Source organism: Brienomyrus brachyistius, chromosome 6 (assembly GCF_023856365.1).
Source record: "Brienomyrus brachyistius isolate T26 chromosome 6, BBRACH_0.4, whole genome shotgun sequence".
NCBI classification, from domain to species: domain Eukaryota; kingdom Metazoa; phylum Chordata; class Actinopteri; order Osteoglossiformes; family Mormyridae; genus Brienomyrus; species Brienomyrus brachyistius.
The window spans coordinates 22,357,375-22,426,555 of record NC_064538.1 but is presented as its reverse complement, the minus strand read 5'-3'; the positions used below and the strand labels follow the sequence as shown (position 1 = coordinate 22,426,555).

Sequence of the window (69,181 nt, the reverse complement as noted above, 5' to 3'; positions counted from 1 at the left end):
CTGTAAAAAGTGCTACACCCACAAAGTAGGTTTTATATATTTTAAATATTTGTAATCTAGTTTATTTTATTTGTTTTTTACTAAAAGGTCTCAATATACTTCCTCTTTACTTAAAATATATCAGTTTTTTACATAACTATATATTGTAAATAAAACAATTGCAATTTATTCAGGTTAGTTATTTGTATGTGGTTGTTGTGTACAAGAAATGTTATAAAAGTGAGTTGACATACACATTTTATTAGAGCAGCTGCCGATGTAGCATTTGTGTTCATCAAACTTAAATATTTAAAAATTATTGTAAGTTGGCATTATCCTTTTTTCACTGGCGGGGACTTTCCCACGCAGGTGCAGCATTTTTCTCGGCTGTTGTTCGCTGCAGCGGATCTGGATTTCAGGGACTGGTTAACACGGTAAGTTGAGCAATTTAACCAAATGATTGGTGATGTAAAGTCACGCAAAATCGCTACTCCACTAAGGAGCTGAGGTTAAGTTTGCAAGTTGTACTGTATAGCTAGCTATCCTGCACACATCGCACGCTAAGTTGGCTGCACAGTGTAGAAGCAGTGTGGTCTTGTAGGCAAGATGCCGGTTGAGACCGTGTTGTTAATATGAAGTTAAATAAGTGCTGTAGTCATGTATACTATGTGTTTCAAGGCTACGTTGGTTTTAATTTTACCAATAATATCACTTTTAATTGTAAGTTAGCGTTACTTTAAACTAGCGTAGAACTAATGTTAACCTGTTTTGTCTATGACGTTTGCCTTACAGTTTAATGTCAAATATTAGTTTAAGTTAACGTTAACTAAAGATTAAAAAATTTAATGAGCACATTCATACTACCCAGAGACTGATCATGAGACCCCCCCACCTCTCATTCTTTAAAAGACAACTACATGTAAGGCATTGTTCTAAAGGTAGCATAGTTTAAGGGGATAGTTAGCCCCCACAGTGAGTTAACATGACCTTGCTATTATGATGATCTAGTGTGAAAATGTATGCCCAAACATTCAGTGAAGTTACACTTCCTCTGTGTACTCCACGACTGTTCTATTGGTTAATAGACATGTTGGCTGCATATGTATGTAATTGCATAAGTAATGCAATTCCCTTGTCACCATTTTCCAAGACTGTGCCTTGCTTCTAAGCAGTCTCTTTACACATGAAAGGTCCACTAAAACTTGTTTAAGAAAGCATTTGAGGTGAGAAATAGACAATGTACTAATAGAAGCTTGATTCATATTAATGAACACAGCCTACTTGGACAGTTAAATCTCAAATTTGTGAATTGTCCCCTTGACGTTTTTGAGTAAACAACATGCACATGCAATATGCTTTTTTGTTTTGTTTTTTTGAAATGCCGGTGCTAGTGTGAGATCTTGTAGTACAGAGCTACATGTATAGTAGGACCTTTAACAGCAATCTGACATCAGGCTGTGAATTTTAATCAGATTTTACTTTTTAACAGGACCCATCTGCCTCTGTGGAGAAAAGGAGAGAAGTGGTCCTGAGATGCCTGATTGAGTATGTGGGGGAGAGACAGGAAGACCTCATCAGTGTCCACCACGTATGTATCGTGCTTAGAGCTACTTGTCTATTTTTCTGTTTGTATGTATTCATATTGTGAGGTATACATATTTATCTCATTACTTGTTTGTCTGACCAAACTCTTGATTCTTTTTTGTCTCCACCAATAGAGTCATGATGAAACAGAGGTGCACGCTGAGCTTGGCAGTTGCCCACTGAAAATTTACATATGCCATCAGCCCGACATGATTGGGATCATCATAGAAGGACAGCCTGTGGTCAGAGGTGTGCCAAACCTGTCGAAAGCATGCTGCCTCCTGTTTGGACTTACCTATGCCCTCGACCTCAAGTATCCCTCAAAAATGGTGTATACCTTTGTATATATATATATATATGTATGTATATATATTATATCTCTTTGTGGGATTGGACGCCATGCGTCCTAAGCCATCATCCAAGTATGCAAATCTCCTTACCAAGTTGTCTTAGATTATTTCTCAGTGGCATCTGACATTTATTGGCTGTTTTGTAGTCCCTGTTAAAAGTGAAACTGGTTGACATTGAATAAATGTTATTGTTTTCAATCTATCTTCCCATCTTTTTCTTCTTCAATTTAATTTGTAACTGTTTTTGACAAAGCCTGTTTATGTACAGTTAATCACTGTAGTACTTAGACTATATAGCCATTTAGATTTTTTTCTGAGGTTATAGGCAGGACTCAATTAAAATGTTTATTCACATTTGATTAGGTTAATTGTACTGAGAAAATAAAGTTAATAAAACCTAATTAAATGAGTACAGGTTACTTGTAGCAACCCATAAATAAGTTACCTGTACCAATAAAAGTAGGTTTATCTAACTGAGCAATACTAGTACTATTAGTTAACTCAACTTGATTTTGTTGTGTTTGTATTAAGTAATGTTACAGTGTTTATTACACTTAAAAAAGGCTGCAAGTTGACTCAACTTAAAACATCCAATGCAGCCACTTGCCTCACTTTTTATAAGTTAGATCTAGGTATTACTTTTTACAGTGTGGGAACTTTTGAAACAGGGTCAAAGGGATCATGATCTGTACTTTGTCGAGGCTAGTTTGTTTCTTTGATGAATATAAGATAAACCTAGGAAGGACAGAGGAATGACTATGGCCGTTTTATAAATGAATATATAAATTATGCAAGTAGTTGGTCCACAGGGAGGGAACTCCCTCTGAGAAAGAAAATGTATTTATGAGAGATTGGCTAGAAGCCTAGAGATGCATCACTTATATCCATCCATCCATTTTCCAAACCGCTTATCCTATTGGGTCGCGGGGGGTCCGGAGCCTATCCCGGAAGCAATGGGCACGAGGCAGGGAACAACCCAGGATGGGGGGCCAGCCCATCGCAGGGCACACTCACACACCATTCACTCACACATGCACACCTATGGGCAATTTAGCGACTCCAATTAGCCTCAGCATGTTTTTGGACTGTGGGGGGAAACCGGAGTACATGGAGGAAACCCCACGACGACATGGGGAGAACATGCAAACTCCGCACACATGTGACCGAGGCGGAGACTCGAACCCGGGTCCCAGAGGTGTGAGGCAACAGTGCTAACCACTGCACCACCATGCCGCCCTGCATCACTTATATATGTATTCATATTACGAAGTGAAAGCCTATGTATTAAGTAATTTGTTACATTTTGAGAAAAGAGATACTCGTAAGTAATATGTTATCGCATCCTTGAAGTTGCTCATGCGCTGATTAGAAGAAGACCTGGAATCAAACAAAAACTAATAGAAATCGTACTAAATCTATTAGAAAAGGGAAAGTAGCAGTGGAACTTCCTGGGGAGTAAATAAGTAGATTAGACAAACAGCTAGTGTATAATGGGGTGGAGCACAAAGCACATAGTGTGGGTCTTTACGAATATTTATGTTGTAAAAATTATTTAAGAATAATTTGTTTTCGGTAAGTTATAAAAAATCAAACAGCTGGTGTTCCTCGGATCTCATTCGGTATTTGTGCTCCGCCTGATTGTGCAGACATGACAGGAAGTCAACAGTATAGTGGACCAGTCTAATCAAAATTTTTGACACTTGCTAAATTTTTGCACACTTGCTAGACTCCTCTGGGAACTCATTCAAGACTGTTGGAAAACCATTTCAGGTGACTACCTCTTGAAGCTCATCGAGAGAACGCCAAGGGTGTGCAAAGCAGTAAACAGAGCAAAGGGTGGCTATTTTGAAGAAACTAGAATATAAAACATTTTTTCTGTCATGCCCGGCTCGTCCGCTCCTCATGTGTGCCACGCCCCCTGATTACCCGCGTGTGCTTCCCTGATCGTCTCCACCTGTGTCCGATTACTTTGATCAGTCCTGTCCTATTTAAGTCCTGGTCTTGCTTGTCTCCCCTGTCTGTCATTGTGGTTTGTAGGGTATTCGTGTGATTGATGTCTCCTGATTTCAGTTCCCTTAATAAACCCCGAGTTTTGCCCCGAATCCGACCTGTCTACTTGTTCCATACCTGCCAACCCGCACGATCGCCGCTCAGCACGCCCTCGATCATGACAGTTTTCAGTTATGTCACCTTTTTTTGTTAAGTACATAACTCCACATGTGTTCATTCATAGATTTGATGCCTTCAGTGAGAATCTACCAATGTAAATGGTCATGAAAATAAAGACACCACTGAATGAGAAGGTATGTCCAAACTTTTGGCCTGTACTGTATATTAGTCATAAATGCGCCTATGAGACGTGAAGCAACAATTTGTCCTCTGATATGTTTCTCATTATGTTGTATGGATTGCAATATTTTATGCTCAGCTGCGCTGTTGATATGCAAATTCAGTCTTCACACTCTGCTCTTATTGACAGAATGTGCCATCAGTGAAGATTGGCCATATTTATGCATGAAACCTCAGACAATATTGGCCAGTGTATCAGTTCCAATGTCCAAGCACAACACAACTTCATAAAGTCAAATTCACTCTCTCAAGTTCCTTTTCATAGTAGCACTGTATGTGGTGCCTGGCACATGGTGGAATTGCTATTTTTGTTGTGATTCCTGTATCTGCTCAATTTTGCCAACGCACTCCACTTACAAAAACACCATAGAGACGATTTATTATCATAAATTAATTTATGGGTAAAACTGTTCATTGTATAGAATTACTGTGAGCAACGTTTATGCTACATGCCACTGAGAATAGCCAGCAGCACCTCGGTGGATAAGGCCTGGTGGAACTTCGCCACACTGACACTTTCTTTCACTCAGCTGGATGTAGATAATGATGTGTACATGTGTAATAATGTGTCCTGCAGATACAGCAGCAGCAGCAGCGGCGGAGGTCAGTGACATTGTAGCAGATTTTGTAGCGAGTCTAAGCCTTCTTTGTCAAAACAAAATCGTACGTGTTCTTCCATTCAACGGCCTCCAATCTAAAGGAATACAGATGCATGGTGTCACGTTCACTCGGGAAGCGGGTGAACGAGCGGGCAGGTAACAGGCGGGCAGGCAAAAGAAGGGTAAACGGGGATTTATTTAGGCAACGGGGTGCAGGAAACATCTGACGCAGACTAACATCAATGACAGACAAGGGAAACAGGTAAGACCAGGACTTAAATAAGACAGGACCAATCAAAGTAAATGGACAAAGCTGGAGACGATCAGGGAAGCACACGTGGGTAATAAGGGGGCGTGGCACACACGAGGAGCGGACAAGCTGGGTCATGACACATGGCATTTTGAGACATAAATGGCTGAATTTTAAGGTCCAATGAGTCAACACGTTTATATGCAGCAAGGATGTTATCCTTAACGAAAACGAACATTATGAGAAAATAGTTTTGTTAATTGAAATAAAATAAGATACAAAAATAAAACTTTTATGAGAATTTAATGATAATTCTCAACATTACTTCTGAAACTACTGGAAATAAATGTCAAATAGTTTATCGTTTTAATACTATTTTGCTAAAGAAATTGTTTATCTTTAAATACCATTGATGATACTTTTGGATCATGTTTTGCACATTGAGGACATTTAGTATGTAATGTGCACTCTGTGTTAATGCAGGTTCTCCAAAGATCAGACACTTAAAATAGCTGCAACTTTTAATCTATAGTGATCAGTTACTAAAACTTAAACTGAAAATATATAAAATCTAAATACTAATATATCTTTGAAATATAAACTAACAAAATCACACTGAAAACTAACTACATGTATACTGGATTTTTTTTAATAAAAATTGGAAATAAAATAAAAACCAAATTCAAAGATCAAACCTATAACAACACTATGCACTGTTCCCACGGAAAGTGCGGCTGCTAATTTAGATAAAAATTAAGCTGTACCGTGTATTACTGATAATCTGAGATTTCGTATAACGTTCTTTTTTTTAAACATTATTGTCTTAACTTTTGTATCCAGAGGTGTACAACATCATCATACGGTATTTCAAACAAAGCAACTTTAAATTTCTCAAATACGGCGTAATTATTTAAGTGTGAGATTTGAAAATCCTCCAGAAAACCTTAGTTTCATACTGATGTCATCATTCATCATTTCAAATTTGAGTATCAAAACAGTAAATCACATTCCATTAAAATCTTTGTATGGTACTACGTGACTTTGATAAGTCATTCGATAGCAATGCACTACAGCAGTACATAACACGCAACGTCAGTGAAATCTGAAAGCTGATGTTAATATCTAGGGTACTGCCCTGGATATCTGCAAACTTTCTGGCAAGTGTGAGACTTACATTCATCTATGTGTTATTACAGTACATGTCCAAACGGTTAAATAACATAAGCATTTAATTTCACAAATTTTGCAGGGCTAACAAGGCATTGAAACTACTCCCTTTCCATCCATTCTCATTCTTCGCTGTGGCATATGACCGGAAATGGATTTACAAGCCGCTGATCTACTACCGGTTTCTCGGGGCGAATCTGTCTGCAGATCCGTGAAGCTTCGCTGATTGAGAAACCATGGGCAGCTGGTGATGTTCATGTTGCTGTAAATATGACGAAACCTCAAATAAATAGACATTTGAACGCGTTTTCTCTCGCATCAAAACTTACTGGATAGTCTAAATTAGGCTAATACTGGCATGGTCGTAATTTGATTGACGATTATTTGGAAATTATGGACTTTGTATCTCATTTTATCCTGGCTGGTAATAGAGCCAAGCGAGATACTTTGTTTCCACTGCAACTATGTTCGTGGAATGTTATTAACAGATTTGAAATAAAACTTATCACAGCAAAACAAAACAAACAAAAAAAAATGTCTATCTCTGGTGTTATGTTTTTGCTGCCCTCTTTTGGGGACATCAAAATGTATTTGCATTTGCATTCCGATACAGCAAAATTAGCATTTTTGTTCAGTGTGTTCGTCAAGAATAAAAGTCTGAAATGTAAAATCTAGCAGAATATGTTGAATTTAGAAAAAGATATCAGGAAAAATATAGTCCACCTCTCTAAATAAGAATATGTCAGAGCTATGAATATTGATGTGTATTGGGTGTGTGTGAAACAGATACATTCTCTGTGCTGAAATGTGAAGCTAAAGATCCCAAATCTGGCAATGTGCTCCATAGTCATGCCCTGCTAATGCGTGCAAACAGTGGTTTTCCAGTATGTTACTATATATGGTTTATGACACATAAAGAAAGCAGTTTTATTATATAATTATAAAAATTACCTGGTGTAATATGTACCAACATGCTGTGATACAGACATTTTTGTCACAGAACTGGAAATACTACACGATAAAGCAAAAACGAAAAAGGGGGTCTTACATGATTGCTTCTGCAAAACATTCATGTTCATAAGGCCTCAGTCTCCACATTCTTCTTGAGTTTAGGGCATCTTGAGGTTCAGCTACGAAAACATAAAGCCAAGTTTAAAAGTACTTGTGGTTTTAACAGGATAGTTCAGTTCACGTTGTTTTATTGGCCATGTGCAACAGGTTCACTGGAATTCATACATACTCAGCCACACCCATTGCAGACAGTATACAGAGAAACATTACAATCCACATAATAGTCTAGGTGCAAGTAATATTGCAGTATTCCATGTGCAACTATTGATGATATGGATCATTTGGAGATGGGAAACGTGAATCTAGTGGTCAGTTTTTGATGCTACAAAATATCCTAGCAGATTTCAGGGGAGAAAACAGATTGTGGCCAGGGGGGTTGGATCTCACACTTTTATAAAATTCACATAACTACACGCTTCTTACATATTTTCTCACCTGTGATTGTTAAAATCTAGCAAATCTGTTTCTTTGGAGTTAGAGAGTTACATATTCACTACTTACACACAGTTTTGTAATCAGAGGTAGAACAGAATATCTTTATTGTCCCTGCACAAATACAAGAAGATTCAGTTTGCAGTTTCTAGATTCAATGCTACTGACAAATTACCTAAAAGTAGAATAAACATAAGATAAAATACTAGTAAGGTAGTGAATAATAAATAATAAAAGCTGCACCAGAACCAGTAGTGTAAAAAAAACAATAAAATAAAAGTGTACACGGTATGCTCAGTATAAAGATAGGTTAAATATTTATAGGTTAACGATATGTAATACAGACAGCATCAGTAAATGAATCCTTTTCAGTCTCTGTAACCATTCACCGATAAACTAATGTTGTTTGCTAGACATGTCATGCATGCATGTTGTCCAACGTTCCCCGCGCAGATCTTTAACCCTCCCACTCACGCCAAGTCTGTTATATACACAACCAGAATATACAGAAAAGTAATAGACACTAAAATATTTTACAGACCTAATTCATTTAATCACTTTTATTAAAAAGTGTAAATTAAAAATAATCTCCGAACGAAGAAGAAGGAAGCATATTTGCAAAAAGTTCAAATGCTAGAAACTGGGAATATTGAAAACGAAACACTCTTCCTTTAAGGCCGCCATAGCTCCCCCTTCAGTCGAACGGCGACGTTTTTTTCCATGCAAAGACTTGCCTTGCATAAATTATGTTCATGACGTAGTGCAAAAGGCCAAATTAGTATTAAATTTGAGGGACTTTTCTGCGGAAAGATGTGTTTTCGGATATTATAAGGTGTTTGGAGTTCATGCGAGCTGCAGGTAAAGAAAGGACCGTCATTGAATATTAAGGATAGGAGGTTCCGCGCGCTGCCGACCCTCTTTATCAATGCAAATGCCTCTTTTGTGTGCCGCCACGGCGCCGGGCTGCGAGCTGTGAGATGAATTTTTAATTATTCGTCTGTTAAACAAACTGTGGCAAAGCTTGTGAAAGCGGGAGAATCACCAAAAAAACCTTACACTTTATTGGTAAGTTGTTATAAATACACGATTTCTTTTTAATAGTGCTGTGTGTTTGAAGACGGCGAGGTGAAGGAAGATAAGAGGTTTTTGGTTAATATGTAATGTTCTTAATTAGCATAATTTATATATTTATGATAAAGAGCGGGTGAAATACATAAAATGCCGTCCCTTGGATTGTGGCAGTGCCTCAGTTAAGTCTCTGCATGTTTGTGATAAGCAGCGGTTTGGAATTAGTCTGCGTACAGATTATTATTATTGGATGAGGATGGGGGTGGGTAGGCTGGCAGGAGCTGCCAAAGTTTGGAGCGATCAAGTATTTTTGCGGGAGGGTGTAGGTCGCGGCATTGCACAGAATGCCCCATTACACGTTTTCTTACCATAATTTAAACGATCAGATTGCAATCTTGGAGGTGTGAGCCAGGAATATTTTGCAAAGATAAGTACCCTGACGAAACGCTTTAAAGGCCCTTTCTAGGCCGCTTAAAAAAATCGTATGTCGACCGTCAAATCTGCAGCTTTTACGTCACAAACACAGCGTTCAGCAGATGAAAAATAATTGGGAAGATGCAATTATTCTAAATAAAAATGCATTCGCCGGCGGTATATGATGCGGCTGGGGTGAAGAGGCACAGCTAGCACAGTTAGCGCAGTTCGCTGTGCGGCGCTTCCTCTGACTGGGGGCGCCCGAAGTGTCCGCAGCCCGGCTGGAAGCGCCGCTTTGCCCTGCTTCCCCCTACACGGATCCTGACCCACCTAAAGCCTGATCTTAGCTACATAATTCATGAACGACTCTTATTGTATTTGTGCGCGTTATGTAAGCTTATGCATATTAACACAGATGAGACCCCCCACAAGAGCCAAGTTGCCAAATTGATACGAGGAGGACATTCAAATACCCGTAGATAGGTATACAATAAAAAGGCTTTCGGGAGGGAGTTTTGGGTTGCAAATTTTGAAACGTGTTAGGTTATTTTTTCCCAAGCCGTGCCATTCTAGGTTTGAATTTGCGACGCAACATGACAGGAAAGTCGAAATATTGTTGTATTTTCTGATAACATCTTAATGCTTTGCAAGACAGCCATGGTTTCTGAAGTAGCACAATCATCAGTCGTGTTGAATAGGGACGGAAATATAACTTTGTCCACTATTTGGTATTTTGTCTTGAGTGTACAAATATTTATAGTTTTATGTTTATGAATATTCGCAGCATAATATTTTGTGACGTTATCACTATATTAGTGTGAACTGCAGATAACTGCTAGACATCAATACTTTGTAAAGCACTTTAAGGTTGTTTCTTATGCAGACCTGACTTCCATTTCTGGTGTAATTTTGTATGAATTAGCTGGTTGTGTTGGCGTTGGGGCACCACTCTCCTGTAGATTTTGGTCAGTCAGCAGTAGTCATTCCATGTAAGTAGGTAGTTGATAAATTGATTAATTACCATTTGAGTGCCCACATTCACATAGAAATGCTGGTAGATTGTGCTGTGTGTTCAGTACTTGTACTCGGGCATGGGCTCCTGGTGCTAATGCCGCACCCGCTGGCCGTGTCGTCCGCACAGCATGCGGGCACAGTGAGCACCCGGCCGCTGTGAGTACAGACCATGGAGTCCGAGGAGCTCGGCGCTCAGGACGCGCCCCTCACCGTGAATGAGCAGGTACTGCCCCATGCATACCGTGGCTACCACGCCTCCCGTCCCGGTGCGCCTCCCGTCCCGGTGCGCCTCCTGTTCCCCCTCCTCTCTACCTCGCCTCAGCTTCTGCCTGTTTCTTGTCGTCTTTCTGGAATAATGTCGTCACGCAGCTGTCCTCCTCAGCTCCACGTGTTGCTTCCCCTGCCACCATATTTGTCTCTGTTAGAAAAAAAATTAACTTTTTATAATTTGTTTAGAAAATCCTTACCAACACCCTCCCCCCTCCAGAAAAGTCTCTTTTGCAGTTCTGTGGTTGTGCATTGTTTGTCATGAGTGCGTGGTCATCCTGTGCGCTCGGCGTCGGCTGAGGCAATGCTCTCTCGGCGGGTGCTGGGCCTGTCTCTCAGATAGCATTGCCGGATTTGCTCGTTGGCCGATGCTGCTGTTGTATCGTATTCACGGGACTCCTGTTGTTTTGTTGCATTTGCCATCTTGTGCTAATGTGTGCTTGGCCTCTCCCTCGCCATTCACTGTCTCACAGCAGAGGTGTTTTTTCCAGACATTAGGTTCCTGCACTTTGAAATTCCCTGCCCGGGATAACCAGGTACGCACACTCCCTGCCTCTGCTTTGTCTTTCTCTCATGCTTTCTGCCTCAAGATTTTTGTCTTTCTTTGTTTTTTTCCCCTCATTCTTTCATCTCTTGGATTTCTTTTTTCTTTTGGGGGGTGATGGGGGGACGAGTCATGTAGAAATGGTTAATTTATGGATACCGTTGTCATAATATGAGGAACTGAAGTGAGAGAACCGTGCAGATGTCACCAGGCATAAGTACGTCAGGCAGGGTGGGGAGTGCCTAGTGATTTGGGCGGAGAAACGCAGAGGGAATTCCACCGTAACGCTCCTTTAATGGTGCCCTCTCTGGCCTGTGTAGGTGATAGTGATGTCCGGCCATGAGACGATACGTGTCTTGGAGGTGGAGGTGGACGCTGGACTTCCGGCCTCTGGCCCCGGCACGAAGGTGGATGCAGAGGCTGATGGGGCGGGCCGGCTCGCTTTGGAAGCAGTGGAGGTGGGAGTTCAGGATGCCCCTGTACCCCCCTGTAGTACTGGGGGAGCAGGTGAGTCTTGTTAGCCCCCTTAACAAATCATTTAGCTGATCCTGGCGACCAGTAACTTCTTTTTTATTAGTACGCTCAGGTTGTGTTATATCTTTTGTAATGACGGAGATGAATATTGAGTCGGCAGGCACTTTTATCACACTTTATTAGAACAAAATACATAACTGGACAAGAGCGCTTGCTGTCATCATACACATGCTTGTGTGGCTCTGTTGGACTTAGTTTCCCATAATGCACTGCCAACTGCGATTTATGGTAGCTGGCAAAGCTCACAATTGCTTTTATCTTGATTTCAAGTGCCAAATGTAATTAAGGCAAAAATGCATCATAATCTACAGGAATTTCAGGGACCTGATTGTTATGCATAGAGTTAATCATCCATCCATCTATTTTCAAAACCGCTTATGCTACTGGGTCGCGGGGGGTCCGGAGCCTATCCCGGAAACAATGGGCACGAGGCAGAGTTAATCATAACTGACTTGAAATGTTCTGCCAAAGATTGGGATTTGTGAATGCAAAAGTACTCCGATTACCACCAGTGCATCTGCCGGTGTGGTCTTTAGGCTGTTTTCTTGCTGGTGTTAATCTATGCTTGTTGCTGCTTTATTTAGCATGTTTATGACATCAAAATGGATGTTTGAAAGTGTTATATAAGGACTGACTCCAGTCCACAATCATACGTCACACACAAACCTCGTAGATCTCACTTTAGCTGTTCACAGCGTCCATCCACTTCATCACCCCCCCCCCCCCACCCACCCTGATGTCCTGTAGGGAGGATTTGCGGTTAACCCGACTACGACTGGCTCAATCCCACCAGTGACCCCAAGCCAAAGAAACACATCAAAGTATGCACAAGCACTCACCCACAATGAAATGCACAACATTTAAAAAACGAGCTGCTGAACAGTGTGGAGTTTGTAAGGACTTTCAGAGAGGCAGTATGCTGGCTGCAGACCCCACAACATCACGGATGCCTGCAGTTAACCCTTTGGGGTCTAGCGGTAGGGAACACATTTTCACTGACTGGGGCAGGGTCACACATTTCATTCAGTATCAACTTAATTCATGGCAAATAAATTATTTCTTATTTCTTTTGGCATTAAACTCATCTTAATCTTAGTGTACTTTGTAAATATGTCAGATTTATGTGAAGTTTATAGTTTGACATCAAAGTATAGACATTTCAAAATGCAGTTTAGGACACTTGCAGAAACATTATAAAAGTACATAGTAAGCAATGGTGGCAGTTTGTTTTGATCCCAGATATCTGATCACCAACGTCTTGGCTACATGAAGATGCCTAAATGGTGTAGTTGCAATATTCAGTTTGATAAGTTTAGTTTTTTCTTATTTATTTATGTCACTATTTCTGGCTCCTTTCATTGAATATGTAAGAGCTCTGATGTGTATGCATGAGCCATTCACACCTGGCCATGTGCCCCCCCCCCCTTTTATGATGCCGATGGGGATGTTTCTGGGTCGCGCTTCACCATTGCGTTGTTCATCAAATTACCATGCGAGTGCGATTTGGATACGCGGAAATGCGGCTATTTATAATGCGAATAGCGACCTTCAGGTGAGGGCGGCACTACACACCCCCGATGCAGGTAAAACAAAGAAAGGTGACATGGATTTAATCAGCGGTTTTTTTTTTGTGTGGTTCTACAATAAGATTTCAGCGAGTTTTGAACTGAACTACATGAGAAAGATACGCGGCATCGCCGATGATGCCGTCGACTCCAAAGGGTTAAACTCCTGGCCCCTAATCGTCGGGATTGTTGAAGTATTGCCCGGATGCAGGTGACCTATCCAGAGGGTAAAGCCTTGATGTCCCCTGTCGGTCAGTGTTGGGTGACGGAGGCCCATCTGTGGAAGTGGCAGCCCCGACGGTCCAGACCGCAGCCCATCCGTGTCCCCTCAGCATGGCCCTGTCGCAGCCCCAGGCCGCCGTGCCCGTCACCGTCCAGGCCTGCCCTCCGGTGAGGCTCCCTCTGCAAGCGGCTCCTCACCGCTTCCCGTAACGCTCACCGAGACGTAGCTGATTTGCTGTTCCTGTTCCGTCTGCGCTCACAGATGCTCACCCAGGATAGCCTGACCACCCTGATGACGGGGATGGTGGCCCACCAGCCCGGCTCTCTTGGCCAGCCCCTGCTGATCCCCATTAGTGTGGCGGGCTCCGTGGGCGGCCAGGGCGGCCTGGCCGTGCTCACCTTCCCCACGGCCACCGTGACCACCCTCCCTGGACTGACGGCGGCCACCCCTGCGGGGGGCGTCCTCAAGCTGCCCTTAGCTGGTCTGCAGGGTGAGACTGCCTGCCTCATTCCCCACCAGCCTGCATAGACCCACGGACCTTGTGGTCTCCCTCTTGCTTTAAGGTCTTTCATCCTCTGTTTTACACAGTATATATTTTTCTGTGGATTTACCCTTTTGTGTGTAATAATAATTTTTTAAATTCTCAGCTCCGGATGCACCAAGTTGATAATAGGCTGCTAACATCAAAGACAGACAGAGCTGCTCGTTACTGTTTTGCTGTCTCCTTGGAAACCACCGCGGGAGGCTTTGATGCTATGTCAGTTTGCTTCTCCATTCCCAGCTGCCACTGTGCTGAACACAGTCCAGCCGCAGCTTCACGCAGCTGCGCAGACAGTACTGCAGCCCCAGGCGGGAGCGGCGGCCCTGCAGTCGGTGCAGGCGGCGCTGCAGCAGCCGCAGACCACACAGGCTGCTGCGCAGGTGGCTGTTGCTTCCTCCGCTGCTGCTGCTGCACCCCGGGTTTCTGAAGCCAGTGTCTCCATGGCAGCACTGCAGAACGCAGGGATCTCCCTCAACCCAGCTATTGTTAGTGTGTGTGTGTGTGTGTGCGTGTGCATGTGTGTTATGCCTGCCTGAGATACTGTGTTCTTCATCAAACAACAGGGACGTACGGGGGAGGTGGGGGGGCTTGGGGTGCCATAACACCCGTCCCCTTTGCTTAAGCAAATAAAAGTGCCCATTTTTTTGATGTTCCACCTGTAACTGACGATCACACGAAATCTGCTCAATCATGGAAATTCACCGAGGGGGCACCCGCTAGGTACCAGCCAACCTTACACCCATCCCCCCACCCCCACCATTCCAGCACCTGCCCCTCAAAATGTCTGCCCATATCACTGCCAAACAGTGTCATTTTTCATTTGGGTGGGGGCAAAACAGCATTCTCCTTATTGTAATAGAAAAGCACAACACAAAAGTTGGAGTGGCACAGTGGGGCACCGTCGAGACTTCCAGGGTTGTAGGTTCGAATGTGCGCATGCTCTGGTTTGTCACTATTCCTCTGTGTTGGGTATCTAAGCAGCGGCGTGTCCCTCCCCCTGATAGACACCCAGTATCTCAGACAGTGGGGGGGACGGGGGTGCAAACATCTTTATTAAAGTCTGTGTTCCATATCTAGTTTATTGTTTCAACGCCCCCCCCCCCCCCCCGTGTACCGCAGATCAGTGCCGCGTCTCTGGGGGCCCAGCCACAGTTCATCAGCTCCCTGACCACCACCCCGGTCATCACCAGCGCCATATCCGGCATGGCGGGGCTCACCAGCCAGATCATCACTAACGCACAGGGACAGGTGCCAGTTGCTCTCCTCCCCATCCTGTTTTCTTACTCGAGCCCATATATGGACAGTTAAACTGCAAGACCATCACTGGAACCTTCCTGTAAGCAATTTTTCTTGTTTCTTATTTGCTCTCCTCAGGTAATCGGGGCTCTGCCTCTCCTGGTGAACCCAGCTTCGCTGACAGGGGGTGCCGCTGCCTCTCCTCTCCAGGCCCAGGGCTTGCAGGTACAGACCATGTCCCCTCAGCTGGTGCTGAATGCCCAAGGCCAGATTATAGCCACTATTGGGAACGGACCTGTCTGCACCCCCACCTCAGCCTCGGTGATTCCCAAGCCCTCGGTGCCCCTGTCGCTTTCAAAGTCCACGTCGCAGGTAATTTAAGACGTGATACCTGGACAGAGATGGACACCGATTGTTCTGGGTCGCATTGCTGTGAATGTGATATGTGGTTTTAGAATGGCGTTGAATCTGTTTTGGTGATGGTATTCAAGCAAATACGCTTTGTAACAACCCTGCATTGCCAAACCTCTTACTCCCCCCCCCCCCCCCCCCCCCCACACTTAAGGGCCAGGTGGTGACAGTGACTCAGGCTCCTGTGGTCATTGCTCCCCAGCCGTCAATCGTGAAGAACGTTGCCCCTCTATCCTCCCCAGCTCCTGTCACCTGCAGTGACTCTCCTACTGTGGGCCAGCTTGTCAACAGTACGTAGGCGGTCTAATAACTACGGATCTTACAGCCCCATTCATTAATTCTGTTATACCATTCCACTGATGATAGCACGTGCTGTTTCAGAGGCCGCACGTCCCCAGGATTTATGGTGACCATCTCTCCCCTCATAGAACCTCAGCCAGGAGCTCCGGATGAAGAGGGCATCAACCTGGAAGAAATCCGTGAGTTTGCAAAGAACTTCAAGATCCGTCGACTCTCCCTAGGACTCACTCAGACCCAAGTCGGGCAGGCTCTCACTGCTACAGAAGGTCCAGCCTACAGCCAGTCCGCCATATGCAGGTGAGGTGCGTCTAGTTGCTGGGATAAGCTTTTGCAGAAAATATTACGCTGAATCTCTTGAGATGGACAGCTTCGCCAAAATGTCACACAAGCATGGTCACAACGTTGTTTAGTATTCTGAATAGTATTTGTGTTTTATTCAGTAAGCAGTGCTACTTTAAAAAGATTCAGTGTCTCTCTCACAGTTAATGGTTTAACATAAGACCAAACTCAACTGTAGGTTTGAGAAACTGGACATCACGCCCAAGAGCGCCCAGAAACTTAAACCAGTCCTGGAGAAGTGGTTGGCAGAGGCGGAGCTGTGGAATCAGAAGGGCCAACAGAATCTGATGGAGTTTGTCGGTGGAGAACCGTCCAAGAAGCGTAAGCGCCGTACCAGCTTCACCCCACAGGCCATCGAGGTGCTGAACACCTACTTTGAGAAGAATGCCCTCCCCACAGGCCAGGAGATCACTGAAATCGCCAAAGAACTCAATTACGACCGTGAAGTGGTCCGAGTCTGGTTCTGCAACAGGCGCCAGACCCTGAAGAACACCAGCAAGATCAACGTTTTTCAGGTGCAGTAATGGAGGGGAGGAGAGAACCAGCTGGACCCAGGAACCGAATTGTGAGCAAAGGAAAGTTTGAGATTAGATGGTTTTAGAAAGTGAGGATGATGGGAATAGATGTTGGGGACGACCCCATGATTCTGATTGACTTTGGATGGTGATGAAGGACATTGAACCTAGGAGTGGAATGGGCCAGGATTTTGACTTTACACACATGCACAAACAGAAATGACTTGTGGCAGATGTTTTTTCCATTTGGAAGACGGTTTTAAAAGCTGTTGTGAAACACTTTGAAGGATTTATGTTTTTCCTAGAAAGACACCCAGGAGGTGCGGCTGAGCTGTAAGATGCCCCCCACCCCGAGTCCTTTATATTGTTAAATAATCATCGTTGTGCATACCTTCACCTCTTCTAGCCAGACGCTGTTAGAGGTGACTCACACAGGTGGTGTGGGAGCCTGATCAACTTGAAAAATATGCAGTTGCTTTTAGCTAATGGACACAGAAGCAAATTGTTCCCTTCAGTGCAGGGAGACTAGTGGTGGCTTGTCTCTTTGAGGTGCTCACACCAGACTGTTCCTGCAAACTTATGAGCGATGGTGTGCTTGGATGAAGGCCTCACATTCTCATATGCATTTTCATTTGATGGGGGGGGGGGTGGGTGGGGTGGGATTGTCTCCAACTATGGATGCTTGGAATTTTTTAATCTTGTCTGTAACTTTTAGTATGCTTCATCTTCTGATACAAATTGTGCTTTGGATGTGTCATGTTGGACAATCAATACAGTTCAGAACTCTGTGACTGACAGTGTGCATGCCTTCCAGTAATTGATTCACTCCCTCCTTTTGTTTAATTAACAATGGCAGGATAAGTTTGAGAGTTTGCTCTCACCAGCGGTGCAGATCTATTGTTATAAATAGGATGGCGACAGAGCTCACGTACCGTACCAGTAAACGGATCGTTTTCAAGCTTGTGTTTAACTGAACGGGTTGTGTCTCGTGCTTAGCCAGGACTACCTTATAGGTACTTACCATTACGGTGGCAAAATTTTTCTAATGGTGTCTAAGAGACAAATAGAGATTTTGGATGCTCTATGTGTAGATTTGATCCCTATCAAGTATAATCACTTTTATTATATATATATTTTTTAAAGATGTGGGTGCTTTCACAGAGCAGCTACGAACAAAAAAAATCATTTTTCCTGGCTTATCTGTAAGGGGCCAAAATGGTATAATAAATAAAGATAAATACATTCAGCCTACTTTGCACCGTGCTACCTTTCCTAAGATTGTTACCAGAAGTTGTCCTGTGAGATTTCAAATTACATAGATGCATTTTCTTCCATATCGACTTTTAGTGTTTTGGGTTGAAAATGCTTTTGATTTCTTATGATTTATAGACAACCACACCAGTCTGGCGGCAGAGAAGTGGAGACACTTTGGCATCAATCCCATAATTCTTTACAGACTTTTGTCAACGCAGCCAATAGGGAGTGGCAAGAGATTTGTTTTTGATCTTCACATTGCATACTCGGAGGCGATTGGCCAATAACATCAGTCTGGAAGTTAATCCCGTGATGAGGTATGCTTTTGGGATCTGCGACGCTGTCAGTGGTTTGGGGATAGGTACTAAATTTTATTCAATGTTTGAATATCCCGTCCCACAACTTTAGAAATGATGCTCTCCACTTCTCTGTGACATCCCTGGCCTCAGTAACTAAATTGACTAATGCCACTATTTCCTATTAGGAGAATTTTTTATTAAAAATAAAAAAAAAGAAAGAAAAGCAGAGGAGTTGTAGAGATATTAGAATCCCTCCAGCTTTTCTACACGTCAATAGAGTACTTTATAGGAAACGACCAGTTTTGAATGCATTGTTTAAAATGCAGTCATACATTAATTTTAAGGTGAGCTCCTGTTTTGTCAGATTTCTTTTAATGGTCTGTCAATATTAAACTGGAGGAGGGGTGTTTTGTATAGATGTGTTGGAGAAAAGTCAAATACACGATTAGTCAGCGTACTTGCATTTCACAGCCGTGCCCCTGTTTTTGCAAGCCGTTATCTCTTCTCTTTGTTTTAGGCTGAAATAAGTACAGTCATGTATTACTTTGACTTGCTGATGTATAAGGTGTCTTTTACATATTATTCATTGTATGTGTGAAAACAGGTATCTTCCATCTATTCTGACTCTCCCTGCTTAAAAGGAGATGCCATTAATAAGTTTTCTTTGTATTGTCAGTCCTGTGGTAACTATGTTCACGTATTTGTCAAATGCACTTATTAGTTTTTTATTTTTATGTTGTTTTTTTGTTTTATTTTTGGGCAGAGGTTCTGGTAGTTGTTGGTGGAAAAAGTGTTTTGTAAAGTTTGCAGTTTTAATTGAGTTTTCTTGTATCAGAACCACTTCCCAAGGATTTGTTATACGATTAGATCTCTTAACTTCTTGTAGGGTTTATTGTAGAGTAAATGCTGATTTTATTTTATTTTATTTTTTTTCTGTTTCAGTAATACTATTGTTTAAAAAGCCTTAACAATGCATAATTATATCTCATACTATGTATAGGTTTGAGCTAAGATGAAAAAGGGAGGAGAAGTTTGGAAACAAAAGTTCAAACTACAGAGCACTCCGAGGAAAAAAAAAAATGAACGAATGCCGTTGGATGAATTGTCATGCATGCAGTGGGACACTGGGAGATTTCACTGCACACCGGGAAAGCAGGCATGTGCGTTTGTGCAATTGGTCCTCACAGGAAATATTTCTGAAAGGAGCCCTGTTCCTAGCCGGTGGCTTATTCCCTTATTTAAAATGGATTGTTAGTCAAGATAATCTGAATCAGACTGTCACATAATTCTTTAAACTACTTGCTTTAGGGGAGTAGAAAACGAATCCAGATCTTTTCATTTTAATGTGGTGCTGGTGAGCACATTGCCTATAAAACATTTCAAAAGATAACAGAAAACGGTTTTATAGTGTCATTGCTGTGATATTTAGGTTTTTTTCCTTAAACTTTTCACTCTACATCGTTAAATAATTAAGTCTAACAGTTTTACCCAGACTTGTATTGTAGGTGTAAGTCTGGTGATGTGACGAGGACTGAACATGTGCCACTAGCGTGGAGCTAACTTATATAAATATATAAAAGTATTAATTCAAAAATAGCTAAAATGTCTACAGAAAATACTTTCTTTCCAACTGACAGTTTGTTTTACAAAACAAATATAAATTTAAATTAAAAGGACAGGTTTATATATACAAGAAATAAAGCTAAGTGAAACAAAATCTATTTATTTTAACCAATGTATTTGGTAAGTTTAAAAGAGGTTCTAATGAGATGATGTGGGTGGTCCTTCTCCTGGAGTATCGGGAAGATTTAGGATGTTGGGGTCTTTCTAGTCCGTAAGAGAGCCTTGGGTATGATGTCTAAGGCCCATGCACGTTCCAGTAGGATAAAGGGACTGGGTGGGACAAAAGAGAGGAATCACTCCCTCTCATACCTGTATCTAGTGGTTTGTAGCTGGATTACACCTAAGCTGGTATGAATAATGAGAAATTATAACAGAAGTGATTATTAAATATGTTTTCTTTTTTGTTATTAGTTGGAGTTCTATCTGTTAATAAAAATTAAACTTGAAACTAATCTGGGCGTTTTTCACTTTGTGCTTGGTTGAAGATGTCACGATAATAACATTAACGACTTATCGCACGATATATGCAAATAACCTAAATTTTTTTCTGACCTTGACATTGGCAAATTGCGCTTACATAAAAGTGTATGCCCCCAACATTTTAGCGAGTTGGGCTGCTTCTGCCCTCTCGTCCGCTCTTTGTGAGGCAGGCGTAGTTCAAGGCCGATTCATACTCTAGGTGAAGATGGCGTAGTTGATTGTCCGTGGTCCTGAATGTTCATACGCATCAGGCAGAGCTGCTCTTCAATATCATGTAAATATCAAGTAAAATAAAAACTTCAACTAAACCACAACTTACAAATTTTGGTTCCAAAATCAACTAAGATGCAAACAAATGTCAAATATTCCTGCATTTAATACGCATCGTACCCTTCTGGGAGTGTTTATAATCTGGCAACGAGAATTCTTCAAATTAGCTAGCCATTTTTGTTGTTATTCTGATCTTTGAGGCTAGAATCGATATTAAAATATAATCTTTAGTCCGATTTCTGACATTTTCTCTTCTGGTCAATGAACGATCCAGGATCGTTCGCATTATTGAGCAGAAACTCCACAAATTTGGGTTGGCAGCATATTCAAACGTGCAGTCTTACATCTCACCTGGCCTGTCCCACCTAGAACACTGTAACGCCCACAGGAGAATGCTGTTCATCGACTTCAGTTCCACATTCAACATTATCATCCCTCAGCAGCTGATCGGTATGCGGGTCCTGCTCGGACTGAACCTACAAATGAATTCTAGACATCCTCACTGAAAGACCCCAGACAGTCCAGATTGGCAAAAGCAGCTCCAACACCCTCATGCTGAGCACAGGTGCCCCCCATGGCTGCTTGCTGAGCCTGTTGCTTTTCACGCTGCTGACTCACGACTCCATCTCCAGTTCCAGCATGAACCATATTATCAAATTTGCAGTTGAAATCACAGTAGTGGGTCTCCTCAGGGACAACGATGACATGTACAGAGAGGAAGTGTGACAGCTAGCAGCCTGGTGAAGGACAATAAGTTGTCTCAATGTTGGTAAGACAAAAGAGTTGATTGTTGACTTCAGAAGAACCGAGGCTGACCACTCCCCGCTCTGCATCGAAAGCGCCACAGTGGAGAGAGTGAAGAGCACCAAGTCCCTTGGTGTTCTCATCACAGAGGACCTCTCCTGGACCATCAACACCAGTTCCCTGACAAAAAGATCTCTGCAGTGCCTGCACTTTCTGCATCGACTAGAGAAAGTGCACCTCCCCAAACCCGTCCTCATCACCTTCTACAGATACACCAGCGAGAGCATACTGACCAGTTGTATTACAGACTGGCATGGAAACTGCCACGCCTCAGACCGCATGGGCTTTCGGAGGATTGTGCAGACAGCTGAGTGCATCATCGGTAGCTCTCTACCCAGCCTGCAGGACATTTACGCCTCCCGCTGCATCCGTATGGCCACCACCATCCCGCCCACAGACTCTTCACCGCCTTTCCATCTGAAAGAAGATTCTGCAGCATCAGGAGCAGGTCTGCTAGACTGTGCAATAGCTTCTTCCGCAAACAGTCTGGCTCCTGAACACCATGCTGCCCCCTCCCACACTGGAGTGTCTCCTTAACATCCTGCTCTGCCCTACTTAACTGGCCTTATACCAAACACATGTTTTATTCTCATTGCATACTTAAACAAAACAGCTCATGTTTGCACAATGTAATTGCACAATGTAATTACACAATGTAATTGCACAGCAGTACACATATCTACACTAACTATACTGCCAGCATTTTTGCACTGTTTCTCATAGTCCATAGTATATAGTTTATTGTATGTAGTATATAGTATTGCCACGGCCTCCTTGATGTGTTCACCCTCCTAAAAGTTTAGATAGTTTCTTTTTATTTTGGTGTATGTATATTTAGAGATATGTGTACAGGTATTATATACCCCCCCCCCCAATTATCCTCATTGTCGATCTGTCTTAATGGGCAACGAAGCCGTGGAGGCAGGTAAAACAGGGTTTAATCCAGGTAGACAGGGAAGCACAGGGCAGCGACAACCAAACATTAATGGCAGACCAGGGGAAACGGACTTGAACGCTGACTAAATACAGGACATGGTCAATCGGGGGGGGGGGGGGGGGGGGTACTGGCTAACACAAGGGCTGGGCGATCGGGGCATGACACTTCAGTACCTGGGGGGGGGGGGGGGTACTGGCTAACACAAGGGCTGGGCGATTGGGGCACGACACTTCAGCACCTGGTGGACATTATATTGTCTCACTTCATGCTTTAATGCATATGGGCGGAGAAGGCACTAAAATTCTACTACTTCTATATTGCTTATAAAAGAACAAATGAATCTCGATACCCCTGTGCCAAAATATTGAATATATAATGCAATTTTTGTTCACAAAGCCCAAGAGTCCATTTTGTGTATTTTTTGTTTGTGTAGTTTTATTTATGTATTATTTACTTAGGATATTTACATTTCTTTGCACATTTCAGTTCCAATGTATTCATACCAATTAAAGAATTAAAAGTTCATTGCTTTCTGAAAGGGTGTACTTGCATTATTATGCTATTATATTATCATGATATCAGTATCATAAAATGATCTTATAATGACATTAATATCGTTTATCGCAATTATTTCTGGGATGATATATCGTCCATCAGAAGTCGTTACCCTGACGTCTACTTGGCTGTTACTTCAGCCCCCACTCAGGTTTTTGTGACTACTTTTGTGTCCGGTTTATCCTGCCAAATGTCCTGGAGGTTTTCTTGCTCTGTCCCTGAAGCCTCTTTCGTAAACTATCTATACACCACCCAAGGACATTCCAAGAGTTGTCCCTAAACTACTCCTGCATTGTATTTGCTTTTTTTTTAGGCTCATCGTTTTGTTGGAAGGCGAACCATTGGCCAAATCTGAGGTCCAGAGCACTGAAGCAGGTTTTCATTAAAAACATCTCTGTACTTTGCTCTGTTCTGCTTTTCCACAACCCTAACTTGTCTCTCAGTCCCTGCCACTAAAAAACACCCCCACAGTATGATGCTGCCACCATCATGCTTCACTTTCGGAGGGATGGTTTTGCACAGGTTATAAAAACCCGAGGCTTTTCCTGAGCCAAATTTTGTGTCCTTCTGCAGAACCTGAGATGGTTGTCCTTCAGGAAATTTCTCTTATCTCCACAGCGGTTCTCTGGAGCCCAGCCAAGGTAACTACTGGGTTCTTGGTCACATGTCTTACCAAGGCCCTTCTCCCTTTATTAGTTTTTTATGTTTGGATGCCAGAACTTTTCCAACCTTTAATGTGACCTTTAACCTGTACAAATCAATACAGCATCAAATTTGACAGTGGGAAAATATAAAAAATAAAAAATGGACAATAAGCTGCTTGAATAAGTGTGCACACTCCTAAACTAATACATAAACGAATATGTTTTAAGTACTTCATTTTCGTCTTGTCTTTTCATCAACTTTGGAGGGATGTCCCGTTCTTAGTAACATTACTGTTACCCCATATTTTCTCCACTTATCGATGACACAATTTGCACAATGTCTACTGCCGTAGAAATTTTTTGGTACCCTTCTCCTGACTGACATATTTCAACAATGAAATCTCTTTGATGCTTTGTAAGCTCTCCACAAACCATGGCTTTTGCTATAGTATGCAACTGAGTGAATATCAGGAAAAATCCTTGTAGGACAGCATAACTTTCTTTGGGGATAATCAGAATCACTGTAACCCAAAAACACTGAATTCTGTAATTAAATCAGAAAGTGCTTCAACAAAATATTAGTTCACGGGTGTGCACACTTATGCCACCAGCTTATTGTATTTTTTTAAATGTATATATTTTTCCTCCTAACAGATTTGCTTGTTTTTCAATTGAATTGTGCAAGTTATAGGACACATTAAAGGTGGGAAAAGTTTTGAAATTATTTATATTTTTTTTACATCACAAAAACCTGCCATTTTAACAGAGGTGTGTATACTTTTTATATCCACTGTATATACTCTCTGAAATGTCCGTTGACATTGCATGAATTGCCTCTCAGCATTAGAACAGCTTAAACATTGTCAGCCACATCAATATGCTCTGTTAAAACACATTTCAGAATCCCTACATTCACATTAAGCCTTTGCATTACAGGTAGCTATACGTTCAGCTTCTTCTTCTAACTTCTCTTCTGTATGCCATAATAATGTTACATATTTTCAGATATTTACATATTTGCCTTTTTTCTCCTTTCCTCCGAATTTTATTTTAACTAATTTAATTTAATTTCATTTCATTTCATTTTGTTCTCAAATTTTCACTCCATACACCAGGTGGTGATGGTGAACCGTTCAGGCACAGCTGCATTTACCAATGAAGAAGAAGGCAACTGCGGATATTACGGCAGCTAGTGGCAATTTTGTCAACACGCAACGTGTATTTTGTTCCCCGATTTTCTTGGAGAACACGCAGGATTTGTCCCAAGGACGATCGGACGCTCTGGGTTTAAGATAAATATCTTTATTTCTTTGCTGTACCAGTAGCAATCCGACGTGTGTAATTCCGATTTCCGAGCGAGCCTCTGCCTAGTTGTTGTTTAAGTTCTCAAGAAGACAGGAGGCTAAGAGATGTGCAGGAAAAAGGTAGCTGTTTCATTTAGTGTGTTACTGCATTGTATGTCGCTGGAAATCTGAATAAAGCATTATTTAAGAAAAATATATATGCAAAGAAATATGTTCACTACTGTACAGTCAAAATCTGTTTTCATATGCGTCTTGATTAATGAAACGATGGCAGTGATATATTCATTAATGCAACAGTATTGATAACATTTCTGGTAGTATTAATCTAATGTTTTGTGTAACAAACTAGTATTTCGCTGTAGTAATTGCTGAAATGAAAACGTAAAGCATCTGTTAGATAATTACACACTGCAATTACTTTTCTAGTCCAGTAAGGTTATACTCATCAGACTTCGTGGGTGGAGAGGCAATACTGAGTAATAAACTGTACAACTCTTAGCGTGAATACGGTAAATAATTTCGGTGTAAATCTGGGGAAAAGTTGCCCATGTTTCGGCTGTCACCGTTCCGCTCATTGTTAGTTAATTCATTTGTATTTACGGGTGTGATTTTTTCCCTAACTGTCCAGTGGAATATCGTTAATGAAGTCACACCCCTTGATCGCTTCTTCTGAATGTTTTAAAGTGTTCTTTGTTTCTTTTATCCAGGTAAAGTGAGGGTCACAGAGGTATTACTTAAAGGCAGCGTGGTGCCGGCTCGGCTCGGCTCGGCTCCGCTCGTGCTTACGGCTGCGCTAGGAGGCCCTGCGTGTCCCAGTTGTCATGGCGTGGGCTCTGAAGTTACCGCTTGCCGATGAAGTGATCGAGTCAGGTCTGGTCCAGGACTTTGATGCGAGTCTGTCTGGGATCGGACAGGAGCTTGGAGCCGGAGCCTACAGCATGAGGTAGGCTTTCAGGGGATGTGGCGCCTGGAAACGCTTCGTGACACGTTCGGGGTCCTTGAGACTTTAACGCGTCTGAATGGTAGTTTGCATTGTGGATTTACCCCCATCGGAGGGAGATTTCAGGCTGCCTTTATAGCTACTGGATAGTTCAGATTGGACATGGATGCTGCAGACTCTCTCTCTCTCTCTGTTTAGTTTATCTGTCACCCAGAGTTTAAATGTCATAACCATGCAAGTCACATGAGTCAGGGGACATACAGGGAACATACAGGAAATCATCTGTAAAATGGTGCATGAAAAAAAAAATGGCTCTTGGTATTTTTGAGCGCTCTGGATACAGAAATAAATTACATTATAGGGAAATTAGACCATTAACATGGTGTTAGTGATAGTGTTAGTACACGTAATTCTTTTCTTATTCATGCTTTTATGTGCTGGTGCCCTTTGGTCCTGTTATGGAGATATTGATAGAAGAGGAGCAAGCTACTTGTTAACTGCATTGCCATTGTGATTGACCTCCCCATCATTGTGACTGGCTAAAAATGAAGACATTGTTTTTTCCTTAAAGTCTGTATGGTGTATATTATCCTTCTTTATGGTGTTTTAGCTTTCCATCTTTGAGGACATTTCTCCTGGAGTGATGACAGGGCACGTTTTCATATATATTTTTTATAATAACATAATTAGTAGGCGGGTTCTGCAGCATTTAATACCAAGTAAGCGTGAATAATAATGTGGAAATGGATTTATTCCCCAGAAAATAAAAGTATGATGGGACAGCATGTACTGTAGGTAGGCTTTGTCCCCTTTCATCGCACGGGGTGTCCGAGCGCGGTTTCAGAGTACTGGCTTTGTTGTTGACTGTGAAACACATTCTTGGGTTGAGAGGGAGCCGGGGGCACCTAAGCATGATCCGTGTTAGCGGAGTGCAAGTCACCCTGCTCGTTTCCTAGGAAACCAAGGGATTGGAAGGTGCCCGGCCTCCATAAACCACCTTTCTTCCCACTCTCGCATATCCAGTTTCCAAATGTCCTCCTGATTTATTATACTGTAATGGTGCAGTAATAGCACTGAGCCTATTAGCTGGCTGTTTATTTCGAGTTTATTAAGTGGTACTCAGGCGTCACAAAACGTCACAAAAAATGTAAAGAGACAGATATTTTAAAAGTATTTGAAATAATCCAGGTTCATGTGTTCTGGGAAGGGTTATGGCGGATTTGATCTGTGTCCCAGTCAGGCTGAAGGGATTATGTGGCCTATCTGGCTTGGGGACATCTCCAGGATTTCTTAGAATGTGCTAGAAAGTGGAAAGCGAGGTCTGGTCTGATGTGCTCGGGATCCTGTCGCTCCGACCCTCAGGAGCAGAAGCGGTGCATAGATGGTGTGAGATGAGACTGTGAGCTCCACCACCCATGTGCTGCTAGCATGACCGCGTGTGTCACAGCTCAGCAGAGATGGCAGCCTGCTAATAATAATAATAATAATAATAATTAATAATAATGAATGAGGCAGTAACATTACCAAGGTATTTCTGGGAGCTTTGGGCCTTATTCTGTGCCTCCTCTCCTCCCCCCTTGGTAGTGATGTGCTGGCCCTCCCCATCTTCAAGCAAGAGGAGTCCAATCTGCCCCCTGACAGCGAAAACAAGATTCTTCCTTTCCAGTATGTGCTGTGTGCTGCCACCTCCCCCGCGGTTAAGCTTCATGATGAGACTCTCACCTACCTCAACCAAGGTCAGTCCCCTCGGTCAGGCTAGCTCAGAGACCCTGGCCAACCCCTCAGCTCTGCACTAGTGTCCACGCTTGTCTAATTGTGACTCCGCGTGCCCTGTGCTGTTTGCGCCTGGTGTTGACTGACATTCCATATGTCTGTTCCAGGACAGTCTTATGAAATCCGAATGCTCGACAACAGGAAAATGGGAGAACTACCTGAAATTACCGGGAAGATGGTGAAGGTGGGTGTGTTTTTGGCATTTACTGATCCCGTATGGTGTTTGCTGGACATATCTGGTATTTTTTTGCAACTCTTGTCAGATAGCTTGTGTTTTATGTGCTTTTCCCATAGCTTCCTGCCAAAGCAGTACCTATACATTTGATTTGTTTTAAACATTCAGGTTCACTGCTGGCTCATAATATTCTTGGTTATACTTTACATTAATGCATCTATTATGCATTCATAGAACATTCATTGCACCTTCATAATGCATTCATAGAACATTCATAAGCAGCATATATGTATACCTTAACATCCTAACATATTTTAACAGCTTTAATATATACTAATAGCAAACATTATATGCTAATATGATTGTAATGTTTGTTATTGTATAATGTTTGTTATTATTGTATATTAAAGCTAAGGTATGGCAGAATGTTAATGTGCTGCTTATGAATGCTTTATGAAGGTTCAATTCAATGTTGTTCAAATGCATTATGAAGATGCAGTTAATGTAAAGCATTACTATTTTCCATCATATTTTCCATTGTGTTTTGTTTTACAGTAAATCTGGAACTTTTTTTAACATTTTGGGCAATTTACCAGGTGCTGGTGCTTTGGGCTGGGTCTAGGGTAAAGATGTAATGTCAGTGAATCAGCCATTTTGGCAAAATATTAATGCTCAGCTCTGAAAGTGAAATAAATGAAATGGCCGTTTAAAACGACATTAAATCCGTCTCTATAAATCCCATCTACCGTAATTTAATTCTTGCATGATTTTCCTCCACCATAAGAAGGATGTGCCTGCAGTATTTCTCAGCTGTTTTCCCTCCAAAATCGCGGTGCCACCTGAGTGGTGTTCTGTCTTATTTCGTGTCTTTTATCCCCCCTCCCAGAGTATTATACGGGTGGTGTTTCATGACCGACGTCTGCAGTACACAGAACACCAGCAGCTGGAAGGATGGCGCTGGAATCGCCCTGGCGATCGTATCCTGGATCTGGGTGAGGCTTGGGGAACTGTACCGGCCCAGGCTGTGGGGGTCCGTACTGAACACCGTGAGGAATTTGTGAATTGTCCCGTGCAGATATCCCCATGTCCGTTGGTGTGATTGACCCCAGAGCTAACCCGACGCAGCTCAACACTGTGGAGTTCCTGTGGGATCCCTCAAAAAGGACCTCAGTCTTTATTCAGGTACTGTTTCAGTAGGAGACCCTATTTTGATAATTTCCATTCATTCATAACCACTTATCTAGTATAGATTACTGTACGTCTATAGCCTATCCCAGGAAACGTATTGTCCTGTTCTATTTAGCTGTCATTCTATAAATAAATCTTTTAAAATTGCTAATGATAGCAACTAATTTTAAGAATCTCTGGGACAGCTTACTGATATTTGATTTCTTACCAGATAATATGTGTGCTGAAAGTGATGATAAAGACACATTGGCTTGGTGTATTTCCAGAATCTTGACGCTGTCATCCCATGTGACATTGAACGTGTGTGTTTTGCGATGTATCTGCCCAAGCCTGCATGCTGGCTCCTGCCACCAGCTGTGTCACCGAGCTGTGCAGTGACGGCTTTTTGTGTCCTCGCTAGGTGCACTGCATCAGCACGGAGTTCACCATGCGCAAGCATGGCGGCGAGAAGGGGGTGCCGTTTCGCATCCAGATCGACACCTTCAAGGAGAACGAGAGCGGGGAGTACACGGAGCACCTCCACTCTGCCAGCTGCCAGGTCAAAGTCTTCAAGGTGAGGGGGCGGCCCCTTGGTGGCCCCTTGGTGGCACGACGGTCCCTCAGAGTCCGGTAGGGAAAGCAGATGGAGCCAAATGGGGCCAAATGTGCTGCTGCTCCCTTCATCTCATGGCTGTGAAAGTGGCTGCTGTGATGCTTCTGGCTGCCTTGGGCACGGGACATGTTTGGTGCTGACTGAAGTTGGGATGGGTCTCTCCGCTTTGCTTTCTAGCCCAAGGGTGCAGATCGAAAACAGAAGACCGATCGTGAGAAGATGGAGAAGCGAGCCCCGCAGGAGAAGGAGAAATACCAGCCGTCTTATGAGACCACCATCCTGACTGAGGTCTGAATTTGGAGCATGGAGTAAGGAATATAGAGGGGGAACACGGAACTCGATAGGCGTAGTGATGGGAGACATGACACTATGAAACTCGAAGTGGGTGGGGTTACCATTGCCTTTATCGCTGATTGGTTTAACGCAATGGGCATTGAGCAAGTAACCAATGGGAAGTGGGCTAAACACTGCATGATAATCCCACCCAACATGTGCTTTTGAAATCTTGCTTATCCAGTAACAAAAAAGGTCTATATGGGGAGATCTCTGAGTTTTAGTATTTCAACAACATATGCGCATTTGGTGTTTTAATTTATAGTACAGATGGCTTTATGTTTTATTTAGAAGTTCTGGGAAAGTCACTAAACTGTTTGGGCCAGTATTGGTAGAAGAACAGAATATACTGATGTTCCCTGATGTAGTACAGGAAGATGAATAAGCTATGTAAAATAATGCCACTCTACAAAACCTTTTATAAATTACATACGTAAGATCAAGGCCTTTGAAAAATATATTTGCCTGAAGTTAAGAAGTTTATTTTGCGTAGAAATTGTGCTTATTTGATGGAGTCCCTCAATTAAAATGTCCTCTGCAATTATGGTCATTATATTAATGTTCAAGAATGTCACAAAAATATTATAGTCTGTAAGATAGCCCTTGTGTCTATGTGGTTGAAATCAGCCAACTGCTGAGCTGACTAGCCAAAGATCATTTACAGGGGCAAAATCCATCCATCCATCCATCCATCCATCCATCCATCCATTTTCCAAACCGCTTATCCTACTGGGTTGCGGGGGGTCCAGAGCCTATCCCAGAAGCAATGGGCACGAGGCAGGGAACAACCCAGGATGGGGGGCCAGCCCATCGCAGGGCACACTCACACACCATTCACACACACATGCACACCTACGGGCAATTTAGCAACTCCAATTAGTCTCAACATGTTTTTGGACTGTGGGGGGAAACCGGAGAACCCGGAGGAAACACCACGACGACATGGGCAGGGGCAAAATTTACTATCTAATTAGGGAGGAACTGATCAGTTGAAAAGAGCCTAGAGCTCTCAAATGACACGACCGTGGGTGACTGAGGTGTCTTGCAGTGCTCTCCTTGGCCAGAAGTCACCTACGTCAACAACTCCCCATCTCCTGGCTTCAACAGCAGCCACAACAGTTTCCCAGTAGCAGAAAGGTAAGTGACTGGGACAGTAAAGTCTCGTAAGTCAGCTGTTTAGTTGTGACTTTTATATTGACATCCATGTACAACCTCTCCCTAGGTTACATACCGGTAATCCTAAGACAAAAATGCATTTTAATACAGTACTCCTATCATAACAAACATAATAGCCTAGCCTAGCTACCTTAAACATACTTGGAACACTTACATTGACCTACAATTGAGCAACATCATTAACACAGAGCCACATGCCATCGTAACCCAGGGAGTGTCTGTATTGTGAAAATGCTTCCAAGGCCAGTTAAGAAGGAACGATGCTGACTGGTCTTCCTGATTTTCCTCCCTGAAAGTAACGGTTCTCCGAAACACCAGCCGGAGCCTGTGGTGCAGGTGGCGGATGTGAGTAATTATGTCCTGCGTGTGTCCATCTCGCAGCCTGTATGGCTTTAATATCATAGTAACTAATGACTGATAACAGAAGCAGAGGTACCCAATCCTGGTCCTGGTTCTGCTTCTAGCAGGCTACTCTATGTGTAGTTTCTTCAGATTGTCTTGGAAATGACTCTAATCTGAACAGTGAATAGAATCAGATGACAAAGGTACTGCAAAGTGGGCAGGTTGTGGGCAACATTTCTTTTTTTCAGGGAGAAATAAAGGCAGAATGAGGTTGGGACCAACACTAAACAAACATGATCAAATTTAGGATGTATCGGGGACATAATATTACTTGAATGGGAGAGTATGGGTCTCGGGACTGGCATGGAGGTGGGGTTAGGGTTAAAGGGGAAGGCAAATCCATACTCACCAATATTTACATATTTTTGAGAATGAAAAGCAGGCAGTGCAAACCTGTACAAGTGAACCTGACTTTGCATTCCCGAAATGGCGTGTGGCCAATTCCACCCAGCCAACAACGTAACATATCAATATGGAAAGATACGTCAGTTAGTTTTTATCTAAATTTACCCCGTTCACATTGGTTGTAAACCTGCAAAAATTGCCAAAACCAGGACTGGGGGTATAATGTTAAGGTACCTGGTAAGTTATGGCTTATGATTGATGTTTGATATTCTTAACTGATATTCTTAACATATCCGGGGTTGAAAACGTACCTTTTCTCCCCTCTTGCATGAGTCTCAGTGTTAAGGTCATTTGTAATACTTAAACTGTCTCTGCTCATGAGGTTAACGGATTTGTGGTGAAAAAGGTCATCACAAGCACTGTGGTGAAATGTTTACGACTAACGAGATGATTGTGTATGGGAAGGAGAAGCCGCGCAGAGCCCGGAGGCGTCGCTCTGCCGTTCGTGTTAAGCCTGCTGCTTAACACGTGGGCAGGAAGCTTCTCTAACTGAAGCTTGTTTTTTTTTTTGCTTGGGTGTTGATTGCGAAAGTGTAAAAGCCACACAGCTCACCAATGCAAACAAGGTAGCATGTTGGTGTTGGGCAGCTTGCCGTGGAACACAAAGCACTTTTGATTTAGAAGCTGAGGTAGACCAACAGACGGCTTGGTGTCTGCATTCACTCACCGCTCTTTACAGTGAAAGAAAATCAAAATGTGAAGACTCGTGTTTCTCAGGGTTTTTCTCCTTTTTGCTTTCAGCTAGAAACGAACTAAGTTCCCTGTTTGTTAAAGTTCATAACTAGTTAGGTGTCGTTCCTGGGCTTTTTATTTGTGCATTTTATATTTCTGGCTCCGAGGGCATTAATCTTAAATCTTGCTTTAAGCCAAGTTCATCAAAAAGGTGGAGCTGTGGCAGACCTAAACCATACCTAAAATCACGAAAGAATAGATTAGCTGCAAATACATTCATATCCGTAAACAGATTTTTGCAAAGAGGTAAAGTCTTATGTTTCATATAGCTGCCATCTGTAGCTTAATAGTTGCGCATGTTGGAAACCATTTCCCCCCACCGCATTTGCAAATGAATGGTAACATTTTCAACTAAAATCTGGAGGGGGGTCATCTTCATATTTCATTACCCGTTGCAGGAACCTGCGGTGACAGGTCTGTTTACCACTTCCTTTGCTTGCTGTATGTCGTGTTTAAGCCAAGAAGATAAACTGTGACAAAGGAGGGGTTGGCTGGGATTGATGATGTAAAGTTATAAAATTGAGAGACGTTCTGCCTTACAGTTGTCGTGCCATCTACTTAGAAGAGACAGTGAGAGCTCTCAGGTACATATGAATTTATTTATTGATTTTTATCTTAAATCTCATTCTCTATTCGCTTTAAAAGCGATCTAGCCCTTTAAGAACCGGTATATGGTTGGTTTGTGATCCCATTGACTCAGGTACTTCTTCCAGTCAGCTACAGTGAAAAGAACAAATGTAATCTAAGAATTTTTGAGTGTACAGTCTGAAATGTAAGGCGGTTTACATGTAAGGTACTAGAGACCTGTGGGTGTATTTAGATTTTCAGAAGAGTATCTGGGTTGTGTAGGTAAATTTCAATTGGATGTATTTTTTGTGCAATTGAATTCAGCTCAGTTTGATAGGAAAACCAGTTTGATAGGAAAACTTTCTGAAGTCATAAAAATTGCTGTTACTTTTCTCTCTTCTGGGAAAACGCAGAACCTGTCACCTACAGCAACGCCACAGGACGCACAGCAGTGGCTCCATAGAAACCGCTTCTCACCGTTCTGCCGGCTCTTCACAAATTTTTCTGGTGAGAACCTTTTGTAATCAAGATTACGGGCGACTGTAAACCTTAAACCTTTCATTCTTGCAGATGTAGAAACATTGTGTTTCACCTGCAGCTATTAAGCTGTCAAGAAATATACACTCACAAAGCACTTTATCTATGCCTGCTCTGTCATGCCAGTATCTGACTGGTCAGTCATATGGCAGCCGCTCTGTGCATAAAATTACGCAGGTGTGAGTCAAGAGCTTCAGTTAATGGCCTCATCACACATCAGAATGGGGGAAAATCAGTGCGATATGTGGTATTATCACCATTTCTTCATTTTGCAGATTACTTCATTTATCCTTTAGTGCTATATAAATAAGCTTTATTGTTAAGTATATTGTTCCTTTTAAATATGAGCGTTCCAAGGCCCTTTATTCCAAAGTCCAATGATCCAATGAGCGATATCCCTCAAAGAGGCATTGACACCAACATGATCTGAGCAGTGGGTTCATTACTATTCATGTAAACAAACAGGAAGTTCGCATTTCAACTGGCATCTTTGTATGTATGTGTATGTGTGTGTGTGTGTGTGTGTGTGTGTGTGTGTGTGTGTGTGTGTGTGTGTGTGTGTGTGTGTGTGTGTGTATATATATATATATATATATATATATATATATATATATATATATATAATTTTTTTTTTCTTTTCAATTATGATCAGAAAACGTAAAAAAGATAGAAACTTTTACATTTTAAAAATTTAAATAATTTTCTGATATTTTTTGTGTAATTTCGAACTAACAAGGTTTTATGATTTTTTACGACTTATGATCAACTTCCAGGATCACCAACGGTTCCTGAGTAATAGATACAGGCTGTGTGGAGACTTAATGTGAGCAGCCCCTGATGTGTACATTTGGCAGGATAATTACACTCGTTTTCATTATGGATTTCTTTAAGATTCATTACACAGTCACTGAATTGTAGAACATGAAGGGCCTAGCCTCAAGGAGAAACAAAAAACAGGAAAAAACGTGTATATAGGGCTGGTGGTGGTTGCTTGCCATCCCCTGTGGCTGGCTTGTCAATATCGCGATATTGCTGCATTTTGGTTATCGCGACAGACCTGCCAGTCACCAGATCTGAATCCACTTTTGCGATGTGACAGATCTGCAGCCGTTACGTAATGCAGTCATGTCAACACTTTGTTGAATCTGTGCCACAAAGAATCCAGGCTGTTCTGAGAACAAAGGGGATCCTATGCAGTATGATAACGATGTTCCTAATGAAGTGGTTGGTTAGTGTACATACATATTTTGGAATAGTTTAATGCAGTCCGCTAGTGTTCAGCTGTAGTCTGTGTTTTAGGGGCGGACCTCCTGAAGCTTACAAGGGAAGATGTCATTCAGATTTGTGGCCCTGCGGACGGCATTCGACTCTTCAATGCCCTGAAAGGACGGTAAGTGCGGACAGCTTCCTGTTCCCGTTCACATTCTACTGAGAACTTGGCCTCAGTCCGGTCATTTGCTCAGGAAATGAGGCTGGATGTGGTGTGGATGGTGCTTTGCGGGACTTTAAGGATGCGTCCTGAACGGCCGGCTGGTTTGGGAAGGCTCCAGCTCGCTTGTGGAACACGGCAGTGTCTCGTGCCTTCAGGGTGCTGCGTCCACGGCTGACCATCTACGTCTGCCAGGAGTCGCAGCAGGTCCGGGAGCAGCAGCAGCAGAAGCAGGAGAACGGAGAGGCGGCTGGCAGCACGTTCTATGGTCAGTAACTCCTAAAAGGTTCCTCCCCTTCAGGAGTAAAAGCATCAGCTGCAGCTATTTTCCTGTGTTGTACAAGTTAAGGTTGATGTCCATTTTAAAGTCATTTCAAATAAGTTGCCTGTAATAGTATTATTTTGAAATATTTAAAAATAAACAACAAATCGAAATAGTTATACCAGTCCGTGTGATGTCACTACACTATTTTCTATCATTTTGTTTAACTTGAATTTGCTAATTTATTCATGGTGTCGATACTCCAAAACCTATCCTACCCCTGTGCATATGGGCCCGTGTATTTCTTCATTAATGTATTTCACCAGTGTTCCCATTCCATAGACCTGAACTGCTGGACCAATAGTGTAACTGTTCCATCTCTCTACCACCCCCATCCCAAAAAATAGTAATGCTGGGGTTTGTGTTGAAGGAACAGGGGATTCTGCATGATTTTGGACCTGACTGGACAAGAGAAGGAGATAAGCAGGCCACACCGGTTCCATATAAAAGCTTGCAGCCTTGTTATACTCGGCTGGAAAGTAACAGAGTAAATTTACTCATATTACTGTAACGGTATTTTTATTGTACTTTTTAAGTATTTTTAAATAACAGAACTTTTACTTAAGGATTATTAATTTCGGGAATTATTCATATCTAACAAAACTTTATCTATCCTAAGCCTACTTCCCCCTACAAAGGGAATAATCGCTGGTTAGTTTCCGTCTGATACCAACACCGGGTTACTAGTCTGATATCAGTTATGAATCATATCACCATATTGCTCAGGCCTAGTGCAAGACTGCAGTGGCCTACAGCTGTGACCAAGTTTCCTACAAGCATCCTATTTTGTCAATAAAAAGAAAATATCCACTTATCCTCTTCCCTTATCGTGATGCACTGTAACTTATAATGCTGTAGACTTGAGGGAATTTATAAGGATAGGCTGGTTTTTCTAAGATCAAATAATTTGAATGTGTAGTACTTTTTACTTTTAATTAGTAGTATGAGTATTATTAGTACTACATTTGAGTAGTATTTCACTGGAAGACTATTACTTGAGTATCATTTTGGTGTGGTATCTATACTTCTACCAAAGTATGAAAATTGGCTACTTTTTCCACCACGTTGTACTAGTTTGATTGAATTTATTATTATTATTATTATGCTTCAAGATGGTAAATGAAGATCCAACTATATTTTAGTTTAGTTAATGTAGTAATCAAGATCATTCAAGTGGGTTCATAAACTTTTGCTCAAAACTGTTTTATTAATAGAATCCATAATTCTGAGGACTGACTGCAGATAGATGTTATGTGAGGAGTGAGACTCTTATTTTTAAGTACCATCTAATAATAATAATTTGCGCTACGGATTGGCCGTAGTCTGACCTCTGCTGGACAGTCATAATCTAGCCCAGGATCTTTACGACATGGTTACTCTCAGGTATTGTGCTACTGCTTAGCCTGTACCTTCATGAGGAAAGGGCAAAAATGTTGCATTTTGTGCACGTCCTTAGTGTACCATGCCATTTACCTGGAGGACGTGACGGCAGTGGAGTTGACTGAGAAGATCGCGCAGCTCTTCAGCATCTCCCCACAGCAGATCAGCCAGATCTTCAAACTGGGTCCCACTGGTATCCACGTCCTTGTGAGCGACGAGGTGAGCTGTACCCCTTTACCTAACCTCCTCTAGTACATAATGAGGTAGTTTGTAAAAATATAGTTCACCTTTTCTTGCAGATGATTCAGAACTTCCAGGACGAGACATGCTTCATCCTGGACACAATGAAAGGTGAGGAATCCTCATCACTATGCCAATGTGAGGGCGACACAGATGGCTGCATAGAATTTGGAGAGTGCAACGTTGACATTTCCTACGTACAATAAAACTGGCTGTTTCCTGTCCTGACAGCGGAGACTAATGATGGCTATCACATCATCCTGAAGTGAGGAGACACCAGCGGGCAATAGACGGAAAACGTTACAAATGGACTTGGGGGGCAGAGCATAGGGCTTAATTCTTCAGCACTGTTTCCTGGTTCCCATAATTCCCTAGCAATCACTTGTATGTTTCTTTTGCACTGTGTGGAAGAGCATCCTGTTGTCATCCCAAACTGGGATCCTCGAGAGGTTGCCACTGTTGGATTATGGGACTGAAGATGTACCCCATTGTTTATCTTTTATTTATGTTTTTGTTTTACCTAGTCATTTTCAAAGGAGAGTGATTTTGTATTAGCACCCCCCCCCCCACTTTACGTTTTTTATTATTCTTTTCAGAACCACCCCACCCCCAAAAAAAGTAAAAAGAAAAATTCTGCACCCTCTGAGTATTTGGTGTGCCAAATCAAAAGCTGATGTCCTTGGTCAGTTCTGTTGCTTACTCTTAGGAGTCATTGTAATTGCTGTAACTGTCCTCCCCAATAGATAGTTACTCTAAAGCCCTGCTTTGCTAGAAGCCTGAAAGTGCAGAGAAAAGAAAATCGGGGGGGGGGCATTTAGGTAAATAGTATCATTTAAAAAAAAAAAAAGTTGCAAAAATAGTAGAATGGCAGAGTTTATCAGAGTAAATGTGAGTAAGGCTGCAATCAAAGTTTTCAGTTTTAGTCAAAGGTATTTTCATTTTAAGAAATGTTGGTAGTACTAATCGTTTGTGGTGCAGTTTGGGGGGGAGGTGCTGAAGGCTAATACTGCATGGCTGTCTCTGACATTAGGGTGGCCTGGTGGTAGCACTGCTGCCTCACCTTCAGGGAGTGAGGATTGAGCCCTACTTCAGCTCTGGATGTTTGGGGCTTGCATGCTCCCCCTGTGCTGTGCGGGTTTCCTCCGGTTCTCCAATTTCCTCCTGCATTCCAGAAGCATGCAGTTAGGCTAATTGGCATCTCCGGATTGTCCGTAGCATGCGTGTGTGTATGCTTGCCCTGCATTGGACTGGCATCCCACCCAGGGTGTACTCTTAACCTTTTGCCCTGTGCTGCCTTTTGCCCCCAGCCCTGTGTAAGCAGTTGGAAGATGGATGGATATCATCGTCATTATAATTTTTATGATTTATTATAATTTTTTTTTTAACTCTAATGGATATCTGTAGCCATTCTTTGGAATGAGGACAAAGGAGAACAAACCAGGCAGGGGGCTCCTTGTGACTGGGCTCCTTGCCCCCCCACCCCCACAGTGCACAATCACAGATTCAAACAGAGCATCTTTCTCCTATTTAGAGATTATTCTCCTATTAGAAAGAAAATGGCTTGTGTTCAAATTATGATAGATGTGTGTGTGTGTGTGTGGGGGGGGGGGGGGGGCTGTCAGGGTAGCAGAGGACTGCCTTTTGCATGGTGCTTTTTTTTTTTTAGATGGAACTGCTTCAGCTCATTGGTAAACATGGAGCATTGGTATCTCCAGCTGAATTCCCACCAGTTTGCAGAGAGTTTAGCTTCTTCTTCCCTGTCCAAGTTCCCAACACCAGGCAACAAGCCCTCCTTTCACGGTACCAGGCAAATGGGGGTTAGAGAGGAAGATGTATCCATCGTATGTGGGCCCTCACCGTGGATCGTCCCGTTCTCTAACTCGGGTAGTAGCTCGACATGGCCTGCCAAAAGATAACATCACGTGGTAACAGCTCTCTGGATCCCTACATCATTCTTCACACTTAGGTAGAATTAAGGGTATGCTACTGAATCATTTCAGAAGATCACACAAAAGGAACGTTCAGAATAAGCATTTTAAGAACTTTCAAGCTCAATTTGGTCAATTAATACATTTGGATATTTCTTTGCCCCCATATTAGGAGTTTCATGTGCAGTGGTAACATTAATTATACGTTAAGCCAAATGCATAGATGGATGGGAAGATTTTCACATTCTAATAATTTATCTTTGCCCCTAGTCCTTACCACCAGAGTGAATAATCTTCTTACCACTGCATTGTATTTTAATTTAAATTTAAAATGCAGCTTCCCCTTATTTAACCCATTGTCGTATTCAAAAGAGATTTTGAGCAACTGAGTATTATAACCAGCCATTGACTTAAAGCCATAACCTGCAGTGAGTCGAGTCTTGAATGTATATCTAGCAGTTTCTTTTGTAATGTCAAGTGTTGGTTGTCTTTTTAATCTGTGATTTTCATTTGCAAGTAACTGTCTCCAGAAATTACCTGTGATATCCCTGTATAATTATGATCATTTAAACATAGTGAGCATTTCAGATGGAATTTCTGATAGATTATTGCCTTTAGTGCATAATCTGCGAAAAATTGGTTTAACAGCATTGCCCTCCTTAGCGAAAACTCCGAGTTGCTTTTTTGACCATGTCGTCATTCATCTTATACCAGTGGAGTTTGAATATGACGCTGTCCTTAGTTGCCATGGTGACAGAATTACACGGAAGCACGAAAGGATTAATAAACATGACTACCACCACTGAAAATATTTTTAAGTCATCAAATGACTCAAATGCTTGTTTTATTTTAACTGCACTTAAAATATAACCGATGGTAACCCGTCGAAAAACAATGACTTTACACTTTTTATACATTTAAGAGTAAGCTATTTTTAAAGTAATAAGTGTTAACACTTTTCTTTATAAATTAATACAATTTATCCAATGGCTAATTCTATGTCATAATTCAACATTTTAAGATAATATACGCTGCAACCACAGAATCCATTACATATCATGCGTTTTGGTAGGTGACCTCTGGGGTTGTCTGAAGGACTTATGGGAAATGAAGTGCTTTAACAACATTACGTACAAAAGCTTTCATTTTAATTTAAACAGGGACTGAAATGCAAGCTTTATTTACTTTGAATTTAGGCTACATTCTAATTTTCCATATTCGTCGTGCGACCGGTTCCCCCATATACCTATTTCTCCGTAATGAATCGTATTATAACTGGGTTGTGTAGCTGGTTTTTGCAAATGCTCGTGCCTAGAGAAGTTCTTGCTACTGCTAATAAAACAAAATTCTAGTATTTCTTCGACCTAGGATGTTTAGATTCCAGTAACATGACGTAATCGGCTAAAGATTAATCGCGAATTTAATTACTTGAAGGACTGTTACAGAAAAAAATATATGAAGCAAAATGCTGCTTTTGTCGAGAATCATGTGAAGAAAGGTATGCTGACCCAAATTACTTGCCCTTTGTTATAGAACGAGATGATATGACTACATGTCCCGGCATTCATGTGACGTTGATGGCGTCACTGTGAATATATATGGCTACTGTGTAGCATTCCAAACGCTATTGTTACATTGTAACAAACCGGGCAGCAGAAGGGGAGAAGGTCCACGATTTTCCCCAATATTCAGGAAATCTTGCGCCGGGAAATGCGAAATTACAACACCATCAAAGAAGAAAAACAGACGATACATTTGGAAACTACATACGCGTAACAAGACCGCCCTGATTACAAAAAACGAACAGGGTGCAGTGGACTGTACAGTAAATACAAGCATTTTTAAAAGGATCAACGAGAGAAGAGAAAAACAATAAACACCCTTCTGTTATTTCGCAAGCGAGAGAAAAATATACAAAATAAAACATTTAACACAACTGTGGGAAGTCTTCTTATTGCTTGCCCCGGGTTGATCGGTATAGCTGAACCATTTTGCTGCCATAACGCAAAATTGCACATATCCTAGCAGCTCTAAAACAACCGAACGTATTTTTTTGTCTAGTTTTATCGTGCAATCCTAAAGTAATATTTCACAGCAACGTGCGCAACACGGGAATATATCACTACTTACAAATGTCTGCGGTTTTTCTTCGACAGATCTGATACGATAAAAATTGCTTTATTCGCACAGGCGTTCGTTGTACTCAAACCAAATAGTGGGACGAAAAAAGCAAGATCAGAACAACAATATAAAAAGAAAAGTGCAGGGACTTGGTAATTATACTCAGCGGCGAGACCGATCTCCGTTCCTCTCAAGGTAAGGAGTTCGATGGGTTTGGGGTTGCTGACACTTTGCCAAATGCCATATTTGAGAGAAAGGCTGAATGAATAGCGTGTGGGAAGCCAGGGCGTGCTGGCTGGTTTGCGTTGAGTTAGTCTGATCATGTCTATTAGTGGAGGAGAGCTGGTGCTTTATCGCCAATACCTGACGCACTGCTATGGTTTCTCCAATAACTGTTTAAACATCTGCTGTATTTCACTACGCACGCCCATTTAGCTCTTACATTTAACCTTGCCCCCATACTTAGGAAGGGAACCGACGAATAGATGGCTGAGATAACGAAGACACGAATGTCTTTAAAAGAAATGTTTTTATTTTCAGTTTAAACGGTGCCAGCTGAAACCATTATTATAATTTATTTCTATGTAAAAGATAATCTTTAGTATTATGTGCAGGACTGGATACTTGCTGACCTTCCGTACTGCCTTTTATACAATTAGGTTTGTCTCTTGGCGATTGGGCCACGTTTATGTGTTACTGAGTTCACTTAACCGTTCACTATAACCGTTACCAAGGCAGCTTTTCATGGAAATGTATACGGTAATCTAAAGATAAGAACGATCACATTTTCTCATTAGTCTGCATGGTTCTGTTTATTATTGGCATAGTGGCCAGATTCCGTAACTCTTTGTTATCCGTAAATTTTCAAGACTGGAACATTATCAAAAACGGTGATTCAGACTAACCTCGATCAAATCCAAGAATATATCATAATCCACTGGCAGCAATTTGCCATTTAACCTTGTTCGCGTTGTCATATGACTCTAGACCTGTCGTGACAGTAAAACATTGGGTCCCACTGTTGTCGCTGTTTAGCTTGATTGCAGGCCTGTGTTGTAGTCCTGGCTGATGCATTTGGGGTATCCATGTCTAAAAAGGAATGTGTGATGGAAGAAACATGTGTAATGCCTGCAAATAAAGTCCTAAGTGTAACACTGCATCATCAAGTCAGATACTCAAGGAAGGGTAGGACTGTGGCAAGGTGAATGATGGCCTAGGTGTGAGAGGAAGACTTGGGATACTTTAACCAGAAATTCCAGTCAAAAATGTATTTCTGCTTCAGCTTGTGGACAGCTGGCTGTCCACCAAAAGCAGTAAGTCCTCAAAAAAGAAATGGGATTTTTTTCATTCTAGGGTATGTAGTTCGGTAGTGTACAAAATTACACAAAACACTACTCAGAGAATCTGTTATAGAGGGGCGGTCATACTCAGTTCTAGTGGGCTGTATGTGCAGCTTTTTGTTGCAGTCTTTTCTCTTTACGGACCCTGGCACATTCATACTGATTTTATAATGACAAAGGATATTTGAGTATGCATTCCAATACAGCATTTAACCAGTGTAATTTTGGGAAAAGGCATTGATAGGAGCAACTGGCTAATTTAACCACAAACTATAGTGACTGAAGCATACCTAGGAAGTGATGGCTGCATGCTAACATTGTACCTGCATCTCCTGAACTGTGTGCTTTATTCTGATAAGAGATGAGCCATTTTGAAATATATTGAAAGGTGAAGCTATCTGATGTCATACTGGGTAAACTGTGCTATATAAATAGATGTATATCTCACAATGGCTATATATAAATGTATGTCATATTAATCACAAGTGGTAAAAAGATATTTTGTGAATCCTAATTATGTTTCACTAATCCACCTAAAGACGGGACATGTTTCGGGCGCTGTAGGGGGTGGTGTCTGGAAAGTGGCGGTGAATCAGCTGACATAGGAAGATTAGCATATTTGGATAGTATTTTGTAGGGTTTTTTTTTTGGGGGGGGGGGGGGGTCAGCTGTTTCTGTTCATTTATTATTCTTATAGAAAGGGAGCCTTTTTCTGTCAAGGAAGAAAGCATTCAGTGACCTGCCGCTTTCTCCCGTCTGTCTGACACTGTGGAAGCAGTATCTCCGGAAGAATGCCATTGTCCCCCCAAAATAAAGATTTGTAAAGTTGTCATTGTACAACTTGGGTGTCTTATCTTTGTTTTATTTCAGAAATGTAGTCTCAATCCTGATTACAGGACATGCATCTTTTGCTAATAATCAGTTCTTAATTGCTTTAAATGATGATTCTGAATGATTTATTCATTTACCTCACTTGCTGATACTCGTGGCAGAAGCGAGGGCGCTGGTTGGAGTCGCGCTTATTTCATAAAACCTTTTCCTCCATTATCCTCCATACTCTGTTTAGCACTGGCGCCTTTGCAGTTGAATATGCAGTTCAGGAATTAGATTTCAAACAGGAAGATGCTATAGGTATGGTGTGGAACCTCAGAGAATCTGAAAGTATAAACGGATAGAATTTTGTAGATGTCTGAGCAGTGCCTAGTCATGTGCCTAGTTACATGACCCCTTCGTTTATTTTCTTGCGCCAGTGCTTCTTCAGAAATCCCATTTACGCATCTCTGGCAAATCACAGCTTGGCAGGGAGAACTTTCGAGAACAGTGAACCGTCATTTCTGAACATGCCAGTCTCCCACGATTGGCTTATGAGACATGGTAGGCATTCAATGCCTCTTATTTCTTGCAATGCTGTCATTAAATGGCTATAAAAAACTTTGATAGCAAGTCTTTGGTGAGCCCTATATGTATGCAGAGGACTTTCATGAACACAAATCTTACTATAATCTCCAAAACCATGTTAATAATCTAAGACTTGCTGCTGCTATTAGACAAACTGGAAATGGAAAAGCATTGTTTTGTATCTTTCACAATAATAAGTATAAAATTCAATAATGATATTTTGAGAAATACTTAAGTATCAGAGAGAGCTAGTTTCCAAAGGCATGCATGCTGTATTTCCCTGCATAGAGGGGCATCTAGGTTCACACTTACAACTCATTGCTTGTCTTTGAGATGATTTATTTTGGACAAAGCAACTTTTTTTTCCCATTGGCAGTAGATAAAATTGGAGAATGTTATGATAGAATGTCATGTTTGAAGGTCCTCAAGATTACTCAGTGTAGGGTGATTCACATGCTATTTTGGACTTTAGAATTTCTGTGCCTATGATAGTCTTTGTACTAGATAATTAAATGCAGTCTTATGCTTTTGATTTTGTATAGAGACATTGGCTCATTCTGGTAGTTGTAACATTAATCTTTAGCCTCATGTTTGCCTCCGGGCAGCTATGTGAAGTTTGTTAATTGTGCTTTTTTATTTAATAAAGTTGCACACCAATGGTGATGCTTTACTGGAAAGTTGTTTCCCCAAAGTTATGCTGGTTGGTTCATTCAGCCCTGAAAATGTGAAGTAATGTTGTATCTATCAAAAGCATCTTACTGGGAGACTAGCCAGAGATGGAGGCCACAATATCCCAGTCTAATGTCTGTTATTGAAAAGAAGGGCTCTGGGTAGAGGCACGGATATAAGGAAAGAGCCTGCACATTCGTTCCAGTGCAGCTTATATAAACTGTGCTTTTCCAGTTGTCATGGTAACATTTTCTGACTTCCCGGTCTAAATGTAATTTTCGTGTTAGACAGAGGGGGAGAGGTGCAATCGAGACAGAAAACGGCACAGAACAAAGGTAATGTTATCATTGGGTATTTTAGAATAATCACACATAACTGGCCTTAGTGTAATGGTGAGGGGGCACATAACTGACCTAAATGTCAGGAGTCACATATACTTGCTGGGGGACGACTGTTACAGTGGCTACCCCCCTCCCGGCCCCTACACCCAACCCCATATCCATGTTCACAACGATAAATTGCTCACCTGTGCCTTACACACTTCAGTCCTCTACTAGTGTCCTTGTGAAAGATATTCTGTTGTTTTGGACTTGACTTATGCTGAAAGTGCTCATACAGTACTGTGCAAAAGTCCTAGGCAGCCAAAGAAATTATGTTTAATTGATCTTCATGTTGGTGTAAAACGATGCTATTATGCCTGTCAGAGTGTGTTAGCTTAGCCATTTCAAGACATCTACTAAAATCACCCCATTATTTCCAGCCGTCATACAGTCCAGCCATGTATTTTTTTGACTGAACCACTAGCATGCCTCGTTCAGCTAATCAATATCTAACTGACTTTTTTTTTAAACTAATTAAGTTAATTAATTAAGGAGTAAAATATAATAAACACATGAAATGACTGAGGTGCCTCTGAGGAGAGGTTTGGGAGCCGAATCGATGTTCATCGTCCAACTAGATATCAGTAACTTTCTGGAGAACAGAAGACATTTTTACTAGTTTTTATTGTGTTGCTCTTTCATATGTTCTAATGTTAAATTGTGTTTTTTTAGTTGTTCTGAGGTAATTTTCACTTACTACCCACTTAAATAGCTTTAAATAGTTTTTTGCACAGTACTGCAAATTTATCCTCACTGGGTGGCAGATAAGCTTTAACTCTAGTACCAAGCGGCGGGTGCTGTGGTTGTTAAGGTAGCGGATTTCTAACAAAGAGGGAACTATTTAGCTGTTTTACCTTGTGGGGTGCTCTGTGTCTGTGTGACTGGTCTTTTGGGGACATGTATGGTCACTATGATGAACTGTGTGATAGATATGACTGATTTAATCCAGAATGCATTAATTCCATGTGCAAAAACTGATTTGCCTATGCCTGAGTACATGAAAGAATACACAGACGCACACACACACTTATTGAAGAACTTATTTATCACAAACTACATTTACATACCATAAGGTCAAATGCTTATTTTGTGAGTTGTACCCTTTATTAGTAGGGCTCAGCTAATTTTAAGGGACACTGTACTGAAATTACAGTTTGACCACACACACCAATAAGGGAAGCTGTATTTTAACTGCTCGGTGTCCTACCGGTCAGGTTGGAGTCTGCAGCAAGCAGCTGGCACAGCGGGGGCAGCCAAGCAGCTACAGCCAAGGTTTGTTATTGCCTGTGAATTGTTTTTAAACACTCTAAATGCATTTTAAGAAGTTTCATCAGCCACAGAACTGTGTGTTACGTTTACAACTCAGTCACAGATTAAATCATTTAGCATGCTGAATAGCTGATATTTGGTAAGTGGTGTTTGCCTGTCTTCTGAATTTCACAGTATCCTCCCTGGTTTTCCAGCATGCCTCTCTGGCCACTTAAAGCTGGCTTTTATGTAAAATACACCGGCTTACACTTGCAGATGAACGCTTAATATAGCTGTTAGGGGACGTCCATAATTTAAGGGGAAGATCACATTTTATAAGTATATGAATTATGATTTTTTTTGGAGGCTTCTTGCAAAATGACTGGTGGTCACTGATGTTTGTGCAGTAGTAGTTGTGCGATTGTCTGCTGCTTCCGGGCTGTTCTGTCATGTCAGTGCCCTCACGCCGTCTCTTCTTTCGAAGCGTTGGACACATGAATGTAAGGGAAGCGAGATCCGTTTCTCTGGTCCTTCTCCCGACTACATCTGTGACACCTGGCCTCCCGCGTGCTTCTCAGCTCCTGACTGTTTGCATTGATCTCTCTGTCTCCACAGTTGGGTTAGGAGTCATGGAGGTGGTGTCTGTGCTCGGCCTGAAGAGGAGGTTCGAGGAGGTGGACAGTGGCTCCCCTTGCTCCACCCCCAAGGACTCGGATGACGACATCTCCAGCAGCGACAGCGCCGACAGCTGCGACAGCCTCAATGCCCCCTCCACCACCTTGCTCTCGCGTAAGGACCCCCATCCCATTGCCGGTGGCCTGTTTCCATATAACCAGGAAATTGACAGCTGTCGTATCAGAAAGGCCCACTAGATGGAGTCAGGAAACAAAGAGCAGGGATCTTTTTCTTAAAGAAGATGGAACTGCTTCAAAGACCCAGGTGTCCACGCGATGATTCACTCACACTCTCTCGTTGATTGTCCCCATGCTATTGGCGGCAGCAGATCTTGTTTTTAATGGGGAAATGGCGGTGTAATGACTGCGCACTATCGAGCCTCGTTCAGGCTCCTCACGCCGTCTGCGCCTCTTCAGCGTGACACATCAAGCGATACGTATTTAGGACACTTATCTATTTATCTATTTGTGTGTGTTTATGGAATTTATGCCCTCTCATGCCATCTCCATGGAAACCTGTATAGGAGCCACCCCTTTTCCCTGTCAGCCCACCCTGCTATCAGTTCTCCTGTACCTGTGGCCTCACTTGCGTTACCTTTACTCATGCTAGTTGCAGTGATAGTCGTTAGGAGCTCATTTTTAGTTAGGTTTTCGGTTTTCCCACGTATCACCCGTTTGTAACCCGGAGTTTTCTGCTCTGTTTCGGATGCCGCGCAGCCACCTCCATCCTCAGGCAGCACAAGCCCCTACCGGGCCCCAAGAGGGTGCGATTCGACGCCGTCACCGTCTACTACTTCTCAAGGCGGCAGGGCTTCACCAGTGTGCCCAGCCAGGGGGGCAGCTCCCTGGGCATGGCCCGCCGCCACACCGCCATCCGCCGCTACACGCTCGGCGAGTTCGCCCGCGAGCAGGAGAGCAGCCACCGGCAGGCGCTGCGTCAGCACCTGCGCCAAGAGAAACTGGACGCTCGCAAGCGGAAAGTGAGTAGTGAAAGGAGCCAGGACAGCCATATTGCCTCAGTCCTCACTGACAGGCCATATTGCCCCAATGATCGTTGTCAGCTGTATTGCCTCCAGTATCAAAGATCAGAATCGGGGCTGATGCAGGAATTTTTAATTCAGTATCAGCTGTCACAGCCCGATCTATTTCATTCACCACATTCTAATTTATATACTAATTTATGTCAGTTGTGCAGATTTTAAGTTCTGTCAAACTCTGCCTTAAGCCTGAAGCACATGGCTTGAAATAACAAACTATCATGACATCAGCCATGGGGGAAAATCTTTAAACTGGAAACTCAAAGTGTTACCTGCAATGTTTGCAATAGCATCCCATCATGGGGAGGCAGCAGAAGAGTGTCACTTAGTACAACTTAAAAAGCACTTCCTGAAAAATCACAGGGAAGAATACTGAGACATCGCGAGGCTCACTCAGATGAAGAATGCACAGACGCCTGCTGTATGGGTTTGTATGCTTACATATTTATTAAAAGGTTGGATTGGGACTTGGAAAGACCAGATATAAATATTAAATACTTGGACTGGGGTCGCAAAAAGTGGATCAGGAAAACCCGTAATTGCCTGAAGCTTCACGAGGGGCTATATTGCCTCGATATTCCTTGACGGCCATATAGCCTCAGTACTCGTTGACGGCCATATTGCCTTGGTACTCGTTGATGGCCATATTGCCTTGGTACTCGTTGATGGCCATAATGCCTCAGTACTCGTTGACGGCCATATTGCCTTGGTACTCGTTGATGGCCATAATGCCTCGGTACTCGTTAATGGCCATAATGCCTCGGTACTTCTTGAGGGCTATAATGCCTCAGTACTCGTTGACGGCCATATTGCCTCGGTACTCGTTGATGGCCACAATGCCTCGGTACTCGTTGACGGCCATAATGCCTCGGTACTCGTTGGCGGCCATAATGCCTCGGTACTCGTTGACGGCCATATTGCCTCGGTACTCGTTGACGGCCATAATGCCTCGGTACTCGTTGACGGCCATAATGCCTCGGTACTCGTTGGCGGCCATAATGCCTCGGTACTCGTTGACGGCCATATTGCCTCGGTACTCGTTGACGGCCATAATGCCTCGGTACTCGTTGACGGCCATAATGCCTCGGTACTCCTTGATGGCCATAATGTCTCGGTACTCCTTGATGGCCATAATGCCTCGGTACTCGTTGACGGCCATAATGCCTCGGTACTTCTTGACGGCCATATTGCCTCGGTACTCGTTGACGGCCATATTGCCTCGGTACTCCTTGACGGCCATATTGCCTCGGTACTCCTTGACGGCCATATTGCCTCGGTACTCCTTGACGGCCATAATGCCTCGGTACTTCTTGACGGCCATATTGCCTCGGTACTCCTTGACGGCCATAATGCCTCGGTACTTCTTGACGGCCATATTGCCTCAGTACTCGTTGGCGGCCATATTGCCTCGGTACTCGTTGACGGCCATATTGTTGCCCTGGTTACAAATGATGTAACCCTGTTTATTTCCCACTGTGCACCCTCTGTAGGTGAGCTTGTGAAAAGCTAGTCTTTAACAATATCAACATGTCCACATATGGAAGACTTCCTTGGATTTCAGACCCCATGGTGTCTCTCTGCTCATGATTGGCGACATAACAAATGTGTCTCTTAAACCCGCAGCTCACGAGAAATGGCACGGTGGCCTGCGCAGCTGCCGACACGCTGACTTTGGACGACGTGTCAGACGAAGACCTGGACGTCGAGGGCATGGAGGTGGACGACTGCTTTTTCCTGCAGCCGCTGCCCACTAAGAGGCGGCGAGCACTGCTGCGGGCCTCAGGCATCGTGCGCATCGATGCCCGCGAGAAGGCGGAGCTGCGAGCCATTCGCCTGTCGCGGGAGGAATGTGGCTGTGACTGCCGTTCATACTGTGATCCGCGGCGGTGCGGCTGCAGCCAGGCAGGCATCAAGTGCCAGGTGAGGCGAGGGAGTGGTGTGGGGGCAAACTGGCCCTGTAGCTGTGGCTTATTACTCTGCCTAATATTACAGATCATTATCAGATTGCATCACAGAAATGCTCATGGTCGTTTTACTTGCACAAAAATATTCTGAGGACAGAGAGAGAACCAATCAAATTGTAGAGGAGGTGGGTCCAAGCAACTAGAGGAGGTGGGGCCAACCAGCAGATATCTTGGTCCCACCTCCTCTGGTTGCTTTGACCCACCTCCTCTGCAATCTGATTAGTTCAGAGAGTTAACCAATCATTTTTTTTGTTTACATTTTTGTGTAAGTAAAACTCCCACAAGGCACATAAATATGCATTCTGCCAGCTTACAGGGTTCGAGAATTGTACAAAATTTCTTAAAGGGGTGCTTGTGAATTGCAGCAGATCCGACTCAAAGCCTGTATAGACCCGTTGTGTGCAGTGTATGTGTTTCCTCTGTGAGTGACTGATTGGATTACCGATGTCGCAGTAGTGCAGCAGTCGGGTTGTAGTGAACTCTCTCCCTGCCTCCTGGCAGGTGGATCGCCTGTCCTTCCCCTGCGGATGCTCGCGGGATGGCTGTGGCAACACAGCGGGCCGCATCGAGTTCAACCCCCTCCGCGTCCGGACGCACTACCTGCACACCATCATGAAACTGGACCTGGAGGAGAGGCGGCTGTTGGCACCACGGCCCGGGGAGGGGGCCCAAGAACCTCCCACCTCTGCTGCTAGCACCTCTGTGGACCCATCTCCAGGGGCCTCGGACCTCTCTAACGAGGGGCTGGACGCAGACGCACTGGGCGCTCCCACAGACAGCCTGGAGGTGGACTACGTGGCCCAGCGGGACAGCTTGGCTCTGGAGAACGAGGCTGCCGTGTTGCATCTGCAGAGCGCTGAGGAACAAGAGCGGAGGAACCGTGAGCAGGAGCAAGAGGAGGCCGAGGCTGGTGAGGTCCAGTGCGGATTGGGCCAACAGGGCCTGTGCCTGCTAGCAGAGCCCCCGCAGGACGGGGAGGCTGTGGAGCAGGGTGCAGGGCCCTTCCTCATCCAGGGGGCCTTTCCAGCAGGGGGCTCCCTGCTCTGCTTTACAGAAAGCCAGCTTGAGGCTCATCATCAGGCCCTTCTGAAAGAGCCCTCCTCTCTGGTTTACTACCAGATGGGGCACGAGGAGCCTCTGGCATTTCCGGAGGAACATCCTGGAGCAGGTGGTGATGGAGAGAGTGACGAAGGAGTAGCACAAGAACACAAGAGCTGCCAGCAAGGATTGGTGGAGAAAGAGCCAGCTGCAGGTTCGGGTTCAGGAGACGTGCAAATAGATGAGGGACACTTCGCTTATGACAACGAGTCCCCACAAAAAACTCCCGCTGTGTGCCAGGGAAACACCCATTCTGCCTTCGAGGGGTTTGGAGACGGAGACCCACTGCCTTCCCAGGCCTAATTTCGTTAGGTTTTGCAGATGTTTTGCACAATAAAGTATATTGCCTACCTTAAGTAGAATATTAACAAAAAATCATAAAATTGCAAATAATATTATAATCAGTTTTCTTTAGAGACAAGCATGTATATTAGACAATAACATAGAGGGAAGTGGTCCTGGTGGCAGGACACAAAAGTCTTTATTCCCACTGTGCAATCTGTCGTATAAGAAGGAGCTGAATCTTAACAGCCAATCAGAGGAAAGCAGTTTCTCCCCCTGATGTGGTTCAGCTAAGGAGCCTGTAGGGGCTATTACAGGCTTATTCAGTGGTTCCCATCTTTGTCTCAAGTTAGCACTGACTTCAGGACATGCCTTTACTTATTTCCTTTTTCGTATACAAATACATTGTTGGTAATACCTCATTTAGTGGTGATTTGAAGGAAAAAATACATGGACGACAGTGTTTTTAAGTTGTCAGAGGTCAGCTGTGCTCTCTGAGGCTGTAGGTGGACCACTGAAGTGCCCATGTGAAAACGACTTACTCCTGGAGATACTTGGTATAAATATAATGTACTGTACAGCGTTCTGAGATAGAGGGTCACTTGCACCTTTTTTTGGGTGGGGTTGGGCTCAGAACCCTCTTGCATTGAGAGTGAAGACAAGTCAAATGCACGCCTTTTTACGTTTGCCTAGGTCTTACTTTTCCAAAACATTTTTTTTCTTTTATTATTGCATTATGATAATCAAAATTAGAGTCCATCTGCCTTTGTTGAGGCGTATTAGTATTTTATTGAAACACAACGTTCGCAAAACTGAGTTTCGGCAGCAGAGGCAGTCCTACCGCAGCGTCGTGCCTTGCTTATGTCCGGTATTTATTTCCGTCGTGGTCGATAAAGGAGGCTGAAAAAGCCACGACGCTAAAAAACAGGTCACTAATTCATTTGTCCTAAAACTTTTGTTCCATAACTTTAATGATGCTCATGTGCATTTGTGGGATAATTTTGACAGTCAATGAATAAAATCTTTTTTTCAAAGTGAGCCATTACCTCCATCGGAGAGGGGAAAAAAAAGATTAAAGGGGAATTTAATATTTCTCCGTTGGCTGTTACTGGAATGTGTGTTTGGTCGTTTCTGGAGGTAAAAACAAACAAAAAAAACCAAAAACCTGTACAGAACTCATCTGTCAAAAATGAACTAACGAATGGAAGCGCAAAATGCGTAAATCATTTACAGTTATACTTGGGTTTTAGTATAAAATGTGTGGCCTCCAACATTGGCAAGAAAAGGTAGAACTTTTTTTTTTTAAAGTAGATATATAAATTGATTTTGGTTACTTAATGTACAGTTACAAGAAGGCAAGTGTCGTATCACGTATACTGTGTTGTACCAGTGTATTGTAGCACATCATCCTATGTTTAAAAGGTTTTTTATGAGTATTCCTTGTGGATGTCCAACATCTGCATTGGCCGTAACAATAATACGATATTATTTAAGTGAGATGTCTTCTGCACCATTTCTCCCACCGATAAGCACTCCGATTTCAGCAGCTTGTCACTTGTCAGCTCACTTTACAACTTGTTTGTGAATTCAGTGTTGTTGGTTTTTTTTCTCGACACAATAAGGAAGGCGGAAGTGCTCGCGAAATTCGTCTGCAAACTTTCTTTTCTCAAATGTTATTTGTCTTATTATGGTTTTCCTTTACTCTTTAAAGGTCTGTTTTTAATTTTCTTGTCTTGGTGTTACCCTTCATTACTGGGGTTCATAATCTGTCAACAGTCTTCGTTATTTATACCAGCGTTGCATTTCCTTTTGATGTTTGTGTCTTCAGTATCAGTTTGCCTATTCATTAAAACAATGTTAAAATGTCAAAGTCAAATTGAAATAAAAGTGACGCACATTTGGTTGTTTGAAGTGCTGTACAATCTTACCTGCCAATGAGTTTAAGAATCAGTGAATTCCATTTCTCCTCCTTCGTCTGGCATGTACACTGCAGTAAGAATTTGAATTTTCCTGCTTCTTAATGAATGGAAAATTTAACACATAGCAACGAGCAGGCAAATCATCACACTTGGGTAAAGTTGCAAATGCTATATGACTATGTGTTAGGCGAAGAGTGAAACATGGTGAAACAGATGTAAAGCTTTCTGTATGAAAAAATACATATGTGGCTGAATATTTCTGTAACTGTACATCTGTAATGGGCTGCGCTGGGGAATGAGGCTGTGCCGATACCCTTTGCGTCCAGTCATTTCCATTTTTATTTGGAAACACACTCTCAAGATAGGATGGTGTTCCTTGGGTTTCAGGATTTCGAGTCAATACTGCTCTCAAGAGCTGCACTTATCAACACTGCTGACAGGCACTGCACCACAAATGTCCACTTAAATATCTGTTCACTTAGTTGCGACGATGCTAGCAGGTCTCTAGGGAACCATAACTATTTTAATTAAAACATTTTAATGCTTATGCAGTAAATAAAACTTGAAATGGCTAGAGAGGAGTGGTATGCTGCACATCTGCCTTATTGTCTCTTAGGATTGTGACAGGAGACGTATAAATATTATCAGTACAATTAAAAATGTTACATGCATATGTATGTTTGTGAAAGACAATGAATTACCTGCAATAGACTAGCACTGGATCCATGGTGACCCTGATAACGCTGTGATTCTCCGGGTGACGATCACCACAACCACCATTGCACATGGGATTGCTGAAAATGGACGGAAGGACAAAAATATTCCAACAACGTCCAAAACATTACAAAACATTTCCCCGTGTAATTAATGAGCAAACGACTAAAGGTGTGATCGTTTCCTGCAGTTTTCACACCGGCTTCCTCTTACAGAAGAAGCTGACTGCTACCACAGTGGGCTGCAGTAAGCCTCCCGCAGGTTAGTGTTGATCAACACACACCTGTGAAGAAAAACTACTATATGTAATCCATGATGCTGCAGCCAGCACATTCACATTGCCTGTTCAATGAGGAATGAAGTTGTCGAACTTTTGTCAATGTGATTTCCCAACATTTTTACTACTTATATAGGCCCATGCTGTAAGTAGATTTTAAAGAATGCATTTATTATCAAAGCTGAGAATTCATCCAATACTTACTGATACTTACCCTCATATATAAATATTTATTCACCCTAAATTTGAACTCCCTGGAAATTATAACTATCGTTGGCTTTAAATGCCACTAGCCTCTATTTTTCTCTCTGAGAGTCAGACACTTACAGAAGTATTGAATTATCCCCATGCCTTGTTAACGGGAGTCCTCCGTCGTCATCGTTGAGCGTAGGATAAGCACGTTTAGATACAATTTCATCCACCACCATCATCCACCACCATTGTTCTTCCGCCTAGTTCTCATCTAACTGGATGTCAAACTACAGTGGTATCAGGGTGTGAGCCACTGGTAACAAAATCTAGCTATTGTACAGTTCTGAATTTATTTCAGCATGTGCCATTAATATATATTCTGCTCTTATTTTAGCAGTGCTAATTGTAAACACATGAGGGCAGCAGTGGACAACAAATAGGTCATAAAGTCGCTTTAGTGCTGCTAGTAGACATTTAAGGGCAGGGTTTTGGGCAGGCCCAGCCCTGGGGGTTGTGATGCCCTTGGTGACTGCCTTTGTTGTCCATAGGGTTGGCTGGCCCTGCTTTTGGGTGCTTAAAATGCTAGAGGTTCAGGATGAAAAATTCACGGGTTGATTATAAAGGATTTTCAGCAATTCAGGATTATAATACCTAAGGATTATATCATACAATTTTGAACAAATATATTTTCTAAAAGACTTTTTGACATGATCCCCCTCTGTGTTTTACTGGTCTACATAGGCTCTAAAGGCAGCTGTGATGTCATGGAAATTTGTAGATACACTATATCCACAAAAGTACTGGGACACCTGGCCATTACACCTACCGGAACGTTCACGATATCCCATAATGAATCCATAGGCACCAATATGGAACATTCTTTACAGATATTTAAAAGAAAGGAAGAAAGATGCAATTAGTTTTCAAAATACTAAGACATTCAGTAGTTATCAGGTTTTCTGGGAGAGAATTCCTAAGTTTGGGACCATACAGGTCAGGACTCTGTACAGCCCCGTCAGGTTCTTCCACACCAACCTCACCCAGCCATGCCTTTATGGACCTTGCTTTGTGCACTGGGGCGCAGTCATGCTGGACTAGAAAAGAACCTTCCCCAAACTGTTCCCACCAAGTTGGAAGCATAGTATTGTCCAAAATGTCTTGGTATACTGAAGCATTAAGAGTTCCTTTTACTGGAACCGAGGGACCTAGACCAACCCCTGAAAAACAACCCCATACCATTATCCCTCCTTCACCAAACTTTACAGTTAAACTTTACAGTGCAGTCAGGCAGGTAACGTTCTCCTGGCACTCAGAAACCCCTGAATGGTGCGTCAGACTGCCAGATAGAGAAGTGTGATTCATAACTCCACAAAACACATTTTCCCTGTTCCAGAGTCCATTGGCATTGTAATTTATACTGCTCCGTCCGCCGCTTGGTGTTGTGCTTGGAGATGTGAGGCTTGCATGCAGCTGCTCAGCCACGGAAGCCCATTCCTTGAAACTCCCGGCACACAAGGAGGTGGCATCCTATGACAGCACCACACTTGAATTCACTGAGCTTTTCAGAACGACTCATTCTTTCACAGATATTTGTGAACCTGACTGCATGGGTAAGTGCTTGATTTTATTAAACTCCGGCAATGGGTTTGAATGAAACACTTGAATTCACTGATTAAGAGGTGCATCCCAATATCCTTTTGTCCATATAGTCTGCATAATAACTAGTGTGCCAGACAGTTGTTGACATGTGATTTGTATTCCCATGCTGAAGTCATCTTCTTGCACCCTGTGTTAGATATTCAGCCCCTGCAGCTGAGGTCTGGAGTGAGTGTCAGGGGTTTACATACCTGCTGAGTTTAATGCTAAAGAAGAGTGCAGAGTGTAATTAGGGATTCATCAGCTGCTAATGATGCCGCTGATATACTCTGCTTTACCCTCACCTTCTGCCTTGACAAACTCTATCCACGTTCTTCCAGAGAGCACACTCTCATTCCTCTTTCACCGTTCCCCTGCACGGGGAATGGACAAAGCTCAGGATGACTAAGAGGAGCCACCTTCCCAGATACATGCAAATTCATCCTCACCTTCAAAACCCTCATTGACCCTCCATCCACCACCCTGGCTGCTGTTGTCCCACCCCAGAGAAAGCGAAAGGTGCAGCACCTGTGCAGGAGCACGGCAGAGAAAGTGAAAGGAGCAGCACATGTGCATGAGCATGCCAGAGAAAGTGAAAGGTGCAGCACCAGTGCTTGCTTGATACGTGTTAACTATACTTTGTTAGCACCCTCCCTGAAGGGTGACCACTGCATAGAAACCCTCTCTGTTCTCTTCACTGGTACATTCCCCGTTACTTTTGAGCAAGATTGAATAACTCCATTGTTTAAAAAAACCACATTCTGATGCCAGATTCTCTTTGCAGTTATATTTTATTTCACTATATTTTATTTGTTCATTTACATAGCCTGCGATGGGCTGGCCCCCCATCCTGGGTTGTTCCCTGCCTCGTGCCCATTGCTTCCGGGATAGGCTCCGGACCCCCCGCGACCCAGTAGGATAAGCGGTTTGGAAAATGGATGGATGGATTTGCATAGCTTATCACAGTGTTGTTCCAATGCTATCATGCACTTCTTAAAGGTCACTCACAGAAAGCTCAGCAGCATCTGTGCTTAATCTGGCCCTTTGGCAGCTGTATGCTTGTGATGTATTATCTGCCCCACTTGTACATCACTTTGGACTAAAGTATTTGACAAATCGTTGTAAATATAGATGTAAATGTGTTCAGAGGAAGAGCCAGAGGAAGTCTCACCAGTCTTTCAGGAAAGTTGAATTTTAGGAGCCGATTTAGTTTGATCTACTTCTAGAGGTCTAGTCTGACTTTCTTTTTTATTTCCTATTTCTGCTGTTTTTGTAGCCTGAACTATGTGGACACTTGATTGTATTGGCTGGAGGCATGAATACAGATTTTTGGTGAAGCCATTTTCCTTCAGTGAGTCCTGCATTTTGATGCAGCACCGCACAGCCTGCATGATCCCTCATTGTAATGCCTCACACCCACCAAACACGTAAAAAACGACCAATTTGACCTTTGAGTGGAGCACAAGTTCTGTCTTCTCTCCTTGTGTCTTGTCAGGTTGTATGTTTAGAATAAAAGAAATAAAAATACATTCACAACGAGATAGCATTGTAACTACACAGCAAGTAAAGAAGTATGTTTTGGTCAGAATAATATATTAGTTAATAATAAAATAAAACATTTTATACCAGCATACTATAGGGTATCATGACATGAGCAAAATGATGTTATTCTGATAAGGGCGAATTGGTGCTAAGTCTGTTGCTAAGGGAGTGCCGCATATACTCGTGAGAGTTTTACTTACACAAAAATGTTTTGAGGGTAGAAGGAAAAAATGATTGTTTCAGAGAGATAACCAATCAGACTATTGAGGAGATGGGTTCAAGACACCTGAATGGCTGCATCCGCCTCCTCTACAATCTAATTGGGTAACTATATGAACCAATCATTTTTCCTTCTGCCCCCAGAAGATTTTTGTGCAAGTAAAACTCCCATGGACACTGAATATCCAGTTTCAGCATATTGTTATATGAAATACATCCTGCGAACTTTGGTGCTTAATTGGTTCTTGGAAAAAGCCAACCACTCCCTATTCCATAACACATTCCATATATGCTTTAATGAGGTCATCTTTGGGAGACTTTCTGCTTTCCGATCTGAATGTGCCTGTAGTGGGGCTGCCTGGGCCATGGCGACTCATGCATGGGGCTGTTGGTATGAACAGATGGGTGATGCTGCAGATGCAATTTTAGCTAAATGTAGAGCTTGGTTGTATAATGGAAACAATACAATGCCAAACAAAGAAGTATTCCAGATGTGTCAGTTTGAGGTGCGAATGGTAAGTCACTGGTTTTTTGTATTATATCCAGATGCTTTACAAACAATGGTTTTGGGGTCAATTCTGGCCTCTTCAGTGTCTTTCTTCCCAGTTTCAGAGCCACTATCCAAAACTGGTTTCTCGAAATTGCCCTTTAGTGTGATATTGCTGTAGTGAGTTTTAATTCCATGCATCAATAATAATAGCTATTAATAAAAATTTTGTAATATATTGTTGCAAATGTGAAATTAACACATTGACCATATTTCCTATTCTGTTTTTTAACCTCACTGGAAAATAACTACATTTGACTACGTGATTACATTTTGTGACAGCTTGTTTGTGAAAACTCTCTGTGTACAAATAAAATGTTGTTGATTTTGCTGAAGGTCTTGTCTGATTTCCTTGGAGGACTAGTGTTTTGTGTAGCTGGGGAGAGTTCTCCAGGACGGGATTGCATCAAACTCAAAGTCGGGATATTCATGGTTTAGGAACACACCCCTGTCCTTTCCTGTTTCTGTGTATAATATAGTTCTGATGTTTTTGTGCGAGGCTACCTGTGATGGAAGGAAAAGAGCACACCTGCATCAAGATTTCCAGCACACATTGGCAAGAAAGGCAGGAACAAATGAAGAGAGGTTTCCCTTTGCCTTTGCCCCATTTGTGGTGCTGGACACTGGGGATTTGTCCTGATAGTTAAGATGGTCAAGTACTTCAGACAAAATCATCAGAATTGACGTCGTTTTACCAATGCAGCTTCGCGTGACACAGGTGGTGCATCGCCTTTGTAGGGTACCAGAGGCAAATTTTTTGTTTGTTCTAACCCCACCCCCCATCCACGATTGGCTGAGATAAATTTGATGCTGCGGGATTGGTCAACAGAATTAATTGTGCAATTACCAGCATGTTTTATACTGCACTTTAAATAGTGTACATTAATATGTGTATTTCTGTTAGTAAATGTCTTAAGAGTTTGAAGTTTGCCATGGAATGCGTGTGTTTCATTAGTGTGTAGCCATGTCTTTTAAATTGTTGGCTTTCCTGTCTGTGCTGCTTCTATTATTAAACCAATAATGACTCACCTCTTGAGGATGGACTCCCCCTTTGAGTCTGATTCCTCCCAAGGTTTCTTCCTACTAAACAGTTTTTCCTTGCCACTGTCACCTAGGGCTAGCTCACTGGGGGGCTCTGGGCAGGGATAATGTGAAGTGCTTTGAAACAATGTCATGTTGTGAAAATGTGCTATACAAATATAACTGAATTTAACTGAATAGATGTTAATAAAAAGAGCAACTTCCATTTTTAAAAAGATGTCATCTCCTTTATTAAAATGACTCACACACTCGGCACAATACAATTAGTTGCTCTTTGTACGTGAAGCAGCATCATTTTAAGTTTGTGAAAGATTGTTCTCACCAAAGTGTTCGGTTTCGTTTTGATTTCGATATCGTTTGAAGTATGCGGTGATACTTAAGACAACAGTGGCATTTTTGAGTGACCCCCCCCCCCCCCATTTCATTAACTGCTAGTCACACCCCAGTTCATACTTTCTTCCATATTATCATGTGATCAAAATCCAAATATCCAGAGTAAGGTATAGAGTAGGAGGGTTTAAAAGAGCGATTAAAACACTTTAAGGCTTACTGACATATATGAAGAGGACAGATGGCAGGGAATCAGCTGTGCTGGGTGGTGTCAACTGGACTCTATTGTGTGCTTAATCAGCTAAGTTTGATACCTACATGTGATGTGTACTGTCATGATTTGGACGAAACCACCACTGTCTGCATCAGGTTTCATATCGCTGGAGGTTCGGAGAGCTTTTTAAATGAGCAGAGTTTTCATTATCGCTGATAGAGTCTCCTATAGTCTGCTCCATTAGAAAGGGCTCTGTCTCCCTCTCCTCTCTCAGGTGAATAGGTCTGCAAAAACGGCAGACCCCAACCCCCTCCCCTGCTCCTGACATCCGTTTCCCTGCTTTCTCAGTGGAGGGTAAGGAAGTGAAGCAGGGAGCTGAATCATCCCCCCCCATGAGAATCAGCCAAGTGAAAGAACTGAATGATTACCAGCACGGAGCATTCCTCCAACGACGGGGGACATACTAATCACACGCTTTTCTGGAGATTGGAAATAGCCTAAATCCAGGCTGTGCCTCCTGTAGTGTTTTAGAGCTGCTCACACTAGGCCCGGATGCCTTGTACCGTGCATGAGCACAATTGTCCCCACGTTCCCACCCCCTCGCTGGTCTGAGCTAACATTGTGCTTAATGTTCCAGGTGTCATCACCGTGCGACTTTTTGTGCTGAAGAAAACATAGGAAGTAAAACACCACCCACAGCACAATGGAGTTATTTTGTGGTTGATTTGGAGTTGTGTTGGGCACGATGACACAAGGCTCTTTTATAGTATGCAACTATCTTAAGAAGATAGTCCTGTATTCAACCAAATATTTCAAAGGTTTTTGCCTGTTGCATCCAGTTGTTTCTGGAGACTCTCATCAGCGCGATTTTCCAGCAAGCACTGCACCTCTTCCGTAGACCGATGTGATACCTCTGCCGCCATGTTTGTTAAATGCTTGTCACTAACCGATCTGTACAGCCTACCTGATCCGTTCCTTCCAGGTCCAGTTCATTTATAGTGTACATGTGAGTATGCATGTGTCAGTCTCATCGTTGATGTTATGTCTGTGTTCTGTGCTCACACACAGCGATCACACTGGATGTGTACCGACCCAAGTCCAACTGAACCGTGCCCAGCCCACTGAAGGAGCTTCAGCCTACTGTGCCCAGAAAGGGTGCAGAGTGAACACACTAGTCAAATAAACTAGACTTTGGGGGTCAAATGTGCTCGGACACGGTACAGAACACCTAGTCTGAGTACATCCTTATTCACCAATAGCTCACTGGAATTTCCACAGGTTGGAATTCCGAGGGCTAGTGAGGTTTAAACAAATGGCTTATTTTCCTTGGGAGGGTGCAGATTTACTGTGAAGGGCTGCATCCATTTAAATTCAGACTTTTCCGAAAGGTCCCTGTTTTTGATGGAATGTCCGAATCAAAACAAAGACCTAAAACGCACTGTTGATGTGAGGCGACAGTAACGGCGTTTGGACCTTCCAAGTAAAACAGCTTTGGTGTTAAACTTTCTGCGGCAGCGCATTTACATAAAGAGTGAAGGAGGGTCTGAAAAGGGTGGAGCGGGAGAGAGAGGGAGGCAGAGCACAAGTGCGATGGCGACTGATCCCAGCTATCTAGCCTTCCCCCAGAAGCAGATATCAGACTCTACGTCTCATGTCACACTCATTTGTGATCACTGTAACCCAGATGTGTCTGTAGCTGTTTCTTTGGTCGTGTATCACTGGCTTATGTTTGTGGCTCGGTCAGTCCTGCCTCTGATTTCCCCCTTTTGAAAAATTAATGAAAAGTGACCCTTTTGAAAACAGAAAAGAAAGAAAAGTGAAATCCTCCCCCAAGAAACAGTAGATTAATTTGGAAAGAAATAACTATTACAAAACATCGATAAAAATCCTGTCATACTTTACATTTTCAGTTTCATAAATATCCAGCCTGGCAACAATTGATTGAATAATAATAATAAAAAAATCTACACCTGCTACACCTGAATAAACAAACCATGACAAGACTTTGACTTCAGATTCCTTGGTATCTTATTACTTACTCTTGTAGAGGGAAGTTGTAATATAAAATATTTTACAGCTTCTGCTGTTCAGTCACTATGACCTGCTTCATCAATGAAATACTTCAATATCCCCCTTTTCCATACCATATATTACAGCGGTTATACCACTAGAATGCGGTGCCAGAATATACTATGTACATTTTTCAGGTTTGGTACATAACTAAGCAGTCAGGTGTACTGATGATGGAGTTCCTTGGTCAGACAGAAGGGGGCACTGTGTAATTTTCTAATTGGAGAAGGCTAGTAATTTTTTTAGACATTTGAATTCATAATAAAGAACAGTGGGAAAATTACAGCTCCACTCAACGCTGATGCTTTAAACCAGAGATGGAACCCTAATTCATTGCCTAACCTCTATTTAACCTCTTATTAACTGAGTATTAGTTAAACTTGTTCATGACTACCAAATGGAGTCTGTACCACAGATTTAAAGTTATACATTCAAAAATTTAGATAACAACAGCAAATAATTTCAGCAATGACAATCTTCCCTTATGTTTGTTTCCTGTTATAAAAAAGGCATAGGGTACATATATATTAGAATGATCATTTTACCCTATTATTTCAAAAGTTCATATCTCTTGGATCAATGAAACTTAGCATTAATAATTAATATTACTAATTAGTATTTCAGAATCATAATTATGTTGGTGGTTTTTTAACCTTTTATGTTCTTCTGAAAGTTATTCATTTGCTGCTATTAACAGGACACTCCAGACAAACTCGTTGGACCATTAAAATGTTGTGACTGGGCTTGTGCATTGGAACGGACACAGCCGACACGAAGAAGAAATACGCAAATAAAATGCATCGACGCATTAGAGCAGCTGGGTCTGAAGAGCTCCCTAGAGAAGCTGCATGTCAGCTGCCAAACTGCTTGCACTGGGGAACTGCGGGGTGCACCTCTTCCAAAGGGAAGGTTCAGTAAGCTGCACTGTGGGTATCACTGCAAAGCCAGCTTCCCTCCATCCATCCATTTGCCGGGACTGTAAATATGACGTCACGTCATGGTAGGGGGCTGGCCCGGGGAGCACAGCGCATCAGGCTGGGTACACAATGCATGGGCTACCTGTCCATTATTAGATACACGTATAGGCTGCTAATTGTCAGAACTGGCAGAAATCTTGCCCTCGGACAATTATGCCAAAATGAGTCTATTTTCACTTAAGACATGTAATAAAGTAACATAAATTATTACAGGGTTGTAGTTAGAAATTCTGGGCGACTTGTCAAAATATCGCCCCCCCCCCCCCCCACACCCACACACACACACGCACACACACACACACACACGCACACACACACGCACATCCGCTTTAGGTTTTATGTATAATTTTACGTATTCAAGGACTCCTGCGAAGTGCTGCAGCCCCTGAATCTGCCAGGCTATCCGTGTCTGTACTGCACCTCTGCATAATTAACATCAACAACTGCAAGCAAGCAAACAAATAAACAATTTAAAAAGTGCCCAATTTCTCTTAATTCTTAATTTGACTCAAATAACAGGAAAGTATATAAATGAGATTAATGGCCATAGGTAACTGCCCTGAGACTGCAGAACACTTGACTCACTTAAGAACAGTCACACAGCAGTACAGTTCACATGGGATAATGGTCTTCAGAACAGTCACACAGCAGTACAGTTCACATGGGATAATGGTCTTCAAAACAGTCACAGACGCTCATCTGTTTGGCATTGATCCTGTTTTCATACATCATATTGGTTTGCATTGAATATACTCTCCTTATAGGAGACATACAGAACTTACAGCCACAGTGTGGTTCACATTGGCTTCAAGGAAGTCATTCATATACAGAACAGAAGACCACAAATTTCTCTCTATCAGCACTGGATTTTGACTGTGATTGCGCAGCAAGGCTTGGAGGTCAAACTCCTTAAGAAGGTAGCCAGACTCGATTTACATGTTCATCCTGTGCTGTCATGGGTCCCCTTCACAGTCCAAAAACATGCTAAGGTGACCTGGAGCTGCCAAATTATCCTTATGTGTGTGTGTGATGAATACCCCTTTCCTGGTCCCCATAAGAGAAAACTCTATTTTATAAAAATCCATGACTGCAATGAAAAAACTAAAAATGCAAAAATGTATTTTGTTTGGTTATGGTTAGGGGTAGGAGTTAAGGCTGTCATAATTAGAATATTAGAATTTGAATTTTTTTTCCCTAGAAATGAATGAGCAGTAGGAAAAAAAAAGATGAATACACATGTGTGTGTGTGTGTGTCGTATGTGTCGTGTGTGGGTGTGTGCATGTGTGTGTGTCATGTGTGGGTGTGTGTGTGTGTCGTGTGTGGGTGTGTGTGTGTCGTGTGTGGGTGTGTGTGTGTCGTGTGTGGGTGTGTGTGTGTCGTGTGTGGGTGTGTGTGTGTGTCGTGTGTGGGTGTGTGGGTGTGTCGTGTGTGGGTGTATGCGTGTACCTGTGTTGGGTTGATGCCCTGTCCTGGGTTATTTTCAGCCATATGCTCGTAGCTTTGTTATAGATTTATTCCACAAACCTGTACTGGACCAGCACAGGGCCAACCTGCAACATAGCCAATGGCCTATGGGGCGCAAAAGAGCAAGTGAAGAAATCACAAGAAATACCACTGCAATCTGTGACATAACAGTTATTTACTCCAGTTTTAATATTTAATTTGCCTCCATTCTTGTGAAACAGACACAAGCTCGCTAGTTAGCAACCAGATACTCTGTGCTATCGAAATGTTTTAAATATAAATGAAATGGCAAAAATTGTTTTCTGCTGCTCTGAGGAGTGAGGGAGGGGGGATGCAGAATCTCACCTAGGGTGCCAGTACAGCCAGGTCTGGCCCTGGACCAGCGGGTATTGAAAATGGATGGATGGAGATTACAGTTTTTGTTCCATTTGACACCTGTAATTCAGATCATGTTAGATATCCATATCTGATCTGCATTTCAGAATGCTAGCAGAGCATGCAGGCACTTTGGTCAGAGCCCTTGAGTTTCACAGCAAGACTATGCTTGACTTTAAAATGAAACTTAATACTAGCTGTTCCCTGGCAACTGTGAGACCCTGCTGATACGTCCCAGACATTCAGTCATGCTGTCTTTCAGTCTGGAGCTGTGATCTTCTCTGATTTCTGCTGGATGATGTAAGGCAGGTCGATGCCTCCAACAGAGAGAAAGCGCAGATTTAATACCTTTTTATTATTATATGAACCATTATATTTGTGTATTGGGGCGGCATGGTGGTGCAGTGGTTAGCACTGTATGGGGCGGCATGGTGGTGCAGTGGTTAGCACTGGTGCCTCACACCTCTGGGACCTGGGTTCGAGTCTCAGCCTGGGGTACATGTGTGTGGAGTTTGCATGTTCTCCCCATGTTGTCGTGGGGTTTCCTCCGGGTACTCCGGTTTCCCCCCACAGTCCAAAGACATGCTGAGGCTAATTGGAGTCGCTAACTTGCCCATAGGTGTGCATGTGTGAGTGAATGGTGTGTGAGTGTGCCCTGTGACTGCCCCCCATCCTGGGTTGTTCCCTGCCTCGTGCCCATTGCTTCCAGGATAGGCTCCGGACCCCCCGCGACCCAGTAGGATAAGCGGTTTGGAAAATGGATGGATGGATATTTGTGTATCTATGAGTGTAGATGCAGGGGTGTGTTAGATATGAGAGGTTTTATGTTGTTGTATAATTACTTTAACCAACTAAATAATATTAGATAGGTAGAAGATTAAAGTCTAAGGATTGCACAGGTGTTTGGCCATTAGGGATATCTGGATCGATACTGAGCTTTCGATTTTCAATTTTTGATTGCTTTCGTTTTGAAAATCGATTCTGATGTATTTACCTGGTAATTGAAATGTTGCATTATAAGCTGAGGCATATCAGCATTATTAGAGCTCCAGCTATTTTCTTTGATACTTTTGTTGCTACAACTTTGTTCTTACAACTCAGTTGGATCATTGCATAACTTCAATGCTGCAATTTTCAAGTGTAATAAGTGAAATGTGCAATATGTTGAAACTATGGGGTATGACTGCTTTATTGTGCCGGTCTGTTTGTTTGTTTGATTGTTTAGTTTTTGGATTTAATTTGTTTTATTGTTACTAAATTGTCTATTGTTTTGATGTTGTGACACTGGAGAAGATGCAATTTAAAATTTTATTACTGTGGAAACAACAATGACAATAAAGCATCTGAATCTGATTCTTCACCAGTAGAGGGATGGTGACGGTAAAAGATGTCAACCAAGGCCCCCTGGTGAGGCCCCCTTTAAATGGAGGTCCCTGGACTTTGTACGATAAAGCTCCTGTCGGAGCAGAAAGTATTATTGGGGGAGAAAGGGAAAGGGGCCTGGTGCTAAGGGAACAGGACGATCGATCCGCTGCCAGGCAGGTTTTAACCCCATTGGGGTTGGGCGGGCACTGAATATCGGGATCGGCAATAACAACCCTGAATCGATTAGAAATCGAATCGAAAATAAAATCAGTGGTATGGTCCATCGCTAATAGCTATACAAGCACACACTGTTCCCAGGCAAAACAACCCCTCACCTTCTTCAGAACAAGACGCCTTTCTTCCCGTCTTTGTCCCTTCAGAACCCTGGATCCCACACCTGTCAGGCTACTGCTTGGGGTTGGGATTTCTGGTTTTTGCCCAGGTGGCCTGAGTTTGACTCTCAGTACAGGAACGTTGGTTTTTGACATCAGGGAGTTGCCTTCCGTTGCATCCTGTATAACCCAGTTCATTTCCAATGAGGCAATGACAATGACAATGACAATGACAATGATAATGACAATGACAATCCAGCTCTGAAAAAAATAAAATACCACAGCACAATTTTTTTGTTTCACTCATTTCTCATGGGTGTGTCTGTGAATAATATATGTTTTTTTTTGCAAACTGCAGCCTGGTTCTTCTCTGTATCTCATTAATGAAGGGCTTCTTCTTTGCTTAATGGGACTTCAGTCCTGCTTCTAGGAGCCTGATATGGACTGTCCTACCAGTGCACTTCACACCTGCACTTAATGGTTTCCATTCCTTCTGAGGGTCATTTGATTCAATTCATGAGAAACTGTTGGAAAAATTAACGGTCATCTCTGCCATTAGAAAGTCACTTCTGCCCTCTATCTGGCTTGTTTTTTGGTCATTCCCAATGTCTTCTGTTTCATCCTGTGCTTGTGCCTTGGAAGTATCCTGATGCTCAGTGTAACCTTCTGCCAGCAGAACCAGGATTAAACCCGGATTTAAAAATATCTCTTAATTTTTCCCAGATCTGTATATCTTCCTTTTCTCTGTGATGAAAAGGTTGTTGCATATGACTCAAGTACAAACAAGTCATTCGCCAGAGACCTGGAGAGCTCAGTTAATTTGGGGTTATACTGTGGTGCCGGTGGAGCTGGGTTCAAGCTTTGGACTAGGTTAAGTCTCTAGCCTTGTGATTGGATGGTTGCTGGTTTAAATCCTGTGGCTGATAGAATGATGTCATTGTACAAGAACGCCAGCTGCTCCTGGGAGTGACTGATACTGCTTTGGATAAAAGTTTCTGCTAAATAAATTCAAGATAAGTTCTTAAATTAACACACGTAATGACAGGCTAAATATTTAGCGCAATTCACGGCACAAGAAATATGAAAATCTTTTGGAATATAATTACTCTTGAGAGAGCGATACATTATCACACCAACCAGACGTACACAGCAAATGATGGACTGTTTCTTGACAACCACCCACTGAGAGTAAAGCCAGCCTCAAGAAGAGGAAGTGCCTGTGAGCGAAGGTTCTGCAGCCTCTGAAGCAGAAATTAGTGACTCAATGGGTCAATAGCTCAGGCACAAAAGGTCAGAGGTTCAAGGAGAAGGAGTTTTTGTGAGAGGTGGTGTTTTTCGGGGAGGGCAGAAAAGCACCATGACGCTCAAACTCCTGTCCAGCAGATAAAAAAACGAACAGAATAATGAGCGTCGATTCACCAAGAAACAGTGAAATTATGTGTCATGACATCATCACTGGTAAACCACTGCTATTCCACAGATGTTATATTCTAGGATAAAATCAGCTTCAGAGATACTGATCCAAATTTCCAACATGTCTCTATTTCTTCTAACAAGATAAACCAACCACCTGTAACAACAAAGGAACCTGGACTGGGCCCTGTCTATATTTTCCACAGAATCTGGTCGCCTTCGATGTTTCCGCTGTTGTAGTAGAAAGATGCCATTCGACGCAAGCCTAACGTACGCTGGGTTTCGGTTCCTGTTTGGGAGGCATTTGTCAGGGTGTCACATAGGTGGGGCGCGGGGCCAGCAGCTAAAGGCCAGCGATCAGGAGTCAAGCAGTAGGCAGATACAGGCAGCACTCAGAACCGGAGTCTAGACCTCCTTCCAAAACGTAGCTGGACAAGCCTGAAACATTGGACGGTGAACAAGTGGAGAGGAGCCTGACTGGAAAATTTTCCCAGCCGTGCTTCTTTGTCCAATTCCTTTCTTTATATTCCCATTGGTGGCCACACACTCTAAGACAAGACTGGATCTCAAATGACTGCTGGGAAAACATAGCCAGCATGATTTCAACAGGTGCTGGGAGGAGGACTGGGGGGGCTGATGTGACATGGGGGAGGGTTTTCTATATTATTGCAGTGTCTGCTTTACAAGGGATCCCCCAGCTAAAATTAATTATCCTTCAGAATGACCTCACTGAATTATTTATAGTTACGACTCAAGGTCTTGGAGTTTAAAAATGAAAGAGAAACTTTCAAAGTGAATCCCTCGAATCTGGACCCCCTGGGCTTCCGTCCAAAGTAATAACAGTGTACGGCTTTCATTTGCTGGTTCTTTTAAATCTCGGTTAGTTTCTGAAGGATTTTTTCCCTTCTGGGTTTATTGGTGTATACTTGTTTGTGAGATGTTAAGAAGGGCTTCGAGCTGGCAGTCAGCAGCGCGCCTAAATCCCAGTACAGTTCTGTTACTGGCTGGTTCTAAGATTCCGGGTCCAACACATATGGCAGCAGCAGTCACACCACATCCAAAATGCTAACACTTTGTCATGCTGAAAGTGAACTTCCTGACCCTGCCTGTGTGTTTTATGTATGCAACTGGAGCCTCATAATTTGCTATAGGATAATGTGTCTGATTTGGTCTAATAAGCAGGAATATCTAATTCATAGGCTTCTGAGCTCATGCTGGGAATGGTGATCGATTGAAAGAAGCAAATTCATACAGAGCAAGGAAAGTGAGTGTGAGAAAGTAAGCTCCTTCTCCTGTCCTATC

The 69,181-nt window shown here is 42.6% G+C and overlaps 3 protein-coding genes and 1 long non-coding RNA gene across 15 annotated transcripts in view; all 4 read left to right on the top strand.

Annotated features, from left to right (window-relative positions):
- LOC125745110 (uncharacterized) overlaps positions 1-2,111 on the top strand; it is a 2,113-nt gene extending 2 nt beyond the window's left edge. The window contains exons 1-4 of one of the 2 annotated variants that reach the window (XR_007398570.1): positions 1-25; positions 349-413; positions 1,469-1,567; positions 1,698-2,111. The exon at positions 1-25 is cut by the window's left edge and continues 2 nt beyond it. This is a non-coding gene — a long non-coding RNA (uncharacterized LOC125745110). Of the gene's footprint in view, positions 26-170; positions 414-1,468; positions 1,568-1,697 lie in introns of those variants that run through there. The other variant, XR_007398569.1, reaches the window with a different exon arrangement.
- A 6,375-nt stretch (positions 2,112-8,486) lies between these two features.
- pou6f1 (POU class 6 homeobox 1) lies at positions 8,487-17,391 on the top strand. 10 transcript variants are annotated; one of them, XM_049017249.1, is made up of 12 exons: positions 8,487-8,639; positions 10,405-10,500; positions 11,036-11,080; positions 11,409-11,595; positions 13,444-13,577; positions 13,672-13,900; positions 14,192-14,436; positions 15,071-15,199; positions 15,326-15,559; positions 15,753-15,888; positions 16,027-16,195; positions 16,416-17,391. In XM_049017249.1, the coding sequence occupies exons 2-12, from the start codon at positions 10,447-10,449 to the stop codon at positions 16,759-16,761; spliced, it is 1,908 nt and encodes a 635-aa protein (XP_048873206.1). In that variant the 5' UTR covers positions 8,487-8,639; positions 10,405-10,446; the 3' UTR covers positions 16,762-17,391. The 10 variants fall into 10 exon arrangements, with proteins under 10 accessions (XP_048873206.1, XP_048873211.1, XP_048873204.1 ...); XM_049017247.1 differs by having other exon boundaries at positions 8,493-8,846; XM_049017250.1 differs by lacking the exon at positions 8,487-8,639 and adding an exon at positions 9,000-9,030.
- A 7,372-nt stretch (positions 17,392-24,763) lies between these two features.
- Positions 24,764-37,751, top strand: tfcp2 (transcription factor CP2). The gene is made up of 17 exons (XM_049016867.1): positions 24,764-25,042; positions 25,630-25,865; positions 27,447-27,598; positions 27,743-27,819; positions 28,697-28,802; positions 28,886-28,992; positions 29,399-29,551; positions 29,768-29,878; positions 30,972-31,060; positions 31,396-31,444; positions 33,181-33,222; positions 33,619-33,712; positions 35,042-35,132; positions 35,330-35,439; positions 36,950-37,092; positions 37,173-37,224; positions 37,345-37,751. The coding sequence occupies exons 2-17, from the start codon at positions 25,744-25,746 to the stop codon at positions 37,380-37,382; spliced, it is 1,536 nt and encodes a 511-aa protein (XP_048872824.1). The 5' UTR covers positions 24,764-25,042; positions 25,630-25,743; the 3' UTR covers positions 37,383-37,751.
- Positions 37,752-37,929: 178 nt separating this feature from the next.
- On the top strand, positions 37,930-53,149 carry csrnp2 (cysteine-serine-rich nuclear protein 2). 2 transcript variants are annotated; one of them, XM_049016865.1, is made up of 6 exons: positions 37,930-41,357; positions 46,164-46,221; positions 46,813-46,986; positions 47,589-47,851; positions 49,532-49,828; positions 50,374-53,149. In XM_049016865.1, exons 3-6 carry the CDS (start codon positions 46,827-46,829, stop codon positions 51,271-51,273), a joined length of 1,620 nt encoding a protein of 539 aa, XP_048872822.1. In that variant the 5' UTR covers positions 37,930-41,357; positions 46,164-46,221; positions 46,813-46,826; the 3' UTR covers positions 51,274-53,149. The 2 variants fall into 2 exon arrangements, with proteins under 2 accessions (XP_048872822.1, XP_048872823.1); XM_049016866.1 differs by lacking the exon at positions 46,164-46,221.
- Positions 53,150-69,181: the final 16,032 nt, after the last annotated feature.

Excerpts from the sequence above, each read along its gene's own strand:
- pou6f1 (XM_049017246.1), top strand. The coding sequence starts at position 10,913 with ATGCTGCTGTTGTATCGTATTCACGGGACTCCTGTTGTTTTGTTGCAT. Across the intron at positions 15,560-15,752 it reads TTTCAAAGTCCACGTCGCAG|GGCCAGGTGGTGACAGTGAC; the intron begins GTAATTTAAGAC and ends CCCACACTTAAG. Across the intron at positions 15,889-16,026 it reads TGTGGGCCAGCTTGTCAACA|AACCTCAGCCAGGAGCTCCG; the intron begins GTACGTAGGCGG and ends CTCCCCTCATAG.
- tfcp2 (XM_049016867.1), top strand. The coding sequence starts at position 25,744 with ATGGCGTGGGCTCTGAAGTTACCGCTTGCCGATGAAGTGATCGAGTCA. Across the intron at positions 27,820-28,696 it reads TTACCGGGAAGATGGTGAAG|AGTATTATACGGGTGGTGTT; the intron begins GTGGGTGTGTTT and ends CCCCCCTCCCAG. Across the intron at positions 37,093-37,172 it reads ACGTCCTTGTGAGCGACGAG|ATGATTCAGAACTTCCAGGA; the intron begins GTGAGCTGTACC and ends CTTTTCTTGCAG.
- csrnp2 (XM_049016866.1), top strand. The coding sequence starts at position 46,827 with ATGGAGGTGGTGTCTGTGCTCGGCCTGAAGAGGAGGTTCGAGGAGGTG. Across the intron at positions 47,852-49,531 it reads TGGACGCTCGCAAGCGGAAA|CTCACGAGAAATGGCACGGT; the intron begins GTGAGTAGTGAA and ends TTAAACCCGCAG. Across the intron at positions 49,829-50,373 it reads AGGCAGGCATCAAGTGCCAG|GTGGATCGCCTGTCCTTCCC; the intron begins GTGAGGCGAGGG and ends GCCTCCTGGCAG.